The sequence below is a fragment of the Procambarus clarkii genome, chromosome 2 (assembly GCF_040958095.1).
Source record: "Procambarus clarkii isolate CNS0578487 chromosome 2, FALCON_Pclarkii_2.0, whole genome shotgun sequence".
Lineage (NCBI taxonomy): Eukaryota > Metazoa > Arthropoda > Malacostraca > Decapoda > Cambaridae > Procambarus > Procambarus clarkii.
The window spans coordinates 52,144,346-52,214,716 of record NC_091151.1 but is presented as its reverse complement, the minus strand read 5'-3'; the positions used below and the strand labels follow the sequence as shown (position 1 = coordinate 52,214,716).

The window sequence follows — 70,371 nt, the reverse complement described above, 5'->3', positions numbered from 1 at the left end:
GATGCTTTGATGATTTTATAGTTATGTGAGTGATGATTTGATTATTTTAGCATTCTAAGGTCAGGAAGGTCATGGACGTCTTTCCTAATTTTTACTTTGTGACTGAGTATATTTTTCTTGGCACACGGTGGTAGATCCCCATGGCAACCCGTCCTTGGACTAAATCCATTCCATTCAGCGGTCGATCCCAAAGATGCATTCATCAATTTTAACATTCTGTTCATTCAAAACAGAACTTTTCTCAAATATAAATTAATATTATATATTAGCATATTGGGCATATTTAGGCACTGGTTAGGTTAGGTGTTTAGGTTCTGTTGGCGATTATTTGTATTTGTAGTACGTGGGTGAAGCATTTACAGCGTTGTGGTTCGAAAAAAAATCGCCAGAAAAGCTCTTGTTCCGGAAGTGTTCGAACGAAATCAGTTGTGAGTCGTGTGTAAACCGTTTTTTATTCATACACACGGGGGTTTGGCGGGTGCATGGAATGGACTTTCGGTCTTTGTTTGAAGAACGCTCCATGATAGGAGCGTGTGCGGGGTTTATGGGAAAGTGAATTTGAGTTTTGTAACCTTTAGGCTGGTGAGTGTTGAGTAGTTCGGATGTTTTATACGACAGCTGTGATTGTCTTACTCTTATAGTCCCCCGCGGTGTGTTATGTGGTAATGTGCAGGATGAATATGGTTTGCTTTGCTAAACATTTATTAGATGTCGGGCCAATATCAGTTCCTTCGTCCTTTGTATGCCATTCGTAGTTGTTTTAGTTTAACTTTCTGTAGGTGTGAGTGTGATGTTTGTAGGGTTAATCTTGAGGATAAGTTGGGTTTGTTGTGTTAAGAATGTATTAAGGAATCGGTTCATGGTATTTTCCATGCTAATTATGAGTGTGGATATGCGATCTACACTTAGTCGGGTATGTTCTGTGCTAGTGGAATATTGTCTAAGGTTGTAGGATGGTTAATGGCTCCTGCATTATGTGAAATGTCAGCTGTTGGGTGATTTTTTTCTTTTTATTTGTAAAACATTAAATACAACATAAAACATACTGAAACACCAAAACCAGGCATAATCTCTACACCACACATCAACACACACCATAACAAAAAAAACAGAACATTCACAGTAACATCACACAACAAAGCATAGAATAACAAGGAACACAGAATGACAAAAATACAAAAGATAACAAGCACACAGCAATATAACATATAAGTGAAACAAAGAACAACAACAAAAATACATAGGAACATACAAAAAAAAAGCTGCACTACCCAGACGGGTGCGCCAAAGGTGTCAGTAACGACAAAAGTGTACAAAGAAACACAATGAAACCACAGGTAAAAAAAAAAAAAAAATATATACCACGGAAAACAAAAGAAAAAAAACACGCACCATGTGTCACACAATTTAACAGCAGACATCATACCACACAACCATAACACAGAACACACACACACACACGACACATACCACAGGCGAAGAAAATTACGCAGACAAAAACAACAAGCCTCAAAAACCGAACGAAGATACAGCGGAACAGGCCCACGCAGGAGCCTGATAGAAACACCCACACCACACACTTGCACGCACAAAAACACGCATCCGCGCACGCATACACCGGGCAACCACTTCACACACACACACACACACACATACCCACAAGAATAAGCACCAAGCAAACAAAGACATTCAAACAAAAAAAAAACCCAACCACATAGACTACTCATACTTATCCGGGTATTCCTGCTCCGGAAAACGCAAGCAGACCAACAGCTCGTCATCAGAGACTGGACAGTCAGGAGCCGCACAAGACCGAGGCATTAAATTCGGCACCCCAGTGACAAAACCTGCACCCGCAGAACCCAAATAGAAGAAGAGTCCACCGGAACGACGCGCCAGGCCATCAAAGCCACACCTCATAGGACGAGTCCCATCATACACTTCCCCGGACGGGAATACGACAGGGAAGGGCTTCTTCCTATGGGGCCGGTCACAGGGCTGTGCACGGGGAAGCACACCGGGCAGCGCACAAGGCCGCACATCGAGTTGAACACCTGGTCCCACGTCGGGCGGCGCACAGAGCACCACGTCAGATGCACCATGTCCCCCACCACCAGGAACAGGAGCAGAGGGCCCCGGCGCACATCCTTCATTAACACCACCACAAGGTCGCGGTCACCAGGGGCAACCACCCACGGCAGGGAGCCACCAGCAGGAGGCAGCACAAGGCCACCCACAGCATCGTCATCCACATCTTCGCATTCATCAGCCCATGCACGGGGAGGCGACTCATCCCAATCCTGACGAGAACGCTTAGGGAAAGGCCACTGATCTTCGGAGCTGTCAGCCCCTGCAAGTGTCGGCCGAGAAGAACTTTCGGCCGGCCGCCCCAAAGCCGAGGTAGCACGACCACACAGAAAGTCAGCCTCAACGACGCTGGGGATGAGGCTGCCACCCACCAAGGACACCGGAACCGGAGAACCAACAGGCGCAGTTGGCGGAAGAGACGGGACCCGCACAGGCGAGGGAGCCCGCGACGACGAGGATACGGCCGGAGGAGAAGAGGCACGCACAGGCGAAGAATCCCGCGGAAGGGTAGAGGATGACCGCAGGGGCGGGGCCGCGCACACCACCACCTCATCACGAGCACCACCACACGTATCCACAGGCCCACCAGCCGATGAACCCGGGACCACCACCGGGCCAGCAGGCGGCGGGGAAACATCCCAACCCACTCCATCACAAGGCGACACATCCTGCACCACCAACGGAGGGAAATCCCCTTCCCGAAATATATTAACGGGAGCAGCCGCCACCCCAGTACAAGCGGCCGCCTGGTGCTCCTCAAGGCCACAACGAAAACATTGACGAGGCTGCCTGTGTGTGTAATGGGCTATTGAACAATTGCCACATGTAGTGCCTTTTGTGCATCCTTCCGAGGTGTGGGTATTTTATTTACATCTGAAACACTGTGATGGACGCATTATGTATGTATTTAGTTTGTGGAAGTAGCCATTGACCTAAACCTAATCAGGTGGAGTTGGATTGTAGAAGGTAAATGTTCGCTGTTACGTACCTCTATAAGATACGTAATTAAATAAATTAATATGTACCTTTATAATTGTGTGTAAATTACAAGTATGTATATTGATATACTTATATGTTCAATGTAAAATAATTTCATGTTACATTGTTGGCGTTAGGCCCAACGTATCGTGGGAATGATTGTTTTATTTCTTTGTGTACTCAGTTTCCCACGGGAACTAATGATTTATATGTGATCATATGTGGGTAACATAGGTGAATAATAATTGTGTGAACTGTATCTGGCAAATTGTCGTGGGATAGTTCGTTGCTGGGTAAGCATGCCATCATTCCCCCTTTGTATGTGTATTTTAATTACTATGTAAAGCAAATATTACCTTATTTTTGTATACCAATATGTATTGACCATTCATTACGTTAGTTTAAGATTACTCTTGTCACAATGTATTGCTCCATTGTAGAAATAATAAATATGGTAACTTTGGCAAATTCTTCGCGGGGCAAGGCAATGATTTTGACTCCCGCGTATATGTAAGTCAGTAGCTGATCCAGAACCAGAGAGAGTACATCTTGTGGAGTTAAGTTTTACATTATTGTTCTGTCATAACCATACATATAATAATATTATATTAATTTCCGGGAGAGACAGTAATATTTTAATTTGATATATTTGTGATAAATTAATCATCTGCTTGCTATTGAGATTTATGTAATATATTTATATATAAGTTTTATATGTATTCTTTCAATCCTAAAGGAAAGTTTTAACTAAGTGCTCATTACTTATTAAGGGGTTATACTGGTGACCCGCTCTTGTGAACAGCAGTTTTAGTAACCCTAGACCTGTTTTAAAGTTGGCTGTTGTAGGGTCACGAGCCGAGCCGTAACGTACGATAGGTAACACTCGCATCACTTGGTTCTCCCCTTTTTACGCACAAATTGGTTTACTCTGTAAATTGGAAGTTGAACTCCTTGAAGTTCTGTTTGGATGTCGTCTTCACTGATCTCAAGGGCATGATTGACTATTCGTTTAATAAGTCTGTCACCTGGTGATTCGTAGCATCTAACATTGTACTTATTGTATATCAACATCACCAATCAGCTATAGAGGTTGCTTGCTCTGGTTATGGCCCACTGCGATTAATTAATAACTACATTTTTCTTATTTAACCTTGTATCATGTACGCTGGTGTTAAATTCCATGGGAATTGCAACATGTGCTAGGCTTTGTGCTATCATATTTAAAACTGTTACTCATGGAAAAATATTCCTAAAATGAAATGACGAATGTTTTCAGATGAGGACAATTTGTCCTATCTTGGTTTGATATTTGTTAGAACACATGGCATTTGGGGGGCCCTTACCCTCAAAGGACTCTGTTTATCAGTTATGTGAAATATTTAGACGATGAGTCACAATAACGTGGCTGAAGTATGTTGACCAGACCACACACTAGAAGGTGAAGGGACGACGACGTTTCGGTGCGTCCTGGACAATTCTCAAGTCCATTGAGAATTGTCCTGGACGGACCGAAACGTCGTCGTCCATTCACCTTCTAGTGTGTGGTCTGGTCAACGTGTGAAATATTATTCTGATTATCTCATTGTTTCCACATCCAAGAGATTATTGTTAATTATTAAATTAAAACTAAGTTAGTCTACTAAATACTATTTAAGTCTTATCTGTTTGCTTTGAGTAGCAAGTACATATGAACATAGTAGATATGTTCTGAATATAAACAAGAGGCGGCGGTCACACAGGTCGAGCACTTGTTGGAACAACAGGTGTCTGTCACACAGGTCGAACACTTTCAGGAACAACAGGTGTCTGTCACACAGGTCGAACACTTTCAGGAACAACAGGTGTCTGTTACACAGTTCGAGCACTGCAGGAACAACAGGTGTCTGTCACACAGATCGAGCACTGCAGGAACAACAGGTGTCACACAGGTCGAGCACTGCAGGAACAACAGGTGTCACACTGGTCGAGCACTGCAGGAACAACAGGTGTCACACTGGTCGAGCACTGCAGGAACAACAGGTGTCTGTCACACAGGTCGAGCACTGCAGGAACAACAGGTGTCTGTCACACAGGTCGAGCACTGCAGGAACAACAGGTGTCTGTCACACAGGTCGAGCACTGCAGGAACAACAGGTGTCTGTCACACAGGTCGAGCACTGCAGGAACAACAGGTGTCTGTCACACAGGTCGAGCACTGCAGGAACAACAGGTGTCTGTCACACAGGTCGAGCACTGCAGGAACAACAGGTGTCTGTCACACAGGTCGAGCACTTTGCATGAACAACAGGTGTCTGTCACACAGGTAAGTATACCTAAAGGAACCTAAAGATCTGGAAGAACTCATTCACGAGGTCATTACTGCCAGAAGAACAGCACAAGGGATAAACAGTGGTCACTGTCACTGGTCGCTGCCACATTAGCATCATATAGAACACTTTATGGTCACGAAGCCAGTTCTAAAATACGGTCTTAACGCAGACTCATCAACACATTATAATACTACTGAAAGTATATTAATAATTTTAGAGATTCCGCAATCATCGAGGAAAATATAATAATAAATAAAAAGTTTATTTTTTAGTAGAAAAGAAAAGGAACTTTTAAGTGCACTTTAAACTTGGCGGTAGAACAATGTTCTGCAAGTGTTGTTGTTGAAGTCATTAATGACTTTTACAATTGTTTAGAAAATTTTCGTAAACTTTTGCGTGGCAATATATATATTTCAGAGGTAAAAAAAATTGAGTGGAATAAAATATAAGGAATTAGGAATGAGGAACAATTTGACGCTTGCACGGTTTATTTGTAATTATAAAAATTCTTTGCCATCAGCACTTTTACTGTGCATCTGTTGTTAGGTATTTTTCTCTTTGTTATTCGAGCTTCAGTAATAATGGAAATGATAAAACAATTTAAACTTTCTTTAATGGAAATGGAAGGAGGAAACGCGGGAGGGGCGGGCCTAGGAAGAGGGAAGGAAGAGCCTAGGAAGAGGGAGGGAAGAGCCTAGGAAGAGGGAGTGAAGAGCCTAGGAAGAGGGAGGGGCGAGCCTAGGAAGAGGGAGGGAAGAGCCTTGGAAGAGGGAGGGAAGAGCCTAGGAAGAGGGAGGGAAGAGCCTAGGATGAGGGAGGGGCGAGCCTAGGAAGAGGGAGGGAAGAGCCTTGGAAGAGGGAGGGAAGAGCCTAGGAAGAGGGAGGGAAGAGCCTAGGATGAGGGAGGGAAGAGCCTAAGAAGAGGGAAGGAAGAGGGAGGGAAGAGCCTTGGAAGAGGGAGGGAAGAGCCTAGGAAGAGGGAGTGAAGAGCCTAGGAAGAGGGAGGGGCGAGCCTAGGAAGAGGGAGGGAAGAGCCTTGGAAGAGGGAGGGAAGAGCCTAGGAAGAGGGAGGGAAGAGCCTAGGATGAGGGAGGGAAGAGCCTAAGAAGAGGGAAGGAAGAGGGAGGGAAGAGCCTAGGAAGAGGGAGGGTAGAGCCTAGGAAGAAGGAGGAAGAGCCTAGGAAGAAGGAGGGAAGAGGGAGGGAGTTCAGAACTGAAGGATAAAGAAGAAGTACAAGGAAAGGGTAAAATATAGAGACGACAGGAGAGAGAGAGAGAGAATGGAAAGAAGAGAAGGAATTGAGTGATAATCCGGCCAAAGCTTAAAGGCTAAGTCGTGCTTCTTACTGTCGCTGTAAGAATTATTTGTCTTGTCTTGATTATTTGTCAAGACAACTAATCAAGTATTAGTTGTCTTGATTATTTCGCAGTTGTTGGTCAGGAAACTGTATGGGCAGGTGTGTTTGTGTAGAAGAAAAGTGATTGAGTAACACACAAATAATCGGCATGGACAGCGCCATGTGAAGGTGATAGCCGAAGCTATTTGAACCACTTCCCCGCCGGCATTCGGATGGTAATCTTGGGCATAGCATTTTATCAAATCACCTCATTCTTTGGGGAAACACGTGAGGAACACAAATGCAAACAAGCCTGAATGGTCCCCAGGACTATATGCATTGCATTTGTGTTCCTCACGTGTTGCCCCAAAGAACGAGGTGATTTGATAAAATGCTATGCCCAAGATTACCATCCGAGTGCCGGCGGGGAAGTGGTTCAAATAGCTTCGGCTATCATTTCCTTATGTCCGGTCATGATGGTCAAGCGGATTAAGGCGTCCTGTAGATACCAGTTGCGTTGCTCCTGGGAGTATGGGTTCGAGTCACTTCTGGGGTGTGAGTTTTCAGTCGCATATAGTCCTGGGGACCATTCAGGCTTGTTTGTATGCATATATATATATATATATATATATATATATATATATATATATATATATATATATATATATATATACAGATATATATATATATATATATATATATATATATATATATCAGATATATACAGATATATATATATATATATATATATATATATATATATATATATATATATATATACAGATATATACAGATATATATATATATATATATATATATATATATATATATATATATATATATATATATATATATATATACTCCTACTTACTACTTTTATACATTAAAATCAACTGTGACTACAGTCGTCCACAAAAAGAAAACTACTATCTGCTAAATTATGTTCCGAAAAATACAGATCTGCCGAGGTAAACGAGCTGTGCATTTTAAAGAAAAAATTACGGTTTCTGTAAATGTTGTGCCAGTTACAGAAGCACTTGACGGAAAATGTTGAAAATAATATTTTATTTAATATGAGAAAGTACTCTTCAACAAAGTTATAATTTGGCAGCTCGCCGGCACAAAGAAAGAGAAAATGTTGGATGTGAAAGCTGAGTGGTTAGGCCACACCATTCTGTAAAAAAAAAAAGATTTGCAAAGTACTAATGTAAGAAGTTTCATGTCATTCAACTGGGGACATCAAATGCATTAAATGACAATGAGGCACTTTGGGAAAGTTCTCTTAAATGACATAATAATTCAGCCGACGCAATTTTCCAAACCAACTTATTTAAAATGTACACAAATACACACTAAATAAAGAACTTTGCAACCGATTCTAATAAGAGCAATGCTAAAACTTACAAATTTGCTGTATATATACTGATATAACTAAATAAATAAAATAAATAAATAACTATATATATATATTATATATCCTGGCCGGGTCAAAGAGTTCTTAGTGATATATATATATATATATATATATATATATATATATATATATATATATATATATATATATATATATATATATATTATATATATACGACCGGACAAAAGATGATGGTAGCCGAGGCTAATTCCCATCATCCCGCTGGCACTCTGATGGTAATCTTGGGCATGGTATTTTATCAAATCACCTCATTCTTTGGGGCACACGTGAGGAACACAAATGCAAATTGAAAAAAAGGTGAGTTTTCAGTTGCATATATGCCTGGGGACCATTGAGGCTTGTTTGCATTTGTGTTCCTCACGTGTGCCCAAAGAATGAGGTGATTTGATTAAATACCATGCCCAAGATTACCATCAGAGTGCCGGCGGGATGATGGTGAATTAGCCTCGGCTACCATCATCTTTTGTCCGGTTGTGATGGTCGAGTGGTTAAGGGGTCCTGTCGAGTGGTTAAGGGGTTAAGGGCTCAAAATCAGCGCCATCTGTTGTGCTACGGAGCACAATGTCAATTCCCCAGTGAGTAAGTGTTACTATCTGGTTTCACCAGTACCGTCCATTTAACTGATAACGTGTTTGTGTCCACAGAGGTGAAGTCGGGCAACAGTGGTACTGGAGACGGTAGTTTACCTTGGGCAGCCGACGTTCTCCCGACTTTGCCGTGGAAAACGACCAAGTAAGCCGCCGACGATCTGCAGCAGTGTGTTGACTGCTGATTACGTAGCATTGGAAGAGATTGGCATACCCCGGGACTGGCTTAGAGGAGAAACCGGACGATAGTAAGTTTCCTGTTAAGAAGCTTTGCTAGCCAGACGCTAGAGGCTTCTGCCAGGGGTTCGCTACCCCTGTATCGATTATTTAAGTGGCCCCGATCAGCGTGTGGCTGAGGTTCTCTGCCAGCCAGTGAATGGATAGTGGTCGTAGGGTGTAAGCACCTCGTGATACTGTCGATGGGCTGGCCCACGTGTAAGGTGAAACTCGCTGGTGTTTTCCAGTATGGTTGGAGAAGGTACTGGGTAACATAGGACACTCTGGGATTTGGCGAACACTGCTATGTGAGCGCCCGGTGTCCTGAGTGAAAGAGATACCGAAGTGTAGTAATAATTGTGTCAATAAGTGTAGTAATATTATATTTATTATAAGTTAAGGGTTAAGTGTAAATATATTTCAAAGGAGAATAGTGTTTTGTTCATCCCTCCCTTATTAATCCTGACATAGATAATTGGCATTATCTAGCCAATTCCTTGAAAGCCACTACCGACTTGGGGTCGGATACAACATACAAGGTTCATATATCAAGAACCCAGTTACTGGCCCATAGTAACCTTAATGGAAGACGGCTAATGTAGTTTCCAATATACAAAAAGGGTGACAGACTAGAGGCACTGAACTATAGGCCAGTGTCCTTAACTTGTATGTCATGCATACCATGCAAGTTGGAGATGGCGAGAAAAAAATCTAGTAACACATCTGGAGAGAAGGGACTTTGTGACAAACCATCAACATAGGTTCAGGGAGGGTAAATCTCGCCTCAATGGCTTAATAGAATTCTATGATCAGGTAACAAAGATTAAGAAAGAAAGGAAAGGATGGGCGGACCTGCATTTTCTTGAACTGTCGGAAAGCCTTTGACTCAGTACCCCATAAGAGGCTGGTACATAAGCTGGAGAAACAGGCAAGAATAACTGGTAAGGTGCTCCAGTGGATAAAGGAGTACCTAAGCAATAGGAAGCAGAGTTACAGTGAGGGGTGAGATCTCAGATTGGCGTGAAGTCACCAGTGGAGTCCCACAGGGCTCTGTACTCGCACCTATCCTGTTTCTGATATACGTAACGGATCTCCCTAGGGTATAGACTCGTTTCTCTAATTTTTTGCTGAGGACGCCAAAATTATGAGGATTAAGACAGAGGACAGCTTGAGGCTTCAAGAAGACCTGGACAAATTGAAGGAATGGTCGAACAAATGGTTGTTAGAGTTAAACCGAAGCAAATGTAATGTAATGAAGATAGGTGTGGGAAGCAGGAGGCCAGATAGAAATGGAGGCTAGATAGAAAAAGAACTTCATTTGAGAGATGAAGTTCAAGAGTCATATCTGCGGCATATGCCAGGTTGGCCAGCATAAGAACGGCCTTTAAAAATTTGTGTCAGGAATCACTTGGAACTTTGTATACCACATATGTCAGACCAATACTGGAGTATGCAGCTTCAGCACGGAGTCCATATCTAGTCAAGCATAAGACTAAACTGGAAAAGGTTCAAAGGTTTGCCACCAGACTAGTACCTGAACTGAGGGGTATGAGCTACGAGGAAAGACTACGGGAATTAAACCTCACGTCGCTGGAAGACAGAAGAGTTAGAGGGGACATGATCACCACATCCAAGATTCTCAAAGGAATTTATTGGGTAGATAAAGACAGGCTGTTTAACACAAGGGGCACACACACTAGGGGACACAGGTGGAAACTGAGTGCCCAAATAAGCCTCAAGAGACGTTAGAAAGAACTTCTTTAGTGTCAGAGTGGTTGACAAATGTAATGCATTAGGCATTGATGTGGTGGAAGCTGACTTCACACACAGTTTCAAGTGTAGATATGATAGAGCCCAATAGGCTCAGGAACCTGTACACCTGTTGATTGACGGTTGAGAGGCGGGATCAAAGAGTCAGAGCTCGACCCCCGCAAGCGCAACTAGGTGAATACAACTAGGTGAGTATACACACACACATAAGCATATTCCTTCGGAGACAAAACTGGCGCCTAGACTCACATTCAGTACAGACACAGCGACAATCTCGACAGCCCCAGAGGCCCAGGTGTTTGTCCTCTTGACTAAAGGTTGTTGAAGCCCAGGCAGCCCAGGCAGCCCAGGCAGCCCAGGCAGCCCAGGCAGCCCAGGCAGCCCAGGCAACCCAGGCAACCCAGGCAGCCCAGGCAGCCCAGGCAACCCATGCAGCCCAGGCAGCCCAGGCAACCCATGCAGCCCAGGCAACCCATGCAGCCCAGGCAGCCCAGGCAGCCCAGGCAACCCAGGCAGCCCAGGCAGCCCAGGCAGCCCAGGCAACCCAGGCAGCCCAGGCAACCCATGCAGCCCAGGTAACCCAGGCAGCCCAGGCAGCCCAGGCAGCCCAGGCAGCCCAGGCAGCCCAGGCAACCCAGGCAGCCCAGGCAACCCATGCAGCCCAGGCAACCCAGGCAGCCCAGGCAGCCCAGGCAGCCCAGGCAGCCCAGGCAGCCCAGGCAGCCCAGGCAACCCATGCAGCCCAGGCAACCCATGCAGCCCAGGCAGCCCAGGCAGCCCAGGCAGCCCAGGCAGCCCAGGCAACCCAGGCAGCCCAGGCAGCCCAGGCAGCCCAGGCAGCCCAGGCATCCCAGGCATCCCAGGCAACCCAGGCAGCCCATGTGGGAACCGACCTGTGAGATTTATATTTATTTAATTTATATGAATTTATATTTACGTTAATTTATATACTTCGATAGCAATTTGTATAATGATAAGTGGACTGTATTTCTGCAATAATCTCTTAATCTCACAAATCGATTCTCTACACATTAGGGGGGGTTTATATTTATATATATGCAGCCAATCAAACTACAGAAATAGACTACATACTATTAAACATTGAAGAGGTTCCTTATCTTATAGTACAGCAGGTTAGTCCACCAGGTATAACTAGGGTGTAGACACCAAATTATCCTCTTTGAGGTAGCTTCTATCACCCAGTAACTGGTGCACATAATCTTGCATCCTCGTCTTGACCTGTCAAAAGTGCGCTAGCTGTGAAGCCAGAATCCTATATATGACAAGTATATCAGAGAAAACACTATACAGTACATGGAACATTAAAGACCTGGCTTAATTACCTTTAGTATGAGGCGATTTCGCGTTCTAACCGGCTAACCCTATATCCTGACATTAATGGCCATAAATGAATGATAAACGGGTTTCGGATAGACACTTAACTTGTATTTGTAGACAGCGTGTTGACAATGGTGCACCTTTGGGTTCCATAACACTACGTCCAAGTAAATTTAACAGGAGCCGAATTTGCTCCCGTGTGAGCCTCTGGTCTCAATAAACAATGGCTGTTTAACACTCCATCCTATTGACGTTACTGGCCGACATTGTCCAGAATGATAGGAGCTAAATTTGCTCCACACGTCTCGGAGGTGACACAACAATGGCTCCCTCCTTCCCCACTCTGACGCCTGGCCTACTTTGTCCAGATTTCAGAAAGTGATAGAAGGGTCACATTTACTCTACTTTAATATTGATAATTAAGTTAATTTATATAAGATGTTTTTATGATGGTAAAGTCGAAAGACTAATGTATTTAAGAACAATTCCCACCATAATAGGTGGTGAATTATAATAGTGTGTGGTGATGATATCCCGTTTTCTTTAGACGGTAATTCCACTACAAGTTACGTTTTCTATGGATAACTTGTTGGTAATACAGCTATTATCTGTATGATTATTAAATGGTGTCGGATTTTCCGACATAATTCCCCAGGGGCTGCTCACGGGTCGAAGTCCTAATTAGAACAGACGAACACCGATACTCCTCCATCGAATTATTAGATTAATTTGATGTTAGTAGTTAGTAATCACACATTTGTGCGTCTGTTCGTACAGGACGGATGTCCCGTACTAGAGTTGCAGGGGTTAGAAGTCTAATGCCATTTCATTTCCCCGTCAACTCTTGAAAGGCTAATATTCAAGCCTTATTACATATTATTTAACCCAGAAGACTGGATGTGATCAAGTACTACAGTCAAGTATGATTCAGGGACTGCAGTGAGATCAGTGACATTAGATATAACTTGAAGTTTCTTCAGGTAACTGGTCAATGATATATAAACACTGAGGCCCATGGAATACATCTTGATTAAATAATAAATGTATCAAATCAGTCATCAGATTTATTGGGGTTTAATTTAGTTAATTGATTCAGAGGATTGAATAGCTCATCATTAAAGTAAAGTATGGTTCTGAGACTGCAGTGGGTTCAGTGACATTGGTCGCAGTGACTTGTAGCTGTTTTAGGCTACTGTTCACTGATTTGCCACTGAAGCCTCATGAACTCATCTCCAGCTTTAAATGATGATACTAACATCAACCTCTGTTGGTATAGTCAGCTGTAATCTCCTTAGTATAATGCTACTGGAGAAATATAATCAGCTGACAAATTTAGGTTTCTACTGGTATTGTTTATCTGCAGGCATAGGTCTCCTCAGGCTTGATACTGGGCCTGAGAGTAATTTACCTCCTGCAGAGTTTAACATGGTTATGCCCTGATATTTAGTAGGGCTACCAATGAATTGATGGTAGTAGTCTGTCCCCACAAGGACAGCCATTTGGCATTTGATTTGCTCAAATTTACCTGCAGCTGCTTGATAATAGCTTTCCAGGTCAGCATAATCAACTTGAGATTGTTGTGACAAATCTTCACATTTCTTGATCTGTCTTGTTAAGTGGCCTTTAAGACCTGCAAGGGTTCTTTTCATTCTCCCTGCATTATCCATACTGGCTAGTTGGTGAAGCCTTGTGGGACTTGTACTTGGGCTGCTCATAATACTGAACAAGCACTAATGGTAGCCTAGGGTAAATTCTGAACTCACTAGGCAATAATCCTACCTCTACTAGAGGTTAGCACTTAAAATTAATACACATTATATATATATACAATCATCCACACTAATGATTTGAGTGATAAACCAGTGTCACTGGAAGTACCTTTAGGTTAGCTCCTCTATATCACCCTAGGATGGAAGAGACACTAATTAATCACTCAAAGGTGTAATGATCATAAGTAAATTATTATATATACACAACTCAACTCGAGTTGATAAAAATTACACCCAAAATAGGGTCTGCACCATTCATTAATGGTGTTAGGTTGTTGAATATAGTACAACTGACTATGGTAATAATGGGACTAGGATGAGCAATAATAGTTCAACTAGTCATATCCTACCCTGTTGTGGGTTGGCAATTAGTAAATATTATACTGTGATCACTAGTGCAATATATATTAAATAATTCTCTATTTTGGAGAAATAATATACACAATTATTGATAATAGCCTCTTAATTGCCTCTATGAAACTTCTAATACTATCTAGAAGTATTAAATATTATTAGTGACCTCGCGAAATAAACTCCACAAAATTCGTAGATAATCTCTCGCGAAATGTAACACCACGAAATCCGTGAACAATCACGCGACATAGTCACTAATTTGGCTGGCTTCTATATTAGCGCTGTCATTTCACAGAATAACACTCCACCAAATCTGTGGGTGTACATGAAACCGCTGACGAAGCTGAACTGGGCTGAGGGAGGCTCCTGAGCTCCCACGAGGCAACGCCGCTGTCTATGACTGGCTGGCTTTGTTTAAATAACACTGCACTAGTTTATTTAATGAATCCACTGGTTAACTGGTTCATCCGGTACTAAGATGACCAAATGTGGGTTCACAAAGATCAAATAATCCGTCATCCGGTTCGAAGATGACCAAATAATGTGGGAACCGACCTGTGAGATTTATATTTATTTAATTTATATGAATTTATATTTACGTTAATTTATATACTTCGATAGCAATTTGTATAATGATAAGTGGACTGTATTTCTGCAATAATCTCTTAATCTCACAAATCGATCCTCTACACATTAGGGGGGGTTTATATTTATATATATGCAGCCAATCAAACTACAGAAATAGACTACATACTATTAAACATTGAAGAGGTTCCTTATCTTATAGTACAGCAGGTTAGTCCACCAGGTATAACTAGGGTGTAGACACCAAATTATCCTCTTTGAGGTAGCTTCTATCACCCAGTAACTGGTGCACATAATCTTGCATCCTCGTCTTGACCTGTCAAAAGTGCGCTAGCTGTGAAGCCAGAATCCTATATATGACAAGTATATCAGAGAAAACACTATACAGTACATGGAACATTAAAGACCTGGCTTAATTACCTTTAGTATGAGGCGATTTCGCGTTCTAACCGGCTAACCCTATATCCTGACATTAATGGCCATAAATGAATGATAAACGGGTTTCGGATAGACACTTAACTTGTATTTGTAGACAGCGTGTTGACAATGGTACACCTTTGGGTTCCATAACACTACGTCCAAGTAAATTTAACAGGAGCCGAATTTGCTCCCGTGTGAGCCTCTGGTCTCAATAAACAATGGCTGTTTAACACTCCATCCTATTGACGTTACTGGCCGACATTGTCCAGAATGATAGGAGCTAAATTTGCTCCACACGTCTCGGAGGTGACACAACAATGGCTCCCTCCTTCCCCACTCTGACGCCTGGCCTACTTTGTCCAGATTTCAGAAAGTGATAGAAGGGTCACATTTACTCTACTTTAATATTGATAATTAAGTTAATTTATATAAGATGTTTTTATGATGGTAAAGTCGAAAGACTAATGTATTTAAGAACAATTCCCACCATAATAGGTGGTGAATTATAATAGTGTGTGGTGATGATATCCCGTTTTCTTTAGACGGTAATTCCACTACAAGTTACGTTTTCTATGGATAACTTGTTGGTAATACAGCTATTATCTGTATGATTATTAAATGGTGTCGGATTTTCCGACAGCCCAGGCAGCCCAGGCAGCCCAGGCAACCCAGGCAGCCCAGGCAGCCCAGGCATCCCAGGCAGCCCAGGCAGCCCAGGCAGCCCAGGCAGCCCAGGCAACCCAGGCAGCCCAGGCAGCCCAGGCAGCCCAGGCAGCCCAGGCAGCCCAGGCAGCCCAGGCAACCCAGGCAGCCAAGGCAGCCCAGGCAGCCCAGGCAGCCCAGGCAACCCAGGCAGCCCAGGCAGCCCAGGCAACCCAGGCAGCCCAGGCAGCCCAGGCAGCCCAGGATAGCCGCCTGCTGCTGGCAATATGTTCCTTGCTGGCGCATTAATAATGAATGAGGGAGGCGACTATGAGCGGCCTCACCAGGCGGCGGGCGTGGACACACACTCAGTGTTGGACTTCCAGCTCGAGTGCAGTTAGGATGTTAGAAAATGTTATTCTGAGTAAAATACTTTTTTTTGTTATTAACCAGACCAAAAGAGTTCAATTTCATCTGTAAAGAATATTTGTGTTAAATTGTTCTTTAACTTGAGCTTCTGCTGTTAATATTAGTAAAAGCAACTTTACATTTACCTGTGTTCTAAATACTACAAAATTATTAATCAATCACCTGTTTTGATCAATATTTTCAGTAAGCCACACATCAGAGTTGTGATCTTAGGCCTCGGAGCACGTGCTCCAATCGTCACGAAAAGGAACTAAAACAAAATAGTTTATTGTATTTTAATTTGTTATAGTGTAAGTAATACTGTACGAGGCATCAAGGCCCAAGTGATCATTGTATCATGGAGCGCTGTAGTCTACGTCTTCGACTCGTATCCTAAGGGTTTCAGGATAATTCCTGCGGTAGGGCAGAAGCATTTGGGCAACAATTCCTCTCATTTGATTCCTTTGTTGACCTATCGGTAAAGAAGTTGCTGAGAGTTAGATCTTCATGAAGGTCGATTGAACATTGATCTGCATGAAGGGAGACCGTCACTCTACCGTCCAACTCAAGTGGTTGGGTCCGAAAATGGAAAAACGACAACGTTTCGGTGCGTTCTGGACCATCATCACGATTTGATAATGGTCTATGACGGACCGAAACGTCATCTTCATTTCGGTCCATGACGGACCGAAACGTCATCTTCATTTCGGACCATGACGGACCGAAACGTCATCTTCATTTCAGTCCATGACGGACCGAAACGTTTCTTCATTTTCTGATGTGTAATTTGGGCATCATATCTTCAGCCTCGTTATTGTGACTTGCCGTTTGCATAAGATAACAGTTTCCTAATTTAAAAATAAAAATTGTGTTGCAAATAAACATTTAACTTAAGGTTGTATTAAACACTATATTTTGATTTAAATTAAAAATTCGTCAATTATAATTCCATATATCCATAGTATACTGAAATACTATCAACATGAAATCATTCACAGGAACACCATATTATTGAAGCAGTGCAACAACAGGCATACACTTTTTGCTAAGAATCTCGGTTTACTGAATATAAAATATTTGGGATTGAGCTCAACATTGCAAATTAATTAAGGCAATGAATATGTTATATTAGGGTTAAGACGTTAAGACTAGAATTTCAGTTAACGTTTCTGAGTAGAAAATTAGTTTGGGTAAAGTTTAGGAAAAAAATCAATGTGAAAATACCTGGCGTTGAGGAGCCTTAAGTGAACTAAGCCAACGGAGCCGGTTGGCCGAGCAGACAGCACACTGGATAGAATAGGGCCTGATAGAATCTCACCATGGATACTAAAGGAAGGTGCAGAAGCACTAAGTGTGCCACTCTCTATGGTGTATAACAGGTCACTGGAAACAGGAGACTTACCAGAAAGTTGGAAGACAGCTAACGTGGTCCCAATATACAAAAAGGGTGACAGGCAAGAGGCACTGAATTACAGGCCAGTTTCCTTAACTTGTATACCATGCAAGGTGCTGGAGAAGATCGTGAGGAAAAGGCTCGTAGAGCATCTGGAGGAAAATAACTTTGTAACGCACCACCAACATGGGTTCAGAGATGGTAAATCGTGCCTCAGAGGTTTAATAGAATTTTATGACCAGGCAACAAAAATTAGGCAGGAAAGAGAAGGGTGGGCCGACTGCATTTTCCTGGATTGTCAAAAAGCCTTTGACACAGTACTCCATAAAAGGCTGTTAAAAAAGTTGGAGCAACAGGCAGGGGTAAAAGGGAAGGTGCTCCAGTGGATAAGGGAGTACTTAAGCAACAGGAAATAGCGAGTAACGGTGAGGGGGGGGGAGACATCAGAGTGGCGAGATGTCACCAGCGGAGTCCCACAGGGCTCAGTACTTGGACCCATCCTGTTTCTAATATATGTGAACGATCTTCCAGAGGGTATAGACTCATTCCTCTCGATGTTTGCTGATGATGCAAAAATTATGAGAAGAATCAAGACGGATGAAGATAGACAGAGACTACAGGATGACCTGGATAAACTGGAGGAATGGTCTAGAAAATGGCTGCTAAAGTTCAACTCGGGAAAGTGTAAGGTGATGAAATTAGGCGAAGGGAGCAGGAGGCTGAACACAAGGTATCATCTGGGAGGGGAAATCCTGCAAGAATCAAATAGAGAGAAGGATCTGGGGGTTGATATCACACCGAACCTGTCCCCAGAGGCCCACATCAAAAGAATATCATCAGCGGCATATGCTAGACTGGCCAACATAAGAACTGCCTTCAGAAACTTTTGTAAGGAATCTTTCAGAACCCTGTATACCACTTATGTAAGACCAATCCTGGAGTATGCAGCTCCAGCCTGGAGTCCATACCTAGTTAAACACAAGACAAAGTTAGAGAAGATTCAGCGGTTTGCCACCAGGCTCGTCCCGGAACTGAGAGGATTGAGCTACGAGGAAAGGCTAAAGGAGCTGAACCTCACATCCCTGGAAAACGAAGAGTAAGGGGAGACATGATAACCACCTACAAAATTCTCAGGGGAATTGACAGGGTGGACAAAGACAAACTCTTCAGCACGGGTGGGACACGAACAAGGGGACACAGGTGGAAACTTAGTACCCAGATGAGCCACAGAGACGTTAGAAATTTTTTTTCAGTGTCAGAGTAGTTAATAAATGGAATACACTAGGCAGTGATGTGGTGGAGGCTGACTCCATACACAGTTTCAAATGTAGATATGATAGAGCCCAGTAGGCTCAGGAATCTGTACACCAGTTGATTGACAGTTGAGGGGCGGGACCAAAGAGCCAAAACTCAACCCCCGCAAGCACAATTAGGTGAGTACTGGACTTGTGACCCTGTGGTCCCGGGTTCGATCCCGGGCGCCGGAGAGAAACAATGGGCAGAGTTTCTTTCACCCTATGCCCCTGTTACCTAGCAGTAAAATAGGTTCCTGGGTGTTAGTCAGCTGTCACGGGCTGCTTCCTAGGGGTGGAGGCCTGGTCGAGGATCGGGCCGCGGGGACACTAAAGCCCCGAAATCATCTCAAGATAACCTCTCAAGATTAGAGATGCAGAGATACAAGGGAAAGTGAGTAGACAGTAATAGACACCTGTCGCCTGTTAAAGATCCTACATGCACCGTGTTATCTGGTAGTGAAGTTAAGTCTCTTCCTGTTGAAACACAGAACAACGGTTAGCATGCGCTTGTCCCGACCATGTTTCCACTGTTATTTATAATAATAATAATAATAATAATTTCTTTAGGAAAAGTACATACATAAATGCAGAGTTACAAACATTCTGATTGATTTATAGATAGAGCTCGTACATATAATACCTAAAGTCACTAGTACGCATAGCGTTTCGGGCAAGGAACTGATATACAAGGAACAGTATAACTGAACTTATACTGATCATCGTGTACTGTTAGATTTAACCCGTAACACTCGAAATGCTGTCTGGACGGTGTTGACACTTACATGTCTCGAGTGTTATTATGATCGCGGACAAGTGTTTGTGCAGCTGCTCTCTCTCTGGGGGCCCCGAGCGTCAGTGATGGGGATTAGAGGGGATTATGTCCCTACTTGAAGCGGACATGGGCGTAAATGACCGACTTTTTCACTTTAAGGGTTTTCACCCTGGCCCACTCTAACGAGATTCAGTAAAATCTCACCTCAGTAACGGGATTCAGTAAAATCTCACCTCAGTAACGGGATTCAGTAAAATCTCACCTCAGTAACGGGATTCAGTAAAATCTCACCTCAGTAACGAGATTCAGTAAAATCTCACCTCAGTAACGGGATTCAGTAAAATCTCACCTCAGTAACGGGATTCAGTAAAATCTCACCTCAGTAACGGGATTCAGTAAAATCTCACCTCAGTAACGAGATTCAGTAAAATCTCACCTCAGTAACGGGATTCAGTAAAATCGCACCTCAGTAACGGGATTCAGTAAAATCTCACCTAAGTAACGGGATTCAGTAAAATCTCACCTCAGTAACGGGATTCGGTAAAATCTTTACATTCAGTAAAAATGTAAAAGTTGAACATAATGGTTGAGCGTTTGAACCCAAGCAACCAACCTTACCAATCGAGGCAGATGTACAGAAAACGTCAATGTAACAATGCCTTAAGTGGCACTATAGCCCTGTAATTTTAACGTATTGTGGAATTGCAACAAAATTGAGATGTGTGAGGTAAGTGCCAACTCTGTCTACCAAGCTCCTGTTTCATCGCTTTCCATATATTTTATATACTTGTCATCTGTAACTTGACTTCGTCTTTTCACAAGTGTTGACAAGTTACGAGGGCCTCCAGAACCTGGCTAAGGTGACTCCAATTGGGATTTCGAAACACTTAAAACGTTCAGATAATTATCGTATCAAATAATCATCCAACTTGTTTTAAGTTATCAACACTCATACAATCAACTATGTCAAACTTTAGTAGCGCCACCATGTTTCCTGATTATTTTGTTATCTTTATATAAAGTGTTGCCTTTAGTTGTTGACTATCGTCTAGACGCAGTAAAAAAGTATTTATATTTTAATTTTCGATATAATATTTTATTTTAATAATTTCATCTTGTTCTCTTTTTTTTTAAATGAAGGGAAAACTATTGTAATTTGTTAATTTTGCCTCAGTTATCCCAGTTTATACTGCTTTATCAACATTCTCGCTGTTCAGTCACCTCATCCCATTTGAAGGCTGTTCAAATGGGAGTCACTACATACGGTAGACTCGTTAAACAAGTTACCGGGAAGCATAATAAACACGGGAACGCTCGATTATTTCAAGTGAAGGTGAGGCACGTATATGAATGAGTGTGGTTGGGTATAAATGTTAGGTGCCTCTTTTGTTTAGGCTTCAATGGTGTTTTTGGTAATTTATATAAATCTTTTGTGTCAGAATCTCAGAAAGAAAGTTAAATTATTACTTTGATACACATGAAACTTTTCAAACATTAATCCTTCTTTGCAAGATTTACATTGATTTCATGTTTTATCTTTATTTACACAAATGTATTCAATATATACTTTATTTATGTAACTTTATACTGTCTATCATCCTCTCTCTTTCTAGTGAAAATATGGCTACACGACTTGAGAAACCTTTGAAACCGTGGCAAGATTGTCTGTTATATGGATTGTCTGATTGTCTGTTATGTTATGGGAGCCGGTCGGCCGAGCGGACAGCACGTTGGACTTGTGATCCTGTGGTCACGGATTCGATCCCGGGCGCCGGCGAGATACAATGGGCAGAGTTTCTTTCACCCTATGCCCCTGTTACCTAGCAGTAAAATAGGCTGACTGGGTGCTAGTCAGCTGTCACGGGCTGCTTCTTGGGGGTGGAGGCCTGGTCGACGACCAGGCCACGGGGACACTAAAGCCCCGAAATCATCTCAAGATAACCTCAAGATATATGCGATTACGGACAAATTATGGTGAGCAGGATTTTTTGTATTTTTTCTCGAATTCAGTAAATAATGGCTACAAAAAAGGTACTGATACTATAAAAAAATAGTTTTGAAAATATTTAGCTGTGCAGCTGGCAGACAGTGCCAAATTAGTGGTGGGAGTCTGACTGTGACCCTGGCACGCTATTACCTTTAAAATATTGACGCTCCTGACCAGCCTGTGTTCATCCCGTACTCCAGACCATTCCCTCTGCCAATTTTGGTGTGGCTAGGCCCCAGTGTCTGCCCTCCAACTTTGGACAGATACATTATCTCCTATAGTATTAATATAAAAATATAAAATACTTCAATAGGGTACTTTATTCCGGAATCTACTTCATGAATAGAATTTAAGGTTGACTTTTCTGTGTTTGTGTCTAGTTTCTACAAAGGATTATGAATTTGTAGAATTTAGAATTTATGAATTTATGATTATGAACTACGTAAAATCATTTATCCTACGAGTTTGTTATATCGGCCAGAGTATTGTCGCTTATCACGTGTGTCGTCTTCTCAAGGGAAACTGTGTTAGTATGAATAAATGACTATTGCTTACTAAACATAATTTTAAAAATCTATTAGTAAATATTATTATTGTAAATGAGATAGTCGTGAGTTTTTCCTTAATATTGAAGAGTTGGGTTATATTAGAAGCAGGGAATGAGGGGGAGGGAAGTATCAGCAGAAAGCACTAAGCCATTCCGACAATATAGCGCATGGAAGGGGTTAGGATAAAGATTTGGGATGGGACGGGGGGAAGGAATGGTGCCCAACCACTAGGACAGTCGGGGACAGAACACCGACCTGCATGAAGCAACACCGTCGTTCTACCGTCCAGCCCAAGTGGTTGGGCGTTAGGGAGAAGTTCCGCCTTCTACATAGAACATCAATTTTTTGTGAACCTAAATTGTTAAAAACAGCAACATTTATATTTTCGTGGCAAGCTACAAGATTTCTCAGGCTTGAAGAACACTGTTAAGAAAAGTGAAGGAGGCAGGACTCCTCCTCCTCGATGTTATTGTTGACGGTAACTTGGGCAGGTTCACAACAGATATGAACCGTAAACCAACTGATGCAGGATAATGTATGACCGGTAAGAGTGAATGCACTCACAGGTATAAGAGAAGCGTCAATGATGCATATGTTGGTCGTGCAATACGTTCATGCTCTTCTTGGCAGCTCTTACACAATCAACTTGAACGAATCCGCCAAATTGTTGTGAACAATGGTTACATCAATAAGGAATTCGATGAAATCGTAAGAAGCTGGGCCGCCATCTGACTGAGGATAATCAGGCCCCAGGGGAGGGAAATCGGTCTCTAAGGGAAGACATTGTAGTGTATTATAAAAATGCACTCACTCAGGTATACAAGGAGGATGAGAAGGCGATTTGAGACGACATAATTGACAGGAATTGCAAACCTTGATCGTGGCCCCTAAACTCTCTCAATACACCATATTATTGGTGTATACTGGCAGCAGGTTTTCATTTATAGATGTTTCCTTGAAAATGACGGCATATACTGTATTGATTATTTTCTTGATTAGGGCTTCTATCCCTCTGACCAGTGCTCTAGCATCTTGGTTTAATTGGAAGAAGAGTTCTTCAAAGGTCATCTTCGTTCGAGGTGAAGAAAAAGAAATAAATAACTGTAGAATGTCTTCACCTAACCCCTTACTGGAATAAATCTAAAATGCCTTGTATTTTCTTATCACTTGAGAATGAATCGTGTAGGTTCGAAACGTTGTGCAAATTTTATAATAAGTGTAATACATTCTACATATATTTATTTTTCTTCACAAAAAAATGAAATAACTATGCCCAAGATTACCGCCAAGGGCCTTCAGGACGGTGGGGAAATAGCCTCGGCTACCATCGTCTTTTGTTCGGTCACGGATGGTCGAGTGGTTATGATACTATGTACACCAGTTGCATTGTGCTCCAGGCTGTCTGGGTTGAAGTCACTTCTGGGGTATGGAGTTTTCAGTCATCTATATATATATATATATATATATATATATATATATATATATATATATATATATATATATATATATATATATATATATATATATATATATATATATATATATATATATATATAACACATATATGCTGCACATGAAGTCCTGCTCCAACATCAGTGACTCTCCTCTACTGCCTCCACAATAAAATGTGTACCTCCCCTACACTGCTTGAAGTTCCACTCCTCACTCTGGAGTTCTACTCTACCTCAGAGTTCAGCATGCACTTCCTCTCCAGCCACGAAGTTTATCCATTAACTTCTTCCCACACAAACCTGCAATTTCATTACCATGTCAATAAAATGTTTTCCTAACAAAACATAAATAATAAACAAATATCCCAGCTCTAAATATCGCCGTCCGACGCCGCTCAGCGCCGTCCAACTATGGTGGGTACTCCCCCGTCCTGGGCGAGTCTATACTGGAAACATGTCGAGACAGCGCTGGGGGGGGGGGCCTCCTCCCCCCAGTCGCGACGCTGGGGGCCTCCTCCCCCCCCCCCATTATCAATACTGGGGGCCTCTGCCCCTCAGTCATCCCTTGACCTCCCACGAGAGAGGATGTACCACTCCTCCCTCCAGGCATTTTCTTTTATCTCTAACTGCTTATTTTAGCTCACTGTCTTAATAAAAATATATATTCTACATGTATATACACTTGCCATGATTGCTGGGCACACGACCAGGCACAGGCTACCTTTAAAACAGCTGATAAATGAGTTTACCGCAGAATTCGTAGCTTGGGGGCGTTCCAAGATGGCGTCCTCTAAGACGTCCAACAAAGTTACTTAATGTCTACCACCACTAAGCTTCCGATCGTTTCCAAATCTTCACAAATACCGAAAAGTAACGTACGTCGCGCCCGTGGCAGCTTCCTCAACAGTTATGCACTGTAGCTGTCACTCAAACACTTCATCCAGATCCGTATTTCTCTATATTCCTAAGACACTGAATCGCACATCCACCTCTGACGACTGCAGCAACTCAAGTGGCATTACAGTGTTTGCTAGCATCACATAACGTCACAAACTGTCAACATCAACTGTGGGAGCCGGTCGGCCGAGCGGACAGCACGCTGGACTTGTGATCCTGTGGTCCTGGGTTCAATCTCAGGCGCCGGCGAGAAACAATGAGCTGATTCACATGCTTTTTCTTACTCAGGAACACCAGGGGATTATGGTCTGTATACACAGTAACTGGGTGACTTCCCCCACTTACGCATACCTCAAAATAGTTTAATACCAGGACGAACGCTAATGTCTCCTTTTCTATGGTATTGTATGATCTCTGATGCTTTACAAACTTCTTGGAGAAGAAAGACACCGGGCGATGAATTCCATCCTTCTGTTGCGTCAGTACAGCTCCGGCCCCTACGTCACTGGCAACCACAAACAACGCAAAAGGTGCTCCAAAATCCGGCGACACTAACACAGGCTCTTTAGTCGATAACCTCCTGGTTTTCTCAAACGCCTCTTGGGCTACTCCATTCCACTCCCACTTCTTATTCTTCGACAACAAACTCGTCATTGGAGTGGCTTCAGTGGAAAAATTCTTACAGAACTTCCTGTAGTATCCAATTATTCCTAAGTACTTCAACAACTCTTTCTTTCCTTTGGGTACCGGGAAATTATCGATGGCTTCAGCCTTCGTTCTTACTCGAGCAACCTCACCTTACCCTACCACATAACCTAGGTACTTCCGTCGGGCTCTTCCGAACTCAATTTTAGCCAAGTTAATAGTCATATTTGCCTTTCTAATCGGCCAAACAAATCCAGTAGTCTGTCTGCATGCTCTCTCCAGGAGTCTGCAAACACAACAATGTCGTCAATGTACACTACACAACACATTTCGCCTTGCAATACCTGGTTCATCACTCGTTGGAAACATGGTCATTCTCTAGATGACCCAACTTCTATCGCCCCTTGGCTAGGTTGTCCATGTTGGACACCTTCGCTCCATCAGCCCTCTCTAGCTTACTGTTTTTGTTCTCCGTTTTTTCTTCTTGCGTTCCACAAGTCAAGTGTTAGACATATATTGTCTGTACGTCCTCGGTCGTCCTCATACTTCGGTTCATCGTTCTCATGCTTCAATCTACCGCCATCATACTTCCGTCTCTTGTCATCATACTTCACTCTCTCGTCTTCACCAACGATCCCTCCTTTCATCTCCTCATTTGCTGTAAGCTCATCTTCTTCAACTTCCATCGAACCTTAGACTTTCTTCTACTCCTTAATGCTTGCGACATTATCTTCCTCTCCTCCCGTTCTACTCTACTACACAACTCCAATTCTTCCCATTTAACTCTTCCTCGTTCCCTCAAGGCTTCCTCCAATACTATACTACACGCTAATGTACTCAACCGTACTTGTCGCTCTACCTCTTCTAGAGTGCTAGTAAGCCTCTCTCCGTACATACTATCTCTTCTCACTTCCTCTTCTTGGCTATCACTCCTCTTCACTCTCTCCTTCACACTTCCCATGAAATGTGTCATCTTCTGACATCTCACAACCCTCAACTTTTCCATCCCTACACTTCTGTTCCTGTGCTCAACTTGTCACTCTACTCTCATCCACAATTTGTCAACATACTTTTTCACCTCTGTTTAACACAGTTATGTCCTCTTTTTGGCTCTTGAATTCAGCAGGGGTTAGCGCTAATTAGGTCCACTCTGTTCATATTCTTCTTCTCCGGCAGAGTCATCTTCACCTCTGTCCTCTCCACGGCCTCATTTTCACGAGCTGGACCTTCACCAAACAGTCACGCTATATCCACGTCGGTCTCTTCCTTCAGAGGAGTCGACACTGTCACATCACCTCTAGTGTCTCCCTTGTCGGCACCCTCTGACTATGTCACTACACAGGCAGGGTACACAGTGACTTGGAAGTCCTATGACTCATCCTGTAGGATGCTAATCGGGTCTACTCTGTCCGGTGTCCCATCAGTACCGCGGCCCATCTGGCTCCCTTCCGGCACCGCTTTCACTATGAGCTTCGGCAACACCTTCGACCCGCACATGTCCCAGGATCACTTGTACCCCTGGAACAGGTATGTCAGAACACACTCCCAACATCATAATAAATAATCCGCCGAAAAATAATCTGACTTCAGTCTGACAGCACATATGGACACGTCGCTCTCCGACAATTACCCATGCACCTTTATTTTCCTACTGCCAGCTAAAAGTCGATCATCCCAGATCAGGCTTCTCAGAATCAAACTCTAATTCGCTGCTGTATCTCTGAGGATACTTACTTCCACTTCAGGTTGTTCTCTTGTGCTAACCCATCCTTTACTAGTGAACGGACCATATCTTTCATTCACTAAGTTCACTTTCTGCAGTTTGTCCTTTATTAAACTCACACATGACTTTCGGGGATCACACATTGTTAGGGTCAGAACTCTCTTACCCTGTCCACAATCTCTCATCATGTGACCATATCCGTTGCATTTGTAGCATCGTACTTGGGAGAAGTTCCTTCTATATCCCGCCTGAGTAGCTTGGGTTCTGTCCACTCGCCTTGGAGGTTTTCTGCACAGGCTCACCACCTGCACTATGCTGTGTCTGGCTGGGCTCCTGACTTCTTTGTGCACACTTAGTATCTCGCTGAACTCCATCGTCCTCATTTTCAGATGAGGCATATGACATCTTTTACTGATTTTTATGGTACTTTCGTTTATTTGCCCATCTATCAAAATTTTTCTCACCCCTAGACTCCCCTGGGTCTGCCATAATTGCGTCTCACGTCACTTTTCAGTCTGCTTTCCCTAAAGCTCCAATAGGCTTCTGTAATCATGTCTGCCCTATCTGCTGCATCTCTTACATTCTTCACTCCTGCCTCTTGGATCTTAAATTTTGTCTTGGAGTGCAATCATTTCTAGGACTTTCTCCATTATTACAAATCATCATACGATTCTACCCAGACAGCTTCTATCCATCACTGGGAACGCCTTTCCAGGTCTCTCGCTGTCTCAGGAAACGTGCTTGCTGGAGCCTTCATCATCTCTCAGAAACATTTTCTGTATGCTTCAGGAGTTAACAGAAAATGAACGCAACACGCTGCTCTTCACAGTCCAATAATCTTGACATTCCTCCAAAGACAACTGGGTATAGGCCTCTCTGGCAGCACCAGTAACTGGACCAATTGAGCCCACTCTTCATGTGGCCACTGTTTGATGCTGGTTACCTTCTCAAAGTGCTCAAAGAAGCTCTCGGACTCCTCTGGCACAAACAGTGGAATGTCTTGTTCCTTCACTCTATTGTCTTGTGGGTGTGACACATGTGTGGTGCTCTCTGGCAACCCACGTTCAATCCTATGCTCTGACAAAGCTCTATTGGCTTCTATCTCCATTTGTTTTGTTTTCTCTTTTTCTTGTTTACTTCTAGTTTAGATTTCTCTTTTACTTTTTCTTGTTCCAACTTCAATTCTCATATTCTGGTTTTCTCCTTTTCTTGCCCCACTTTAGGTTTTCTCTTTTTCTACCTCTAATTCTAGCTTCAAACTTTCTAGTTGGAACTACCTCTCCTTGTACTCACGATCTTGTTGCATCTGAAGTTCTAGCTGGAACCATTCTAAGCTCCTATTCTGGCTACTCCTGCTAATGCTGATACTCCTACGATCCATTGGATCATGCCTGCTTGATCCATTGGATATCACTTCATGTTGACCATCGTCTTCTTTTCACCTTCAGCTCCTCTCTGGGCGCCTTGCTCTACCGCTTCATTATTAGCCCTCACCTGTCTAAGGATCTCATCTCTCATTCTGGCATTTTGGATGACTTCACCTTGACACCACATTCCTCCACAATTTGTCTTAACTGCTTCCTTGTGCAACCTTCCAAATCTTCAGTCTGACTCTACAAATGTGTGCACTCCCCATCTTGTCCCTGTGTGTCTTCCGAGAGAGAGAGAGAGAGAGAGAGAGAGAGAGAGAGAGAGAGAGAGAGAGAGAGAGAGAGAGAGAGAGAGAGAGAGAGAGAGAATGAGAATGAATGAATGAATGAATGAATGAATGAATGAATGAATGAATGAATGAATGAATGAATGAATGAATGAATGAATGAATGAATGAATGAATATATACCTGCGGTCACACAGGCTACCTACAGCTGTATTGGGTGTATCAGTCCACTCTCCTGGACAGTGTATGTGTGTACCAATTAAATCTCGGAGAGGCCACCAAATTCTATCGAAGGGGAGTTTGGAATTTTTACCATAAAGAGCTGGTTATTGCACCAGACCGTTACTTGCATACAGGAGAACAGAGATCCCCAAACACTTCCCGATAGAAAAACAGCCGACCTTGGCAGCCACACTTTCTCTACCATCAGTCGACCAGCAATAGACACCGGAGTGCTTGCAATTACCTGGGAGATCACCCTGTACCCTTTTTTGATCCAAAAGAAGGGGGTAGTATATTTAACGCTGAACCTTTATTTTATTTATTTAGGGGTAAACTCCTAAACTGGCCTCGTTGTCTGGAGTACACACCCTACTCGAGCTGCCGGGACTCTCCACTCTCTCCCTGTTTGGGATGATCTAAATCCCTTTTTAGTGAATTATTGTCGACTGTAACCTGTCTGCAACCGTGACCCCCCCCCCCCCTCTCTCTCTCTCACACTCCGGGAACCTCACCAGGACAAGAGCAAAGACCAGCTGTTAACAAACATTTAACATGTAAAAACATACACAACAAAGGATATATAATATACTATTACTATACAACACTTTAATCTACTACAAACCAGTAGCACTCCAATATCACATTCTGACTTAACCAGCTAACTGTATCAGGCTGCTGCACAACTCTTAGCACACAACCTACTCCCTCCTCACTGACAGGTGCCTCTTTAGTGCAAGCTTCCCAATTGTTTCATCCTCAGGTACGTTGGTAAACAGTGATTCTACATCCAACGAGGCTCTTAACCCTGTGGCCCGTGTTCCCCGCAGTAAAGTCAACATATTTCATTGGAGACTTCAGGCTGAAAGCACAGGGTACATAAGGAGTCAGCAAGCCGTTGAGTCGCTGAGCCAATCTGTATGTGGATGGGGGTATCTGGCTGATGATTGGCCAAAGTTGGTTTTCAGGCTTGTGTGTCTTGACATTTCCATACGCATACCCAGGTTTGTATTGACGTTCACAGTTTTGGTAAACAGATCGAAACTGTGAACGCCAAGAAATTCGGACTCCACCAGCCAAAGGTTATTGGGGAATACAAACCTGGGTTTGTACACTACACATCAAAAAGTCAACACCAGCAATCAACAGCCAATTAATGCACAACTATATTCTACCCACTTCAAGACTCCGAACCAATATAGAAGCATCAAGAGGAAACATCATGGGCCAATAGGCCTTCTGCAGTTACTTCCATTCTTATGTTTTTGTACCCATTGGTTCGTGTTCTATCATGTGTAAATGACAATCACCTCACCCAAATGCGAGTATAAGTATGGGTGTATTTTGCGTGTTTACAGGTTACAGTTGTGTGTGTAAACTAAAATCTTTGAAAATGTAATACGTTATTACGAAATGCGTTCAGGCGTCAGACAAGAAATAAAAATGAATTTTGTAGGATTGATTTTTCAATTACCATCGTCAGTGAAATGAAACATAAGAAATATTGAGAAATTTCGTATTGGAATTATACGAAATTAGAATATATATATATATATATATATATATATATATATATATATATATATATATATATATATATATATATATATATATATATATTATATATATATATATATATATATATATATGTCGTACCTAGTAGCCAGAACTCACTTCTCAGCCTACTATTCAAGGCCCGATTTGCCTAATAAGCCAAGTTTTCCTGAATTAATATATTTACTATAATTTTTTTCTTATGAAATGATAAAGCTAACCATTTTCTCTATGTATGAGGTCAATTTTTTTTATTGGAGTTAAAATTAACGTAGATATATGACCGAACCTAACCAACCCTACCTAACCTAACCTAACCTATATTTATAGGTAAGGTTAGGTTAGGTAGCCAAAAAAAGCTAGGTTAGGTTAGGTTAGGTAGGTTAGGTAGACGAAAAAACATTAATTCATGAAAACTTGGCTTATTAGGCAAATCGGGCCTTGAATAGTAGGCTGAGAAGTGCGTTCTGGCTATTAGGTACGACATATATATATATATATATATATATATATATATATATATATATATATATATATATATATATATATATATATATATATAGGACTGGAGTACCACCTCTGCTTTTCTCCCTTAGCTTCGGAGAAAACTCACATAACGCATTAGAGGTGATCATCCTTATGTCTGCTCTAATACTGTGTCTATTTTTTTTTATCTAACCACTAGCTGGTGGCTGAGCGGACCGATCACTAGACGGGTGATCCTGTGGTCCCAGGTTCGATCCTGGGTGGCAGCGAGAAACATTGGGCAGAGTTTCTTTCACCCTGATGCTCCTGTTACCTTGTAGTAAATAGGTACCTGGGAGTTAGTCAGCTGTCATGGGCTGCTTCCTGGGGGAGGAGGCCTGATCGAGGACTGGGCCGCGGGGACACTAAGCCCCGAAATTATCTGAAGATAACCTCAAGATAACCAAGAACCCCTTCCTCTTGTGTTTTTTTTGTGTTTGTTATATAATTTAAAGTTGCAACATGTTAATACAATGTATTAACCAATACAATTGGTTAATACAATGTATGTCTAAACGTTATGGATCTCTTGGAGCTCCTTCGCTTCAGGAAGGGAACCGAGGATGCAGCAGGCGTTTCCCCTCTGGATCACCACACTGAGGAGCTGAAACAAGAAACTGCAGCCCTTAGGCCATCTGGTGATAGCAATGCTCCTGCATCCAAATTCTTTGTGAAATTCCAAGGCACTTGTGGGAACCGACCTGTGAGATTTATATTTAATTTAATTTATATGAATTTATATAGAATTTATATTTACGTTAATTTATATATTTCGATAGCAATTTGTATGATGTTATGTGGACTGTATTTCTGCAATAATCTCACAAATCGATCCTTACACATTAGGGGGGGGGGGTATATTGAATTTATATAAATGCAGCCAATCAAACTACAGTATTAAACTACATATATTGTTAAACATTGAAGAGGTTCCTTATCTTATAGTACAGCAGGTTAGTCCACCAGATATAACTAGGATGTAGACACCAAATTATCCTCTTTGAGGTAGCTTCCATCACCCAGTAACTGATACACAAAGCATGCTTCCTCTTCTTGACCTGTCAAAAGCACTAGCTGAAGCCAGAATCCTAATATATGACAGCTATATCAGAGAAAACACCGTAATTGATAAAATAAAGACCAAGGCCTAATTACCCTTTTTTAAGAGGCTGTTTGCATTCTAACCGGTACGCCTTATCTACTGACATTAATGGCCAAAAATTATTAGATAAATGGGTTTCGGCAGAACACTTTTCTTGTATTTGTTGACAGCGTGTTGATGATGGCAGACCTCTGGTTTCCATAACACTTCGTCCAAGAGAAATTAACAGGAGCCGTTTACTCCCGTGCGCCTCTGGTCTTAAACAATAACAATGGCTGACCACTCCCTCCTCACTGACGCTACTGGCCTACATTGTCTATATATCAGAAAGTGATAGAAGGGTCACATTTACTCTATTTTAATACTGATAATTAAGTTAATTTATATGAGATGTTTTATGATGGTAAAGTCCAAAGACTAATGTATTTAATAATAATTCCTAGCAGAATAGCTGGTGAATTTATAATAGTGTGTGGCAATGATATCTCATTTTCTATAGACGGAAAGTTCCACTACAAGTTACATTTTCTATGGGCAACTTGTGTATACAATGGCAGCAATATTATCTGCAATTGCATAATATTAGTAATTGGTGTCGGATTTTTCGACAGCACTCTTTCCCCAGGGGCCATACATCTTAAACGCTATAGGAAGAAAGGTTTATTGACCTTGCAGTCACCTGTACTTGAGTGATTTTGCTGTTTATCTGTGGTTGGCCGCCCCACTTGCTTGATCAGCACCGAAGTGTAGGTGTCAGCCAGGGTGGACACACATGTTTAGTCACACACCAGCAGTCTGCCCCTCTTCCAGGGGTATATTATGATGCCATCTGAGCGAAGTGCGGGGTCATCCGGGTTTTGGTCCCCCAAGGATATGAGGATCTCTCTCCACTGGGCTCTGAGCTCAGGCAAGACTCCTCTTGATGTGGTCATTAACCTCGTAGTGTCGTGCGTGCCAGCCCTTGGAGCTTCATGCAGTGCAACTCATGCAAGTCCATATTGGTCTGCTTTCACCCTGTTGCAAATACACTTAGATTCAGTGTGAATTAGTACACCAAGGCAGAGGCCACTGCTACATGAAGGGATTCTGGATCTAGACGCGTGCCTGTTGCCGACATGGGTACTGCCAGAAGAAAGTCCCCTGTATAGGAGGCACACACTGCTCTGAGGCGGGCTTTTTCCTTATTTGATATTGCAGTGCTGAGCTTGGAATTAGCATTTCTTTCCACTAGTTGGTGGTCCCATGTGGACTGTTTGTGTTTTTTAGAGGGATCTATGATGGGTGCTGGGGCTGTACAAACATTTGAATATTCAGTGAAAGCAGGATCCTGTATTCCTGCAGTATCACTCGGGGTTCAGGTAGGATATCTCTTACGAGGTCGTACGATGCATGGGAGGAAAGGAAGGCTGGTAGAGCAATCTGGGAGGCTGTGCAGAAACCAAGGCCCCGAGTTTTACAGGGAGAGTTGCTTGCTCCCATTTAGAATCGTCCATATATATATATATATATATATATATATATATATATATATATATATGTATATATATATATATATATATATATATATATATATATATAGTGTGTGTGTGTGTGTGTGTGTGTGTGTGTGTGTGTGTGTGTGTGTGTGTGTGTGTGTGTGATATTGTAAAGTCCCAATATTAACATTAACTTGGTATCAAATACCGTATAAAGGAAGAAAAGAGTTTACGAAGAAAATACTATTAGTGCAAGAATTTCCTCTGACGCTTTGCATATATAACTGCCAGGTAGCCCCAGTCTCCCCCAGCCTAACACGGCTGCTTTATGTCCTCCGTTCCTCTGGTGCATTATTTTACCTCTCGTGTTCCCTCAGTCTCCAGCTCACAGTATGTAATCTTCAGCATATATTTTCCAGCTCAGATAATCTCTCTCCATCTATTACCTTTACGTTCCCTGGAGCTCTCCCGCTGCTATACCATTATTTCTCGCTATTTCTAGCATTCTCAATTGCTTCCAGTTCCTGCTGGCCATTCATGAGGCCCCAGCGGACCGTCTTGCCTTGTTTTTCCCATTTTATTTTCAGCCATTAACGTAAGCTGCACACACTCTTCAAGGGATCCACCGCTAAACTGTGCATTTATTAACTCCTTGCTCCCGAGGCAGCGGAGGTCATTACCGGAGGCTTCTGTATAACTCTTCTGTTTTGTGAGTGTTTGTGTGTTTGAGTTGGTTGTTTGTGTGTGTGTGTGGGTGTTGTGTGTGTTGTGTGTGTGTTTGTGAGTGTTGTGAGTGTGTGTGTGTGTGTGTACTCCCCTAGTTGTGCTTACATGGGTTGAGCCTTGGTTCTTTGGTCCCGCCTCTCAACCATCAATCTACTGCTTTATCATATCTACATTTGAAACTGCGTATGGAGTCTGCCTCCACCACATCACTTCCTAGTGCATTCCATTTACTAACTACTCTGACACTAAAAAAGTTCTTTCTAATGTCTCTGTGGGTCATTTGGATACTCAGCTTCGACCTGTGTCCCTTTGTGCGTATATTGAAATGTTAAATAGCCCATCCTTGTCTACCCTGTCAATTCCCCTGAGAACTTTGTATGTGGTGATCATGTCTCCCCGAGCTCTTCTGTCTTCCAGCGACGTGAAGTGCAGTTCACGCAGTCTTTCTCGTAACTCAAGCCTCATAGTTCTGGGACTAGCCTAGGGCATACCTCTGAACTTTTTCTAGCTTCGACTTGTGCTCGACAAGGTACGGGCTCCATGCTGGGGCCGCATACTCCAGGATTAGCATTACATATGTAGTACATATGTAGACATTATATACATTACATATGTAGGATGGACTTCTTACACTAGGTTTCTGGAGGCAGTTCTGATGTTAGCCAGCCTCGCATAAGCCGCATATTAATCTTTTGGTGGGCTTCAGCAGACAGGTTTTGCGTGATATCAACTCCTAGCTCTCTCTCTCTCTGTCCGTTTCGTGAAGGACTTCATCTCCCATTCTGTACTCACCTAGTTGTACTCACTTAGTTGTACTCACCTAGTTGTGCATGTGGGGGTTGAGCTTTGGCTCTTTGGTCCTGTCTCTCAACCCTCAATCAACTGGTGTTACAGATTCTTGAGCCTACTGTGCTCTATCATATTTACATTTGAAACTGTGTATGGCGTCTGCCTTACACAGTTTCAAATGTGCCATACACACATATACATTAGGCCCACAACACTGTCTAATACTCTTCACTTGTTAACTACTCTGACACTGAAAAAAATCTTTCTAATATCTCTGAGGCTCATTTGGGTACTAAGTTTCCACTTGTGTCCCCTTGTTCGTGTTCCACCCGTGCTAAAGAGTTTTTCTTTGTCCACCCTGTCAATTCCCCTGAGAATTTTGTAGGTAGTTATCATGTCTCTCCTGATAGGCGCCTGACAGCTGGGTGGACAGCGCTTCGGATTCGTAGTCCCGAGGTTCCGAGTTCGATCCCCCGGTGGAGGCGGAGACAAATGAGCAAAATGTTTCTTTCACCCTGATGCCCCTGTTACCTAGCAGTGAATAGGTACCTGTGAGTTAGTCAGCTGCTAAAGGCTGCTTCCTGGGGGTGGGTAACAAAAAGGAGGCTTGGGTCGAGGACCGGGCCGCAGGGACGTTAAGCCCCGAAATCATCTCAAGATAATCTCCTTACTCCTCTATTTTGTAGGGACGTGAGGCTCCATTAGCCTTTCCTCGTAGCTCATACCTCTTAGTTCCGGGACTACTCTGGTGAAATACCTCTGAACCTTCTCTAATTTTGTTTTGTGTTTAATTGAGTACTGAATCCAGGCTGGAGCTGCATACTCCAGGATTGATCTGACATAGGTGGTATACAAGGTCCTGAACGGTTCCTTACACAAGTTTCTAAAGGCAGTTCTAATATTGGCCAGTCCAGAACATGCCGCTGATGATATCCTTTTAATGTGGGCTCTGGGGACAGTTTCGGTATGATATCAATCCCGAGATCTTTCTATTTGACTCTTGCAGGATTTCACTTCCCAAATGGTACCTTGTGTTTTGCCTTCTGCTCTCTTCGTCTAATTTCATTACTTTACACTTTACTGAGATGACCTTTAGTAGGCATTTTCTAGAGCATTCCTCCAGTTTGTCCAGGTCATCCTGTAGTTTCTGTCTATCTTCATCTGTCTTGATTCTTCTCATAATTTTTGCATCATAAGCAAACATTGAGAGGAATGAGTCTATACCCTCTGGAAAATTGTTTACATATATTAGAAACAGGTTGGGTCCAAGTACAGAGCCCTGTGGGACTCCGCTGGTGACATCTCGCCACTCTCATGTCTTCTCACAGTTCCTCGTTGTTTCCTGTTGCTTAGATACTCCCTTATCCCCTGGAGCACCTTACCTTTCACTCCTGCCTGCTGCTCCAACTTTTGTAACAGCCTTTTTTGGGGGCTTTTTATCACTGAACCCATACTGGTGGTGTGTGTGTGCTCACCTAATTGTGCTTGCGTGGGTTGAGATCTGGCTCTTTGGTCCCGCCTCTCAACTGCCAATCAACTGTGTGTATGTGTACGGAGCCGGTCGGCCGAGCGGACAGCACACTGGACTTGTGATCCTGTGGTCCTGGGTTCGATCCCAGGCGCCGGAAAGGAACAATGGGCAGAGTTTCTTTCACCCTATGCCCCTGTTACCTAGCAGTAAAATAGGTACTTGGGTGTTAGTCAGCTGTCACAGGCTGCTTCCTGGCGGTGGAGGCCTGGTCGAGGACCGGGCCGCGGGGACACTAAAAAAGCCCCGAAATCATCTCAAGATAACCTCAAGATGTGCGTGAGTGCTTGCGTATTCACCTAGTTGTGCTTGCGGGGGTTGAGCTCTGCTCTTTCGGCCCGCCTCTCAACTGTCAATCAATCAACTGTTACTAACTTCTAACTATTTAGCCTCCCCCCCTCCCCACACACACACACACACTTGAGACTGCTATTCAAACTTGAGAGGCAGGCGAGAGTAAGCGGAAAGGCCCTAGCATGGATAAGGAACTACCAAACAGGAAGGGGCCAGAGAGTTACGGTAAGGGGGCGAGAAGTCGGACTGGCGAACAGTACCGAGTGGAGCACCTCATGGATCGGAGCTGGGACCAATTATATCTCTAATATATGTTAACGACATGTTTACAGGAGTAGAGTCCTACATGTTGATGTTCGTGGATGACGCAAAGTTGATGAGAAGAGCTGTAACAGATGAGGATTGTAGGATCTTCCAAGAGGACTTGAACACGTTGCAGAGATGGTCAGAGAAATGGCTACTGGAGTTAACACGAGCATGTGTAAATTTATGGAAATGGGACTAGATGATAGGAGACCAAAGGGACAGTACACAATGAAGGGGAACTGCTTACCTCTGACGACGCGAGAAAGAGACCTGGGCGTGGACGTAACACCTAATCTATCTCCTGAGGCACAAATAAATAGGATAACGACAGCAGCGTACTCTACACTGGCAAAAGATTGAACATCATTCAGAGACCTAAGTAAGGAGGCATTTAGGGCGCTTTACACTGCCTACGTGAGGCCAGTCATAGAGTATGCCGCCTCATCATGGAGTCCCCATCTGAAGAAGCATATAAGGAAACTGGAAATGGTTCAGAAGTTTGCAACAAGACTCGTCCAGAGTTACGAGGGATGGGGTATGAAGAGCACCAGAAGGAACTGAGCCTTACGATACTAGAAAAAAAGAAGGGACAGTTAAAATATGATAGGAACGTATAAAATACTCAGGGGAAATGACAGAGTGGAATTAAACGAAATGTTCACACGGAATAATAACGAACGAGGGGACATGGGTGGGAGCAGTAAACTGAGACAAGTCACAGAGATGTTAGGAAGTTTTCTTTTAGCGTGATAGTGGAAAAATGGAATGCACTTAAGGAACAGGTTGTGGGAGCAAGTTCTATTCATAATTTTACAACTAGGTATGATAGGGAAATAGGACAGGAGTCATTGCTGTAAACTACCGATGGCTAGAAAGGCGGGATCCAAGAGTCAATGCTCGATTTTGTAGGCACAAATAGGTGAGTACACACACACACACACACACACACACCCTAAGGAAGCAGCCCGTAACAGCTATCTAACTCTCAGGTACCTATTTATTGCTAGGTAACAGAGTCATCAGGGTGAAAGAAACTCTGGCCCATTGTTTCTCGCCGGCGCCGGAAATCGAACCCCGGGCCAAAGGATTTCGTTGTAACAAGAGAGCAGTACATAGTAGTTCAACATGGACATCACAACAGCATGAACAAGCCACAGATGCGGCGCCAGACAGGTGGCGGCAGACAATGGAAAAGTTACACCTGGGTACCAGTTAACCAGGAGGACAGGTCAACGGTCACTGAGTCACGAGGAGGTCAGAGTTGAAGCCGTCATGATAATCTACAGGGATTAACCCCTTCACAACAAATGCAAACCTTCATGTTCAGCTGGGGAGCAGGAGATCATGGCAAGAACGCAGTAGGGTGTGTGATGCCCCAGGAGGACGGTGTGGGTGGACACTGGGAAAGAACATCATCTCGAGGAAAATAGTGGAACACCATTGGAGTAAGTATGGCTCTCTTGAACTAAAGCACCTCATCATTCATTTATTCTTTGCCGCTGTTAGGGCAACCTGTCCTCTTAAAAATAACGTCGCTCTTGGCCGTTTGCCCGTATGGCCGCAAGTGGATGTAAGTTGAAAATGAAAAAAAATGAAAACAAATTTGGGATTTTTTTTCAACAACAGTAAGTTAAGGGTCCTCTGATAGGTTAGGTGGGCAGGAAATTCTCATAAAGCTTCAAAACGTTATGAAAAACGTTAATTGAAAGTTTTCTCTCCTAACATTTCCGAGTAAGCAGGACGACTCAAACAGAAAACGGAACATTACGTCACTTTTGTGAGTCGATTTCATTTCAAATTACGTTCACTTTTGGCCATTACGCGCATACGAGCCAAAAGTGACGTTATTTTTAAGAGGACCGGTTAACATGGAATATAGTTAGGAAAGTGTCTATTAAATTGTTTCCAGTAAAGTTATATTGAAAAGCGTCATTCCCGTGTGTATTAATGGTTCCTTGTCTTAGTGATATTGGGTCTACCGTCTCCTTTGCCCTAGTGACCTAGTGTCCGTAATTATCCAGTACTCCTCCCCCCGTCCGTCCCGTGTTGAGGTGTTAGTATTGGGTGTGTCCCGCCTTATTCTTGTGTACTTTATAGTTTCCGAAGTGGTCAGGATTATTCGAGTGTCAGGCCAGGTGCCTTGTACCATTTAGTTGCTCCATACACCTGTCCTGGTAGGAGTATACAGTCTACAAGTCCTGGGAATCTCACTCCGGTCCCCTGTCCGGTAAGTCAGGGTGGTGGCAGCGTTACTCGGTAACTCATACGGAGGATGAAGCTACTAATATTGCTATCTCGCTCTCCCTCATTCGTTCTCACTGTCCCTCCCTCGATTCTCACTCTTCCTCTATCGCTCTCTCTCTCTCTCTCTCTCTCTCTCTCTCTCTCTCTCTCTCTCTCTCTCTCTCTCTCTCTCTCTCTCTCTCTCTCTCTCTCTCTCTCTCTCTCGCTCTTCCTCTCTCTCTCTCTCTCTCTCTCGCTCTTCCTCTCTCTCTCTCTCTCTCTCTCTCTCTCTCTCTCTCTCTCTCTCTCTCTCTCTCTCTCTCTCTCTCTCTCTCTCTCTCTCTCTCTCGCTCTTCCTCTCTCTCTCTCTCTCTCTCTCTCTCTCTCTCTCTCTCTCTCGCTCTTCCTCTCTCTCTCTCTCTCTCTCTCTCTCTCTCTCTCTCTCTCTCTCTCTCTCTCTCTCTCTCTCTCTCTCTCTCTCTCTCTCTCTCTCTCTCTCGCTCTTCCTCTCTCTCTCTCTCTCTCTCTCTCTCTCTCTCTCTCTCTCTCTCTCTCTCTCTCTCTCTCTCTCTCTCTCTCTCTCTCTCTCTCTCTCTCTCTCTCTCTCTCTCCTCTCTCTCTCTCTCTCTCTCTCTCTCTCTCTCTCTCTCTCTCTCTCTCTCTCTCTCTCTCTCTCTCTCTCTCTCTCTCTCTCTCTCTCTTCCTCTCTCTCTCTCTCTCTCTCTCTCTCTCTCTCTCTCTCTCTCTCTCTCTCTCTCTCTCTCTCTCTCTCTCTCTCTCTCTCTCGATTAATCGTTTAGGTCCTCTAATGACGGCCCGAGTGTTAACATCGTACAAGATCGGTACAGCATCCGTATTTACAAGATTAGTAGCGGAGCGCATACAACTTATTACAACGTGCCAAGCGTGCTGTCCACTCAGCCACCTGCCCCCATGCGTCAAAAGGAGGTATTTAGGGAGCTTTACACTGCCTACGTGAGGCCAGTCTTAGTGTTTGTCTAAGCAAAACACACACACACCGGTGTGTGTTTGTGTGTGAGTGTGTATGTGTGCGTGTGTGTGTGTGTGTGTGTGTGTGTGTGTGTGTGTGTGTCTGTGTGTCTGTGTGTACTCACCTAATAGTAATAATCTAACAGGACTTGGGCCCATTGGTCCTTGCCATATAAATTTCACTCAGCTGGTGTGCGGGTTCCAGAACTTTGTGGACTCTGTCATTTGTATTTTGAAACCTCGTATGGAGCCTACATCACTTAATGGTGTACTTCATTTGTTTACTACGGAAACATATATGTCTAATGCCTGTGGTAAACCGTTCACATACAGCCTCTGTGGTAAACCGTTCACGTTCAGCCTCTGTGGTAAACCGTTCACATACAGCCTCTGTGGTAAACCGTTCACATACAGCCTCTGTGGTAAACCGTTCACATACAGCCTCTGTGGTAAACCGTTCACATACAGCCTCTGTGGTAAACCGTTCACATACAGCCTCTGTGGTAAACCGTTCACATACAGCCTCTGTGGTAAACCGTTCACATACAGCCTCTGTGGTAAACCGTTCACATACAGCCTCTGTGGTAAACCGTTCACATACAGCCTCTGTGGTAAACCGTTCACATACAGCCTCTGTGGTAAACCGTTCACATACAGCCTCTGTGGTAAACCGTTCACATACAGCCTCTGTGGTAAACCGTTCACATACAGCCTCTGTGGTAAACCGTTCACATACAGCCTCTGTGGTAAACCGTTCACATACAGCCTCTGTGGTAAACCGTTCACATACAGCCTCTGTGGTAAACCGTTCACGTTCAGCCCCTCTGGTAAACTGTTAACATACAGCCTCTGTGGTAAACCATCATATATTCGTGGGGAAAGAGCAGATATCCACCAATGGGGCCTCTGATGGCCTGCTTGTTACACATACTCACCTAGTTGTGCTTGCGGGGGTTGAGCTCTGGCTCTTTGGTCCCGCCTCTCAACTGTCAATCAACTGGTGTACAGATTCCTGAGCCTACTGGGCTCTATCATATCTACTGTGTATGGAGTTAGCCTCCACCACATCACTGCCTAGTTCATTCCATCTGTTAACTGCTTTAACACTGAAAAAGTTCTTTGTAACGTCCCTGTGGCTCATTTGGGTACTCAGTTTCCACCTGTGTCCCCTTGTTCGTGTACCACCCAGTGTTAAATAGTTTATTTTGATCTACCCTGTCAACTCCTCTGAGTATTTTATAGGTGGTGATCATGTCTCCAGAATCAGATGGTACTCCACTGCGACGTGCATCTAGGTGTCCTGGAACTCCGTTATCAATTACCGTATGTTCCATTGCCCTCCTGTGGCTCTATATGGTTGTTATGTCTTGGTAAATGGTTTGCCAGTCTACTTGTCTCTTCCTGTTATATCTCTACCAGTTTAATAATTAAGTATATGTATTGTGCCTTATTGATGAGGATAAGAGTGCATGTGTCACACCTTATCTCACTCCTCACCTGTATGAGCAGCTCCGGTCCACACATTATGTTCAAGGTCTTCGATTCTGCTTTAAATATTTGTTAAGCTATTTTAACAGCTTAACATTAACATCATTATATTCAACATAATGTATAACGTATAATAATAATGTATAATGTATGAATAACAACATTCCCGTTCTGGCAAGCGTTCCTAACGTCAAGAAACCGTCGTACTATTGTGCCCTTCTCCTAACCTACCATAGGACTCAAGAACAGAAAACGGAACATAAACATGTCAACTTCGGAAGCCGCTACCAATTTCGAGTACGTCAGTTTATGGCCTAAGACAAAGTGTACGACAAAATGCGCCGCGCTACAAAGAGATCAGCTTGAATTAAAAAGAGTTAACAACTGATACTTCTCCCAGAGTCGTCATTCCCACTACACAGAGCTGCTTACCTCTGGCGGCGATGAATGGCTATACTCTTATTTCCTTTCACTTAAGCAATTACCTCTGGTGTACACTGTAAGTGGGAGGTGGTAGTGAGGGACGCCGGATATAAAGACCCAGCAGGCTGTGGGAGAGCCCTTGTAATTAACCGACTTGTCAGGTGTAATGTATGAACTAATACTCGGCTCTAATTACAGGGAATAAATTACCGGGTGTATTATTAGCTTTGAATGTATACACCTCCGCTATATCAGGTTGGAGGCAGCACTTCCATTACATCAGGCTAGTGGCAGCAGCACTTCCATTACATCAGGCTGGTGGCAGCACTTCCATTACATCAGGCTGGTGGCAGCACTTCCATTACATCAGGCTGGTGGCAGCACTTCCATTACATCAGGCTGGTGGCAGCACTTCCATTACATCAGGCTGGTGGCAGCACCTCCAGTTCATCAGGCTGGGGGCAGCACTTCCATTACATCAGGCTGGTGGCAGCACCTCCAGTACATCAGGCTGGTGGCAGCACCTCCAGTACATCAGGCTGGTGGCAGCACTTCCACTACATCAGGCTGGTGGCAGCACTTCCACTACATCAGGCTGGTGGCAGCACTTCCACTACATCAGGCTTGTGGCAGCCCTTCCAGTACATCAGGCTGGTGGCAGCACTTCCACTACATCAGGCTGGTGGCAGCACTTCCACTACATCAGATTGGTGGCAGCACTTCCACTACATCAGGCTGGTGGCAGCACTTCCACTACATCAGGCTGGTGGCAGCACTTCCACTACATCAGGCTGGTGGCAGCCCTTCCAGTACATCAGGCTGGTGGCAGCACTTCCCCTACATCAGGCTGGTGGCAGCACTTCCACTACATCAGGCTGGTGGCAGCACTTCCACTACATCAGGCTGGTGGCAGCACTTCCACTACATCAGGCTGGTGGCAGCACTTCCACTACATCAGGCTGGTGGCAGCACTTCCACTACATCAGGCTGGTGGCAGCACCTCCAGTACATCAGGCTGGTGGCAGCACTTCCACTACATCAGGCTGGTGGCAGCCCTTCCAGTACATCAGGCTGGTGGCAGCACTTCCACTACATCAGGCTGGTGGCAGCACTTCCACTACATCAGGCTGGTGGCAGCACTTCCAGTACATCAGGCTGGTGGCAGCACTTCCAGTTCATCAGGCTGGTGGCAGCACTTCCAGTACATCAGGCTGGTGGCACCAGTGCCACACACCACCACCAGTGCCTCACAACACTACCAGTGTCACACCACCTGCCTCACACCTCCACCAGTGCCACACACCACCACCAGTGCCACACTACCTGCCTCACACCACTACCAGTGTCACACTACCTGCCTCACACCTCCACCAGTGCCACACACCACCACCAGTGCCACACTACCTGCCTCACACCACTACCAGTGTCACACTACCTGCCTCACACCTCCACCAGTGCCACACACCACCACCAGTGCCACACTACCTGCCTCACACCACTACCAGTGTCACACTACCTGCCTCACACCTCCACCAGTGCCACACACCACCACCAGTGCCACACCACCTGCCTCACACCACCACCAGTGCCACACCACCACCAGTGCCTCACCACCTGCCTCACACCACTACCAGTGCCACACCACTACCAGTGTCACACCACCTGCCTCACACCACCACCAGTGTCACACCACCTGCCTCAAACCACCTTATTCCTCTCCCCTAAAACCGCGGTGTTTGGCTTTGATTTGCATTTTCAGTAATTATTGCTCTCCACAGTCTCCTGGAACACATCCGTTCCATAGATGTGCTTTTCAATTCTTTCCTTCCTTGATTCCTTCCTTCCTTGATTCCTTCCTTCCTTGATTCTTTCCTTCCATCGTTATGTCATTCTTTACATATTTTAGCGTCTGAGAGCAGAACTGATGAAGGCACTATGTCTCTCTCAAGTGCCTCTCCCTCCGCCCCGTCTCGCCATACATCAGCCTTTGTCACGTGAAGCTGCATAAACACCCCAGAGGCTGGTGGCTCCCAGGAGGTTGGTGGCTCCCAGGAGGTTGGTGGCTCCCAGGAGGCTGGTGGCTCCCAGGAGGCTGGTGGCTCCCAGGAGGCTGGTGGCTCCCAGGAGGCTGCTGGCTCCCAGGAGGCTGCTGGCTCCCAGGAGGCTGCTGGCTCCCAGGAGGCTGCTGGCTCCCAGGAGGCTGCTGGCTCCCAGGAGGCTGCTGGCTCCCAGGAGGCTGGTGGCTCCCAGGAGGCTGCTGGCTCCCAGGAGGCTGGTGGCTCCCAGGAGGCTGCTGGCTCCCAGGAGGCTGCTGGCTCCCAGGAGGCTGCTGGCTCCCAGGAGGCTGCTGGCTCCCAGGAGGCTGGTGGCTCCCAGGAGGCTGCTGGCTCCCAGGAGGCTGGTGGCTCCCAGGAGGCTGCTGGCTCCCAGGAGGCTGCTGGCTCCCAGGAGGCTGCTGGCTCCCAGGAGGCTGCTGGCTCCCAGGAGGCTGCTGGCTCCCAGGAGGCTGCTGGCTCCCAGGAGGCTGGTGGCTCCCAGGAGGCTGGTGGCTCCCAGGAGACTAGTGGCTCCCAGGAGGCTGGTGGCTCTCAGGAGGCTGGTGCCTCTCCTAGGAGGCTGCTGGCTCCCAGGAGGCTGCTGGCTCCCAGGAGGCTGCTGGCTCCCAGGAGGCTGCTGGCTCTTAGGAGGCTGCTGGCTCCCAGGAGGCTGCTGGCTCCTAGGAGGCTGCTGGCTCCCAGGAAGCTGGTGGCTCCCAGGAGGCTGCTGGCTCCCAGGAGGCTGCTGGCTCCTAGGAGGCTGCTGGCTCCCAGGAGGCTGCGGCTCCAATGAGGCTGCAGGCTCCCAGGAGGCTGCTGGCTCCTAAGAGGCTGCTGGCTCCCAGGAGGCTGCGGCTCCAATGAGGCTGCTGGCTCCCAGGAGGCTGCTGGCTCCCAGGAGGCTGCGGCTCCAATGAGGCTGCTGGCTCCCAAGAGGCTGCTGGCTCCCAGGAGGCTGCTGGCTCCCAGGAGGCTGCTGGCTCCCAGGAGGCTGCTGGCTCCCAGGAGGCTGCTGGGCCCCAGGAGGCTGCTGGCTCCCAGGAGGCTGCTGGCTCCCAGGAGGCTGCTGGCTCCCAGGAGGCTGCTGGCTCCCAGGAGGCTGGTGGCTCCCAGGAGGCTGCTGGCTCCCAGGAGGCTGCTTGCTCCCAGGAGGCTAGTGGCTCCCAGGAGGCTGCTGGCTGTCAGGAGGCTGTTGGCTCCCAGGAGGCTGCTGGCTCCCAGAAGGCTGGTGGCTCCCAGGAGGCTGCTGGCTCCCAGGAGGATGCTGGCTCCCAGGAGGATGCTGGCTCGTAGGAGGCTGCTGGCTCCCAGGAGGCTGCTGGCTCCCAGGAGGCTGCTGGCTCGTAGGAGGCTGCTGGCTCCCAGGAGGCTGCTGGCTCCCAGGAGGCTGCTTGCTCCCAGGAGGCTGCTGGCTCCCAGGAGGCTGCTGGTTCCCAGGAGGCTGCTGGCTTCCAGGAGGCTGCTGGCTCCAAGAAAGCTGCTGGCTCCCAGGAGGCTGCTGGCTCCCAGGAGGCTGCTGGCGCCCAGGAGGCTGGTGGCTCCCAAGAGGCTGGTGGCTCGCAGGAGGCTGTTGGCTCACAGGAGGCTGTTGGCTCCCAGTTGGCTGCAGGCTCCCAGGAGGCTGCTGGCTCCCAGGAGACTGCTGGCTCCCAGTAGGCTGCTGGCTCCCAGGAGGCTGCAGGCTCCAAGGAGGCTGCTGGCTCCCAGGAGGCTGCTGGCTCCCAGGAGGCTGCTGGCTCCCAGGAGGCTGTTGACTCCCAGGAGACTGCTGGCTCCAAGGAGACTGGTGGCTCCCAGGAGACTGCTGGCTCCCAGGAGGCTGTTGGCTCCCAGGAGACTGGTGGCTCCCAGGAGACTGCTGGCTCCCAGGAGGCTGTTGGCTCCCAGGAGACTGCTGGCTCCCAGGAGACTGCTGGCTCCCAGGAGGCTGTTGGCTCTCAGGAGACTGCTGGCTCCCAGGAGACTGGTGGCTCTCAGGAGACTGCTGGCTCCCAGGAGGCTGCTGCCTCCCAGGAGGCTGTTGGCTCCCAGGAGACTGCTGGCTCCCAGGAGAATGCGGTGGCTCCCAGGAGACTGCTGGCTCCCAGGAGGCTGTTGGCTCCCAGGAGACTGCTGGCTCCCAGGAGACTGGTGGCTCCCAGGAGACTGCTGGCTCCCAGGAGGCTGCTGGCTCCCAGGAGACTGCTGGCTCCCAGGAGGCTGCTGGCCCCCAGTAGGCTGCTGGCCCCCAGGAGGCTGCGGGCTCCCAGGAGACTGCTGGCTCCCAGGAGGCTGCTGGCCCCCAGGAGGCTGCTGGCCCCCAGGAGGCTGCTGGCCCCCAGGAGGCTGGGGGCTCCCAGGAGGCGGCTGGCTCCCAGGAGGCTGCCGGCTTCCAGGAGGCTGCCCGCTCCCAGAAGGCTGCGGGCTCCCAGGAGGCTGCTGCCTCCCAGGAGGCTGTTGGCTCCCAGGAGACTGCTGGCTCCCAGGAGGCTGGTGGCTCCCAGGAGGCTGCTGGCTCTCAGGAGGCTGCTGGCTCCCAGGAGACTGCTGGCTCCCAGGAGGCTGCAGGCTCCCAGGAGGCTGGTGGCTCCCAGGAGGCTGCTGGCTCCCAGGAGGCTGCTGGCTCCCAGGAAGCTGCTGGCTCCCAGGAGGCTGGTGGCTCCCAGGAGGCTGGTGGCTCCCAGGAGGCTGGTGGCTCCCAGGAGACTGCTGCCTCCCAGGAGGCTGCTGGATCCCAGGAGGTTGCTGGGTTCGAGGAGGCTGGTGGCTCCCATGAGGCTGGTGGCTCCCAGGAGGCTGCTGGCTCCCAGGAGGCTGCAGGCTCCCAGGAGGCTGGTGGCTCCCAGGAGGCTGGTGGCTCCCAGGAGGCTGGTGGCTCCCAGGAGGCTGGTGGCTCCCAGGAGGCTGGTGGTTCCTAGGAGGCTGGTGGCTCCCAGGAGGCTGGTGGCTCCCAGGAGGCTGGTGGCTCCTAGGAGGCTGGTGGCTCCCAGGAGGCTGGTGGCTCCCAGGAGGCTGCTGGCTCCCAGGAGGCTGGTGTCTCCTAGGAGGCTGCGGGCTCCCAGGAGGCTGACCGCTCCCAGGAGGCTGCCCGATCCCAGGAGGCTGCCGGCTCCCAGGAGGCTGCTCGATCCTAGGAGGCTGCGGGCTCCCTGGAGGCTGCTGCCTCCCAGGAGGCTGTTGGCTCCCAGGAGGATGGTGGCTCCCAGGAGGATTGTGGCTCCCAGGAGGCTGCTGGCTCCCAGAAGGCTGCTGGCTCCCAGGAGGCTGCTGGCTCCCAGGAGGATGGTGGCTCCCAGGAGACTGCTGGCTCCTAGGAGGCTGCTGGCTCCCAGGAGGCTGCTGGCTCCCAGGAGACTGCTGGCTCCCAGGAGACTGCTGCCTCCCAGGAGGCTGCTGGATCCCAGGAGGTTGCTGGGTTCGAGGAGGCTGGTGGCTCCCATGAGGCTGGTGGCTCCCAGGAGGCTGCTGGCTCCCAGGAGGCTGCAGGCTCCCAGGAGGCTGGTGGCTCCCAGGAGGCTGGTGGCTCCCAGGAGGCTGGTGGCTCCCAGGAGGCTGGTGGCTCCCAGGAGGCTGGTGGTTCCTAGGAGGCTGGTGGCTCCCAGGAGGCTGGTGGCTCCCAGGAGGCTGGTGGCTCCTAGGAGGCTGGTGGCTCCCAGGAGGCTGGTGGCTCCCAGGAGGCTGCTGGCTCCCAGGAGGCTGGTGTCTCCTAGGAGGCTGCGGGCTCCCAGGAGGCTGCCCGCTCCCAGGAGGCTGCCCGATCCCAGGAGGCTGCCGGCTCCCAGGAGGCTGCCCGATCCTAGGAGGCTGCGGGCTCCCTGGAGGCTGCTGCCTCCCGGGAGGCTGTTGGCTCCCAGAAGGATGGTGGCTCCCAGGAGGATTGTGGCTCCCAGGAGGCTGCTGGCTCCCAGAAGGCTGCTGGCTCCCAGGAGGCTGCTGGCTCCCAGGAGGATGGTGGCTCCCAGGAGACTGCTGGCTCCTAGGAGGCTGCTGGCTCCCAGGAGGCTGCTGGCTCCCAGGAGACTGCTGGCTCCCAGGAGGATGGTGGCTCCCAGGAGAATGGTGGCTCCCAGGAGACTGCTGGCTCCAAGTTGGCTGCAGGCTCACAGGAGGCTGGTGGCTCCAAGGAGGCTGCTGGCTCCCAGGAGGATGGTGGCTCCCAGGAGGATGGTGGCTCCTTGGAGGCTGCTGGCTCCCAGGAGGCTGCAGGCTCCCAGGAGGCTGGTGGCTCCTAGGAGGCTGCTGGCTCCCAAGAGCCTGGTGGCTCCCAGGAGGCTGGTGGCATCCAGGAGGCTGGTAGCTCCCAGGAGGCTGGTGGCTCCCAGGAGGCTGGTGGCTCCCAGGAGTCTGGTGGCTCCCAGGAGGCTTCTGGCTCCCAGGAGGCTGCTGGCTCCCAGTAGGCTTCTGGCTCCCAGATAGGCTGCTGGCTCCCAGTAGGCTGCTGGCTCCCAGGAAGCTGGTGGCTCCCAGGAGGCTGCTGGCTCCCAGGAGGCTGCTGGCTCCCAGGAGGCTGCTGGCTCCCAGGAGGCTGCTGGCTTCCAGGAGGCTGATGGCTCCCAGGAGGCTGCTTCCTCCAAGGAGGCTGTTGGCTCCATGGAGGATGGTGGCTCCCAGGAGGATTGTGGCTCCCAGGAGGCTGCTGGCTCCCAGGAGGATGGGGGCTCCCAGGAGGCTGCTTCCTCCCAGGAGGCTGTTGGCTCCCAGGAGGCTGCTGGCTCCCAGGAGGATGGTGGCTCCCAGGAGGCTGCTTCCTCCCAGGAGGCTGCTTCCTCCCAGGAGGCTGATGGCTCCCAGGAGGCTGCTTCCTCCCAGGAGGCTGTTGGCTCCCAGGAGGATGGTGGCTCCCAGGAGGATTGTGGCTCCCAGGAGGCTGCTGGCTCCCAGGAGAATGGTGGGTCCCAGGAGACTGCTGGCTCCCAGTTGGCTGCAGGCTCCCAGGAGGCTGTGGCTCCTAAGAGGCTGCTGGCTCCCAGGAGGATGGTGGCTCCCAGGAGGATGGTGGCTCCTTGGAGGCTGCTGGCTCCCAGGAGGCTTCAGGCTCCCAGGAGGCTGGTGGCTCCTAGGAGGCTGCTGGCTCCCAAGAGCCTGGTGGCTCCCAGGAGGCTGGTGGCATCCAGGAGGCTGGTGGCTCCCAGGAGGCTGGTGGCTCCCAGGAGGCTGGTGGCTCCCAGGAGGCTGGTGGCTCCCAGGAGGCTGGTGGCTCCCAGGAGGCTGCTGGCTCCCAGTAGGCTTCTGGCTCCCAGGAGGCTGCTGGCTACCAGTAGGCTGCTGGCTCCCAGGAAGCTGGTGGCTCCCAGGAGGCTGCTGGCTCCCAGGAGGCTGCTGGCTCCCAGGAGGCTGCTGGCTCCCAGGAGGCTGCTGGCTTCCAGGAGGCTGATGGCTCCCAGGAGGCTGCTGGCTTCCAGGAGGCTTCTTCCTCCCAGGAGGCTGGCGGCTCCCAGGAGACTGCTGGCTCCCAGGAGGCTGCTGGCCCCCAGAAGGCTGCTGGCCCCCAGGAGGCTGCTGGCTCCCAGGAGACTGCTGGCTCCCAGGAGGCTGCTGGCCCCCAGGAGGCTGGTGGCCCCCAGGAGGCTGCGGGCTCCCAGGAGACTGCTGGCTCCCAGGAGGCTGCTGGCCCCCAGGAGGCTGCTGGCCCCCAGGAGGCTGCGGGCTCCCAGGAGGCTGCTGGCTCCCAGGAGGCTGCCGGCTTCCAGGAGGCTTCCCGATCCCAGAAGGCTGCGGGCTCCCAGGAGGCTGCTGCCTCCCAGGAGGCTGCTGCCTCCCAGGAGGCTGTTGGCTCCCAGGAGACTGCTGGCTCCCAGGAGGCTGGTGGCTCCCAGGAGGCTGCTGGCTCTCAGGAGGCTGCTGGTTCCCAGGAGACTGCTGGCTCCCAGGAGGCTGCAGGCTCCCAGGAGGCTGGTGGCTCCCAGGAGGCTGCTGGCTCCCAGGAGGCTGCTGGCTCCCAGGAAGCTGCTGGCTCCCAGGAGGCTGGTGGCTCCCAGGAGGCTGGTGGCTCCCAAGAGACTGCTAGCTCCCTGGAGACTGCTGGCTCCCAGGTGGCTGCTGGCTCCCAGGAGGCTGCTGGCTCCCAGGAGGCTGCTGGCTCCCAGGAGGCTGCTGGCTCCCAGGAGGCTGCTGGCTCCCAGGAGGCTTCTGGCTCCCAGGAGGCTGCAGGCTCCCAGGAGGCTGGTATCTCCCAGGAGGCTGGTGGCTCCCAGGAGGCTGGTGGCTCCCAGGAGGCCGCAGGCTCCCAGGAGGCTGGTATCTCCCAGGAGGCTGGTGGCTCCCAGGAGGCTGGTGGCTCCCAGGAGGCTGGTGGTTCCTAGGAGGCTGGTGGCTCCCAGGAGGCTGGTGGCTCCCAGGAGGCTGGTGGCTCCTAGGAGGCTGGAGGCTCCCAGGAGGCTGCTGGCTCCCAGGAGGCTAGTGACTCCCAGGAGGCTGCTGGCTCCCAGGAGGCTGGTGTCTCTTAGGAGGCTGCGGGCTCCCAGGAGGCTGCGAGCTCCCAGGAGGCTGCCCGCTCCCAGGAGGCTGCTGGATGCCAGGAGACTGCCCGCTCCCAGGAGGCTGCTGACTCCTAGGAGGCTGCCCGATCCCAGGAGGCTGCCGGCTCCCAGGAGGCTGCCCGATCCCAGGAGGCTGCGGGCTCCCAGGAGGCTGCTGCCTCCCAGGAGGCTGTTGGCTCCCAGGAGGATGGTGGCTCCCAGGAGGATTGTGGCTCCCAGGAGGCTGCTGGCTCCCAGAAGGCTGCTGGCTCCCAGGAGGCTGCTGGCTCCCAGGAGGATGGTGGCCCCCAGGAGACTGCTGGCTCCTAGGAGGCTGCTGGCTCCCAGGAGGCTGCTGGCTCCCAGGAGACTGCTGGCTCCCAGGAGGATGGTGGCTCCCAGGAGAATGGTGGCTCCCAGGAGACTGCTGGCTCCAAGTTGGCTGCAGGCTCCCAGGAGGCTGGTGGCTCCAAGGAGGCTGCTGGCTCCCAGGAGGATGGTGGCTCCCAGGAGGATGGTGGCTCCTTGGAGGCTGCTGGCTCCCAGGAGGCTGCAGGCTCCCAGGAGGCTGGTGGCTCCTAGGAGGCTGCTGGCTCCCAAGAGCCTGGTGGCTCCCAGGAGGCTGGTGGCATCCAGGAGGCTGGTAGCTCCCAGGAGGCTGGTGGCTCCCAGGAGGCTGGTGGCTCCCAGGAGTCTGGTGGCTCCCAGGAGGCTTCTGGCTCCCAGGAGGCTGCTGGCTCCCAGTAGGCTTCTGGCTCCCAGATAGGCTGCTGGCTCCCAGTAGGCTGCTGGCTCCCAGGAAGCTGGTGGCTCCCAGGAGGCTGCTGGCTCCCAGGAGGCTGCTGGCTCCCAGGAGGCTGCTGGCTCCCAGGAGGCTGCTGGCTTCCAGGAGGCTGATGGCTCCCAGGAGGCTGCTTCCTCCCAGGAGGCTGTTGGCTCCATGGAGGATGGTGGCTCCCAGGAGGATTGTGGCTCCCAGGAGGCTGCTGGCTCCCAGGAGGATGGTGGCTCCCAGGAGGCTGCTTCCTCCCAGGAGGCTGTTGGCTCCCAGGAGGCTGCTGGCTCCCAGGAGGATGGTGGCTCCCAGGAGGCTGCTTCCTCCCAGGAGGCTGCTTCCTCCCAGGACGCTGATGGCTCCCAGGAGGCTGCTTCCTCCCAGGAGGCTGTTGGCTCCCAGGAGGATGGTGGCTCCCAGGAGGATTGTGGCTCCCAGGAGGCTGCTGGCTCCCAGGAGAATGGTGGGTCCCAGGAGACTGCTGGCTCCCAGTTGGCTGCAGGCTCCCAGGAGGCTGGTGGCTCCTAAGAGGCTGCTGGCTCCCAGGAGGATGGTGGCTCCCAGGAGGATGGTGGCTCCTTGGAGGCTGCTGGCTCCCAGGAGGCTTCAGGCTCCCAGGAGGCTGGTGGCTCCTAGGAGGCTGCTGGCTCCCAAGAGCCTGGTGGCTCCCAGGAGGCTGGTGGCATCCAGGAGGCTGGTGGCTCCCAGGAGGCTGGTGGCTCCCAGGAGGCTGGTGGCTCCCAGGAGGCTGGTGGCTCCCAGGAGGCTTCTGGCTCCCAGGAGGCTGCTGGCTCCCAGTAGGCTTCTGGCTCCCAGGAGGCTGCTGGCTACCAGTAGGCTGCTGGCTCCCAGGAAGCTGGTGGCTCCCAGGAGGCTGCTGGCTCCCAGGAGGCTGCTGGCTCCCAGGAGGCTGCTGGCTCCCAGGAGGCTGCTGGCTTCCAGGAGGCTGATGGCTCCCAGGAGGCTGCTGGCTTCCAGGAGGCTTCTTCCTCCCAGGAGGCTGGCGGCTCCCAGGAGACTGCTGGCTCCCAGGAGGCTGCTGGCCCCCAGAAGGCTGCTGGCCCCCAGGAGGCTGCTGGCTCCCAGGAGACTGCTGGCTCCCAGGAGGCTGCTGGCCCCCAGGAGGCTGGTGGCCCCCAGGAGGCTGCGGGCTCCCAGGAGACTGCTGGCTCCCAGGAGGCTGCTGGCCCCCAGGAGGCTGCTGGCCCCCAGGAGGCTGCGGGCTCCCAGGAGGCTGCTGGCTCCCAGGAGGCTGCCGGCTTCCAGGAGGCTGCCCGATCCCAGAAGGCTGCGGGCTCCCAGGAGGCTGCTGCCTCCCAGGAGGCTGCTGCCTCCCAGGAGGCTGTTGGCTCCCAGGAGACTGCTGGCTCCCAGGAGGCTGGTGGCTCCCAGGAGGCTGCTGGCTCTCAGGAGGCTGCTGGTTCCCAGGAGACTGCTGGCTCCCAGGAGGCTGGTGGCTCCCAGGAGGCTGGTGGCTCCCAAGAGACTGCTAGCTCCCTGGAGACTGCTGGCTCCCAGGTGGCTGCTGGCTCCCAGGAGGCTGCTGGCTCCCAGGAGGCTGCTGGCTCCCAGGAGGCTGCTGGCTCCAAGGAGGCTGCTGGCTCCCAGGAGGCTTCTGGCTCCCAGGAGGCTGCAGGCTCCCAGGAGGCTGGTATCTCCCAGGAGGCTGGTGGCTCCCAGGAGGCTGGTGGCTCCCAGGAGGCCGCAGGCTCCCAGGAGGCTGGTATCTCCCAGGAGGCTGGTGGCTCCCAGGAGGCTGGTGGCTCCCAGGAGGCTGGTGGTTCCTAGGAGGCTGGTGGCTCCCAGGAGGCTGGTGGCTCCCAGGAGGCTGGTGGCTCCTAGGAGGCTGGAGGCTCCCAGGAGGCTGCTGGCTCCCAGGAGGCTAGTGACTCCCAGGAGGCTGCTGGCTCCCAGGAGGCTGGTGTCTCTTAGGAGGCTGCGGGCTCCCAGGAGGCTGCGAGCTCCCAGGAGGCTGCCCGCTCCCAGGAGGCTGCTGGATGCCAGGAGACTGCCCGCTCCCAGGAGGCTGCTGACTCCTAGGAGGCTGCCCGATCCCAGGAGGCTGCCGGCTCCCAGGAGGCTGCCCGATCCCAGGAGGCTGCGGGCTCCCAGGAGGCTGCTGCCTCCCAGGAGGCTGTTGGCTCCCAGGAGGATGGTGGCTCCCAGGAGGATTGTGGCTCCCAGGAGGCTGCTGGCTCCCAGAAGGCTGCTGGCTCCCAGGAGGCTGCTGGCTCCCAGGAGGATGGTGGCTCCCAGGAGACTGCTGGCTCCTAGGAGGCTGCTGGCTCCCAGGAGGCTGCTGGCTCCCAGGAGACTGCTGGCTCCCAGGAGGATGGTGGCTCCCAGGAGAATGGTGGCTCCCAGGAGACTGCTGGCTCCCAGTTGGCTGCAGGCTCCCAGGAGGCTGGTGGCTCCTAGGAGGCTGCTGGCTCCCAGGAGGATGGTGGCTCCCAGGAGGATGGTGGCTCCTTGGAGGCTGCTGGCTCCCAGGAGGCTGCAGGCTCCCAGGAGGCTGGTGGCTCCCAGGAGGCTGCTGGCTCCCAAGAGCCTGGTGGCTCCCAGGAGGCTGGTGGCATCCAGGAGGCTGGTGGCTCCCAGGAGGCTGGTGGCTCCCAGGAGGCTGGTATCTCCCAGGAGGCTGGTGGCTCCCAGGAGGCTTCTGGCTCCCAGGAGGCTGCTGGCTCCCAGTAGGCTTCTGGCTCCCAGGAGGCTGCTGGCTCCCAGTAGGATGCTGGCTCCCAGGAAGCTGGTGGCTCCCAGGAGGCTGCTGGCTCCCAGGAGGCTGCTTGCTCCCAGGAGGCTGCTGGCTCCCAGGAGGCTGCTGGCTTCCAGGAGGCTGATGGCTCCCAGGAGGCTGCTGGCTTCCAGGAGGCTGCTGCCTCCGAGGAGGCTGGTGGCTCCCAGGAGACTGCTGGCTCCCAGGAGGCTGCAGGCTCCACGAGGCTGGTGGCTCCCAGGAGGCTGCTGGCTCCCAGGAGGCTGCTGGCTCCCAGGAAGCTGCTGGCTCCCAGGAGGCTGGTGGATGCCCCAGGAGGCTGGTGGCTCCCAGGAGGCTGGTGGCTCCCAGGAGGCTGGTGGCTCCCAGGAGGCTGCTGGGTCACAGGAGGCTCCTGGCTCCCAGGAGGCTCCTGGCTCCCAGGAGGCTGGTGTCTCCTAGGAGGCTGCGGGCTCCCAGGAGGCTGCGGGCTTCCAGGAGGCTGCGGGCTCCCAGGAGGCTGCTGGCTGCCAGGAGGCTGCTGGCTCCCAGGAGGCTGCCGGCTCCCAGGAGGCTGCCCGATCCCAGCTAGGAGGCTGCGGGCTCCCAGGAGGCTGCTGCCTCCCAGGAGGCTGTTGGCTCCCAGGAGGATGGTGGCTCCCAGGAGGATTGTGGCTCCCAAGAGGCTGCTGGCTCCCAGAAGGCTGCTGGCTCCCAGGAGGCTGCTGGCTCCCAGGAGGCTGCTGGCTCCCAGGAGGCTGCTGGCTCCCAGGAGGCTGCTGGCTCCCAGGAGGCTGCTGGCCCCCAGGAGGCTGGTGGCCCCCAGGAGGCTGCGGGCTCCCAGGAGACTGCTGGCTCCCAGGAGGCTGCTGGCCCCCAGGAGGCTGCTGGCCCCCAGGAGGCTGCGGGCTCCCAGGAGGCTGCTGGCTCCCAGGAGGCTGCCGGCTTCCAGGAGGCTGCCCGATCCCAGAAGGCTGCGGGCTCCCAGGAGGCTGCTGCCTCCCAGGAGGCTGCTGCCTCCCAGGAGGTTGTTGGCTCCCAGGAGACTGCTGGCTCCCAGGAGGCTGGTGGCTCCCAGGAGGCTGCTGGCTCTCAGGAGGCTGCTGGTTCCCAGGAGACTGCTGGCTCCCAGGAGGCTGCAGGCTCCCAGGAGGCTGGTGGCTCCCAGGAGGCTGCTGGCTCCCAGGAGGCTGCTGGCTCCCAGGAAGCTGCTGGCTCCCAGGAGGCTGGTGGCTCCCAGGAGGCTGGTGGCTCCCAAGAGACTGCTAGCTCCCTGGAGACTGCTGGCTCCCAGGTGGCTGCTGGCTCCCAGGAGGCTGCTGGCTCCCAGGAGGCTGCTGGCTCCCAGGAGGCTGCTGGCTCCAAGGAGGCTGCTGGCTCCCAGGAGGCTTCTGGCTCCCAGGAGGCTGCAGGCTCCCAGGAGGCTGGTATCTCCCAGGAGGCTGGTGGCTCCCAGGAGGCTGGTGGCTCCCAGGAGGCCGCAGGCTCCCAGGAGGCTGGTATCTCCCAGGAGGCTGGTGGCTCCCAGGAGGCTGGTGGCTCCCAGGAGGCTGGTGGTTCCTAGGAGGCTGGTGGCTCCCAGGAGGCTGGTGGCTCCCAGGAGGCTGGTGGCTCCTAGGAGGCTGGAGGCTCCCAGGAGGCTGCTGGCTCCCAGGAGGCTAGTGACTCCCAGGAGGCTGCTGGCTCCCAGGAGGCTGGTGTCTCTTAGGAGGCTGCGGGCTCCCAGGAGGCTGCGAGCTCCCAGGAGGCTGCCCGCTCCCAGGAGGCTGCTGGATGCCAGGAGACTGCCCGCTCCCAGGAGGCTGCTGACTCCTAGGAGGCTGCCCGATCCCAGGAGGCTGCCGGCTCCCAGGAGGCTGCCCGATCCCAGGAGGCTGCGGGCTCCCAGGAGGCTGCTGCCTCCCAGGAGGCTGTTGGCTCCCAGGAGGATGGTGGCTCCCAGGAGGATTGTGGCTCCCAGGAGGCTGCTGGCTCCCAGAAGGCTGCTGGCTCCCAGGAGGCTGCTGGCTCCCAGGAGGATGGTGGCTCCCAGGAGACTGCTGGCTCCTAGGAGGCTGCTGGCTCCCAGGAGGCTGCTGGCTCCCAGGAGACTGCTGGCTCCCAGGAGGATGGTGGCTCCCAGGAGAATGGTGGCTCCCAGGAGACTGCTGGCTCCCAGTTGGCTGCAGGCTCCCAGGAGGCTGGTGGCTCCTAGGAGGCTGCTGGCTCCCAGGAGGATGGTGGCTCCCAGGAGGATGGTGGCTCCTTGGAGGCTGCTGGCTCCCAGGAGGCTGCAGGCTCCCAGGAGGCTGGTGGCTCCCAGGAGGCTGCTGGCTCCCAAGAGCCTGGTGGCTCCCAGGAGGCTGGTGGCATCCAGGAGGCTGGTGGCTCCCAGGAGGCTGGTGGCTCCCAGGAGGCTGGTATCTCCCAGGAGGCTGGTGGCTCCCAGGAGGCTTCTGGCTCCCAGGAGGCTGCTGGCTCCCAGTAGGCTTCTGGCTCCCAGGAGGCTGCTGGCTCCCAGTAGGATGCTGGCTCCCAGGAAGCTGGTGGCTCCCAGGAGGCTGCTGGCTCCCAGGAGGCTGCTTGCTCCCAGGAGGCTGCTGGCTCCCAGGAGGCTGCTGGCTTCCAGGAGGCTGATGGCTCCCAGGAGGCTGCTGGCTTCCAGGAGGCTGCTGCCTCCGAGGAGGCTGGTGGCTCCCAGGAGACTGCTGGCTCCCAGGAGGCTGCAGGCTCCACGAGGCTGGTGGCTCCCAGGAGGCTGCTGGCTCCCAGGAGGCTGCTGGCTCCCAGGAAGCTGCTGGCTCCCAGGAGGCTGGTGGATCCCAGGAGGCTGGTGGCTCCCAGGAGGCTGGTGGCTCCCAGGAGGCTGGTGGCTCCCAGGAGGCTGCTGGGTCACAGGAGGCTCCTGGCTCCCAGGAGGCTCCTGGCTCCCAGGAGGCTGGTGTCTCCTAGGAGGCTGCGGGCTCCCAGGAGGCTGCGGGCTTCCAGGAGGCTGCGGGCTCCCAGGAGGCTGCTGGCTGCCAGGAGGCTGCTGGCTCCCAGGAGGCTGCCGGCTCCCAGGAGGCTGCCCGATCCCAGGAGGCTGCGGGCTCCCAGGAGGCTGCTGCCTCCCAGGAGGCTGTTGGCTCCCAGGAGGATGGTGGCTCCCAGGAGGATTGTGGCTCCCAAGAGGCTGCTGGCTCCCAGAAGGCTGCTGGCTCCCAGGAGGCTGCTGGCTCCCAGGAGGCTGCTGGCTCCCAGGAGGCTGCTGGCTCCCAGGAGGCTGCTGGCTCCCAGGAGGCTGCTGGCTCCCAGGAGGCTGCTGGCTCCCAAGAGGCTGCTGGCTCCCAGGAGGATGGTGGCTCCCAGGAGACTGCTGGCTCGTAGGAGGCTGCTGGCTCCCAGGAGGCTGCTGGCTCCCAGGAGACTGCTGGCTCCCAGGAGGATGGTGGGTCCCAGGAGGATGGTGGCTCCCAGGAGACTGCTGGCTCCTAGGAGGCTGCTGGCTCCCAGTTGGCTGCAGGCTCCCAGGAGGCTGGTGGCTCCTTGGAGGCTGCTGGCTCCCAGGAGGCTGCAGGCTCCCAGGAGGCTGGTGGCTTCCTGGAGGCTGGTGGCTCCCAGGAGGCTGGTGGCTCCCAGGAGGCTGGTGGCTCCCAGGAGGCTGGTGGCTCCCAGGAGGCTTCTGGCTGCCAGGAGACTGCTGGCTCCTAGGAGGCTGCTGGCTCCCAGGAGGCTGCTGGCTTCCAGGAGGCTGGTGGCTCCTATAAGGCTGCTGGCTCCCAGGAGGCTGCTGGCTTCCAGGAGGCTTGTGGCTCCCAGGAGGCTGGTGGCTCCCAGGAGTCTGGTGGCTCCCATTAGGCTGGTGGCTCCTCGGAGGCTGGTGGCTCCCAGGCGGCTGGTGGCTCCCAGGAGGCTGGTGGCTCCCAGGCGGCTGTTGGCTCCCAGGAGGCTGCTAACCCCCAGGAGGCTGCTGGCCCCCAGGAGGCTGCTGGCTCCCAGGAGACTGCTGGCTCCCAGGAGGCTGCTGGCCCCCAGGAGGCTGCTGGCCCCCAGGAGGCTGCGGGCTCCCAGGAGACTGCTGGCTCCCAGGAGGCTGCTGGCCCCCAGGAGGCTGCTGGCCCCCAGGAGGCTGCGGGCTCCCAGGAGGCTGCTGGCTCCCAGGAGGCTGCCGGCTTCCAGGAGGCTGCCCGATCCCAGAAGGCTGCGGGCTCCCAGGAGGCTGCTGCCTCCCAGGAGGCTGCTGCCTCCCAGGAGGCTGTTGGCTCCCAGGAGACTGCTGGCTCCCAGGAGGCTGGTGGCTCCCAGGAGGCTGCTGGCTCTCAGGAGGCTGCTGGTTCCCAGGAGACTGCTGGCTCCCAGGAGGCTGCAGGCTCCCAGGAGGCTGGTGGCTCCCAGGAGGCTGCTGGCTCCCAGGAGGCTGCTGGCTCCCAGGAAGCTGCTGGCTCCCAGGAGGCTGGTGGCTCCCAGGAGGATGGTGGCTCCCAAGAGACTGCTAGCTCCCTGGAGACTGCTGGCTCCCAGGTGGCTGCTGGCTCCCAGGAGGCTGCTGGCTCCCAGGAGGCTGCTGGCTCCCAGGAGGCTGCTGGCTCCAAGGAGGCTGCTGGCTCCCAGGAGGCTTCTGGCTCCCAGGAGGCTGCAGGCTCCCAGGAGGCTGGTATCTCAAAGGAGGCTGGTGGCTCCCAGGAGGCTGGTGGCTCCCAGGAGGCCGCAGGCTCCCAGGAGGCTGGTATCTCCCAGTAGGCTGGTGGCTCCCAGGAGGCTGGTGGCTCCCAGGAGGCTGGTGGTTCCTAGGAGGCTGGTGGCTCCCAGGAGGCTGGTGGCTCCCAGGAGGCTGGTGGCTCCTAGGAGGCTGGAGGCTCCCAGGAGGCTGCTGGCTCCCAGGAGGCTGGTGACTCCCAGGAGGCTGCTGGCTCCCAGGAGGCTGGTGTCTCTTAGGAGGCTGCCGGCTCCCAGGAGGCTGCGAGCTCCCAGGAGGCTGCCCGCTCCCAGGAGGCTGCTGGATGCCTGGAGACTGCCCGCTCCCAGGAGGCTGCTGACTCCTAGGAGGCTGCCCGATCCCAGGAGGCTGCCGGCTCCCAGGAGGCTGCCCGATCCCAGGAGGCTGCGGGCTCCCAGGAGGATGGTGGCTCCCAGGAGGATTGTGGCTCCCAGGAGGCTGCTGGCTCCCAGAAGGCTGCTGGCTCCCAGGAGGATGGTGGCTCCCAGGAGACTGCTGGCTCCTAGGAGGCTGCTGGCTCCCAGGAGGCTGCTGGCTCCCAGGAGACTGCTGGCTCCCAGGAGGATGGTGGCTCCCAGGAGAATGGTGGCTCCCAGGAGACTGCTGGCTCCCAGTTGGCTGCAGGCTCCCAGGAGGCTGGTGGCTCCTAGGAGGCTGCTGGCTCCCAGGAGGATGGTGGCTCCCAGGAGGATGGTGGCTCCTTGGAGGCTGCTGGCTCCCAGGAGGCTGCAGGCTCCCAGGAGGCTGGTGGCTCCCAGGAGGCTGCTGGCTCCCAAGAGCCTGGTGGCTCCCAGGAGGCTGGTGGCATCCAGGAGGCTGGTGGCTCCCAGGAGGCTGGTGGCTCCAAGGAGGCTGGTATCTCCCAGGAGGCTGGTGGCTCCCAGGAGGCTTCTGGCTCCCAGGAGGCTGCTGGCTCCCAGTAGGATGCTGGCTCCCAGGAAGCTGGTGGCTCCCAGGAGGCTGCTGGCTCCCAGGAGGCTGCTGCCTCCCAGGAGGCTGTTGGCTCCCAGGAGGATGGTGGCTCCCAGGAGGATTGTGGCTCCCAGGAGGCTGCTGGCTCCCAGAAGGCTGCTGGCTCCCAGGAGGATGGTGGCTCCCAGGAGACTGCTGGCTCCTAGGAGGCTGCTGGCTCCCAGGAGGCTGCTGGCTCCCAGGAGACTGCTGGCTCCCAGGAGGATGGTGGCTCCCAGGAGAATGGTGGCTCCCAGGAGACTGCTGGCTCCCAGTTGGCTGCAGGCTCCCAGGAGGCTGGTGGCTCCTAGGAGGCTGCTGGCTCCCAGGAGGATGGTGGCTCCCAGGAGGATGGTGGCTCCTTGGAGGCTGCTGGCTCCCAGGAGGCTGCAGGCTCCCAGGAGGCTGGTGGCTCCCAGGAGGCTGCTGGCTCCCAAGAGCCTGGTGGCTCCCAGGAGGCTGGTGGCATCCAGGAGGCTGGTGGCTCCCAGGAGGCTGGTGGCTCCAAGGAGGCTGGTATCTCCCAGGAGGCTGGTGGCTCCCAGGAGGCTTCTGGCTCCCAGGAGGCTGCTGGCTCCCAGTAGGATGCTGGCTCCCAGGAAGCTGGTGGCTCCCAGGAGGCTGCTGGCTCCCAGGAGGCTGCTGGCTCCCAGGAGGCTGCTGGCTCCCAGGAGGCTGCTGGCTTCCAGGAGGCTGATGGCTCCCAGGAGGCTGCTGGCTTCAAGGAGGCTGCTGCCTCCGAGGAGGCTGGTGGCTCCCAGGAGACTGCTGGCTCCCAGGAGGCTGCAGGCTCCACGAGGCTGGTGGCTCCCAGGAGGCTGCTGGCTCCCAGGAGGCTGCTGGCTCCCAGGAAGCTGCTGGCTCCCAGGAGGCTGGTGGATCCCAGGAGGCTGGTGGCTCCCAGGAGGCTGGTGGCTCCCAGGAGGCTGGTGGCTCCCAGGAGGCTGCTGGGTCACAGGAGGCTCCTGGCTCCCAGGAGGCTCCTGGCTCCCAGGAGGCTGGTGTCTCCTAGGAGGCTGCGGGCTCCCAGGAGGCTGCGGGCTTCCAGGAGGCTGCGGGCTCCCAGGAGGCTGCTGGCTGCCAGGAGGCTGCTGGCTGCCAGGAGGCTGCTGGCTCCCAGGAGGCTGCTGGCTCCCAGGAGGCTGCCCGATCCTAGGAGGCTGCGGGCTCCCAGGAGGCTGCTGCCTCCCAGGAGGCTGTTGGCTCCCAGGAGGATGGTGGCTCCCAGGAGGATTGTGGCTCCCAAGAGGCTGCTGGCTCCCAGAAGGCTGCTGGCTCCCAGGAGGCTGCTGGCTCCCAGGAGGCTGCTGGCTCCCAGGAGGCTGCTGGCTCCCAGGAGGCTGCTGGCTCCCAGGAGGCTGCTGGCTCCCAGGAGGCTGCTGGCTCCCAAGAGGCTGCTGGCTCCCAGGAGGATGGTGGCTCCCAGGAGACTGCTGGCTCGTAGGAGGCTGCTGGCTCCCAGGAGGCTGCTGGCTCCCAGGAGACTGCTGGCTCCCAGGAGGATGGTGGGTCCCAGGAGGATGGTGGCTCCCAGGAGACTGCTGGCTCCTAGGAGGCTGCTGGCTCCCAGTTGGCTGCAGGCTCCCAGGAGGCTGGTGGCTCCTTGGAGGCTGCTGGCTCCCAGGAGGCTGCAGGCTCCCAGGAGGCTGGTGGCTCCTAGGAGGCTGCTGGCTCCCAAGAGCCTGGTGGCTCCCAGGAGGCTGGTGGCTTCCTGGAGGCTGGTGGCTCCCAGGAGGCTGGTGGCTCCCAGGAGGCTGGTGGCTCCCAGGAGGCTGGTGGCTCCCAGGAGGCTTCTGGCTGCCAGGAGACTGCTGGCTCCTAGGAGGCTGCTGGCTCCCAGGAGGCTGCTGGCTTCCAGGAGGCTGGTGGCTCCTCTAAGGCTGCTGGCTTCCAGGAGGCTTGTGGCTCCCAGGAGGCTGGTGGCTCCCAGGAGTCTGGTGGCTCCCATTAGGCTGGTGGCTCCTCGGAGGCTGCTGGCTCCCAGGCGGCTGGTGGCTCCCAGGAGGCTGGTGGCTCCCAGGCGGCTGTTGGCTCCTAGGAGGCTGCTGGCTCCTAGGAGGCTGCTGGCTCCCAGGAGGCTGCTGGCTCCCAGGAGGCTGGTGGCTCCCAGGAGGCTGCCGGCTCCCAGGAGGCTGCTGGCTCCCAGGAGGCTGCGGGCTCCCAGGAAGCTGCTGGCTCCCAGGAGGCTGGTGGCTCCCAGGAGGCTGGTGGCTCCCAGGAGGCTGGTGGCTCCCAGGAGACTGTTGGCTCCCAGGAGGCTGGTGGCTCCCAGGAGGCTGCTGGCTCCCAGGAGGCTGCTGGCTCCCAAGAGGCTGCTGGCTCCCAGGAAACTGCAGGCTCCCAGGAGGCTGCTGGCACCCAGGAGGCTGCTGGCTCCCAGGAGGCTGCTGGCTCCCCGGAGGCTTCTGGCTCCCAGGAGGCTGCTGGCTCCTAGGAGGCTGCTGGCTCCCAGCAGGCTGCTGTCTCACAGGAGGCTGCTGGCTCCCAGGAGGCTGGTGGCATCCAGGAGGCTGGTGGCTCCCAGGAGGCTGGTGGCTCCCAGGAGGCTGGTATCTCCCAGGAGGCTGGTGGCTCCCAGGAGGCTTCTGGCTCCCAGGAGGCTGCTGGCTCCCAGGAGACTGCTGGCTCCCAGGAGGATGGTGGGTCCCAGGAGGATGGTGGCTCCCAGGAGACTGCTGGCTCCTAGGAGGCTGCTGGCTCCCAGTTGGCTGCAGGCTCCCAGGAGGCTGGTGGCTCCTTGGAGGCTGCTGGCTCCCAGGAGGCTGCAGGCTCCCAGGAGGCTGGTGGCTCCTAGGAGGCTGCTGGCTCCCAAGAGCCTGGTGGCTCCCAGGAGGCTGGTGGCTTCCTGGAGGCTGGTGGCTCCCAGGAGGCTGGTGGCTCCCAGGAGGCTGGTGGCTCCCAGGAGGCTGGTGGCTCCCAGGAGGCTTCTGGCTGCCAGGAGACTGCTGGCTCCTAGGAGGCTGCTGGCTCCCAGGAGGCTGCTGGCTTCCAGGAGGCTGGTGGCTCCTATAAGGCTGCTGGCTCCCAGGAGGCTGCTGGCTTCCAGGAGGCTTGTGGCTCCCAGGAGGCTGGTGGCTCCCAGGAGTCTGGTGGCTCCCATTAGGCTGGTGGCTCCTCGGAGGCTGCTGGCTCCCAGGCGGCTGGTGGCTCCCAGGAGGCTGGTGGCTCCCAGGCGGCTGTTGGCTCCCAGGAGGCTGCTGGCTCCTAGGAGGCTGCTGGCTCCCAGGAGGCTGCTGGCTCCCAGGAGGCTGGTGGCTCCCAGGAGGCTGCCGGCTCCCAGGAGGCTGCTGGCTCCCAGGAGGCTGGTGGCTCCCAGGAAGCTGCTGGCTCCCAGGAGGCTGGTGGCTCCCAGGAGGCTGGTGGCTCCCAGGAGGCTGGTGGCTCCCAGGAGACTGTTGGCTCCCAGGAGGCTGGTGGCTCCCAGGAGGCTGCTGGCTCCCAGGAGGCTGCTGGCTCCCAAGAGGCTGCTGGCTCCCAGGAAACTGCAGGCTCCCAGGAGGCTGCTGGCACCCAGGAGGCTGCTGGCTCCCAGGAGGCTGCTGGCTCCCCGGAGGCTTCTGGCTCCCAGGAGGCTGCTGGCTCCTAGGAGGCTGCTGGCTCCCAGCAGGCTGCTGTCTCACAGGAGGCTGCTGGCTCCCAGGAGGCTGGTGGCATCCAGGAGGCTGGTGGCTCCCAGGAGGCTGGTGGCTCCCAGGAGGCTGGTATCTCCCAGGAGGCTGGTGGCTCCCAGGAGGCTTCTGGCTCCCAGGAGGCTGCTGGCTCCCAGTAGGATGCTGGCTCCCAGGAAGCTGGTGGCTCCCAGGAGGCTGCTGGCTCCCAGGAGGCTGCTGGCTCCCAGGAGGCTGCTGGCTCCCAGGAGGCTGCTGGCTTCCAGGAGGCTGATGGCTCCCAGGAGGCTGCTGGCTTCCAGGAGGCTGCTGCCTCCGAGGAGGCTGGTGGCTCCCAGGAGACTGCTGGCTCCCAGGAGGCTGCAGGCTCCACGAGGCTGGTGGCTCCCAGGAGGCTGCTGGCTCCCAGGCGGCTGCTGGCTCCCAGGAAGCTGCTGGCTCCCAGGAGGCTGGTGGATCCCAGGAGGCTGGTGGCTCCCAGGAGGCTGGTGGCTCCCAGGAGGCTGGTGGCTCCCAGGAGGCTGCTGGGTCACAGGAGGCTCCTGGCTCCCAGGAGGCTCCTGGCTCCCAGGAGGCTGGTGTCTCCTAGGAGGCTGCGGGCTCCCAGGAGGCTGCGGGCTTCCAGGAGGCTGCGGGCTCCCAGGAGGCTGCTGGCTGCCAGGAGGCTGCTGGCTCCCAGGAGGCTGCTGGCTCCCAGGAGGCTGCCCGATCCCAGGAGGCTGCGGGCTCCCAGGAGGCTGCTGCCTCCCAGGAGGCTGTTGGCTCCCAGGAGGATGGTGGCTCCCAGGAGGATTGTGGCTCCCAAGAGGCTGCTGGCTCCCAGAAGGCTGCTGGCTCCCAGGAGGCTGCTGGCTCCCAGGAGGCTGCTGGCTCCCAGGAGGCTGCTGGCTCCCAGGAGGCTGCTGGCTCCCAGGAGGCTGCTGGCTCCCAGGAGGCTGCTGGCTCCCAAGAGGCTGCTGGCTCCCAGGAGGATGGTGGCTCCCAGGAGACTGCTGGCTCGTAGGAGGCTGCTGGCTCCCAGGAGGCTGCTGGCTCCCAGGAGACTGCTGGCTCCCAGGAGGATGGTGGGTCCCAGGAGGATGGTGGCTCCCAGGAGACTGCTGGCTCCTAGGAGGCTGCTGGCTCCCAGTTGGCTGCAGGCTCCCAGGAGGCTGGTGGCTCCTTGGAGGCTGCTGGCTCCCAGGAGGCTGCAGGCCCCCAGGAGGCTGGTGGCTCCTAGGAGGCTGCTGGCTCCCAAGAGCCTGGTGGCTCCCAGGAGGCTGGTGGCTTCCTGGAGGCTGGTGGCTCCCAGGAGGCTGGTGGCTCCCAGGAGGCTGGTGGCTCCCAGGAGGCTGGTGGCTCCCAGGAGGCTTCTGGCTGCCAGGAGACTGCTGGCTCCTAGGAGGCTGCTGGCTCCCAGGAGGCTGCTGGCTTCCAGGAGGCTGGTGGCTCCTATAAGGCTGCTGGCTCCCAGGAGGCTGCTGGCTTCCAGGAGGCTTGTGGCTCCCAGGAGGCTGGTGGCTCCCAGGAGTCTGGTGGCTCCCATTAGGCTGGTGGCTCCTCGGAGGCTGCTGGCTCCCAGGCGGCTGGTGGCTCCCAGGAGGCTGGTGGCTCCCAGGCGGCTGTTGGCTCCCAAGAGGCTGCTGGCTCCTAGGAGGCTGCTGGCTCCCAGGAGGCTGCTGGCTCCCAGGAGGCTGGCGGCTCCCAGGAGGCTGCCGGCTCCCAGGAGGCTGCTGGCTCCCAGGAGGCTGCGGGCTCCCAGGAAGCTGCTGGCTCCCAGGAGGCTGGTGGCTCCCAGGAGGCTGGTGGCTCCCAGGAGGCTGGTGGCTCCCAGGAGACTGTTGGCTCCCAGGAGGCTGGTGGCTCCCAGGAGGCTGCTGGCTCCCAGGAGGCTGCTGGCTCCCAAGAGGCTGCTGGCTCCCAGGAAACTGCAGGCTCCCAGGAGGCTGCTGGCACCCAGGAGGCTGCTGGCTCCCAGGAGGCTGCTGGCTCCCCGGAGGCTTCTGGCTCCCAGGAGGCTGCTGGCTCCTAGGAGGCTGCTGGCTCCCAGCAGGCTGCTGTCTCACAGGAGGCTGCTGGCTCCAAGGAGGCTGGTGGCTTCCAGGAGATTGGTGGCTCCCATGAGGCTGCTGGCTCCCAGCTAGGAGGCTGCTCGCTCCCAGCTAGGAGGCTCCTGGCTCCCAGGAGGCTGCTGGCTCCCAGGAGGCTGCTGGCTCCCAGGAGGCTGCTGGCTCCCAGGAGGCTGCTGGCTCCTAGGAGGCTGCTGGCTCCCAGGAGGCTGGTGGCTCCTTGGAGGCTGCTGGCTCCCAGGAGGCTGCAGGCTCCCAGGAGGCTGGTGGCTCCCAGGAGGCTGCTGGCTCCCAAGAGCCTGGTGGCTCCCAGGAGGCTGGTGGCATCCAGGAGGCTGGTGGCTCCCAGGAGGCTGGTGGCTCCCAGGAGGCTGGTATCTCCCAGGAGGCTGGTGGCTCCCAGGAGGCTTCTGGCTCCCAGGAGGCTGCTGGCTCCCAGTAGGATGCTGGCTCCCAGGAAGCTGGTGGCTCCCAGGAGGCTGCTGGCTCCCAGGAGGCTGCTGGCTCCCAGGAGGCTGCTGGCTCCCAGGAGGCTGCTGGCTCCCAGGAGGCTGATGGCTCCCAGGAGGCTGCTGGCTTCCAGGAGGCTGCTGCCTCCGAGGAGGCTGGTGGCTCCCAGGAGACTGCTGGCTCCCAGGAGGCTGCAGGCTCCACGAGGCTGGTGGCTCCCAGGAGGCTGCTGGCTCCCAGGAGGCTGCTGGCTCCCAGGAAGCTGCTGGCTCCCAGGAGGCTGGTGGATCCCAGGAGGCTGGTGGCTCCCAGGAGGCTGGTGGCTCCCAGGAGGCTGGTGGCTCCCAGGAGGCTGCTGGGTCACAGGAGGCTCCTGGCTCCCAGGAGGCTCCTGGCTCCCAGGAGGCTGGTGTCTCCTAGGAGGCTGCGGGCTCCCAGGAGGCTGCGGGCTTCCAGGAGGCTGCGGGCTCCCAGGAGGCTGCTGGCTGCCAGGAGGCTGCTGGCTCCCAGGAGGCTGCCGGCTCCCAGGATGCTGCCCGATCCCAGGAGGCTGCGGGCTCCCAGGAGGCTGCTGCCTCCCAGGAGGCTGTTGGCTCCCAGGAGGATGGTGGCTCCCAGGAGGATTGTGGCTCCCAAGAGGCTGCTGGCTCCCAGAAGGCTGCTGGCTCCCAGGAGGCTGCTGGCTCCCAGGAGGCTGCTGGCTCCCAGGAGGCTGCTGGCTCCCAGGAGGCTGCTGGCTCCCAGGAGGCTGCTGGCTCCCAGGAGGCTGCTGGCTCCCAAGAGGCTGCTGGCTCCCAGGAGGATGGTGGCTCCCAGGAGACTGCTGGCTCGTAGGAGGCTGCTGGCTCCCAGGAGGCTGCTGGCTCCCAGGAGACTGCTGGCTCCCAGGAGGATGGTGGGTCCCAGGAGGATGGTGGCTCCCAGGAGACTGCTGGCTCCTAGGAGGCTGCTGGCTCCCAGTTGGCTGCAGGCTCCCAGGAGGCTGGTGGCTCCTTGGAGGCTGCTGGCTCCCAGGAGGCTGCAGGCTCCCAGGAGGCTGGTGGCTCCTAGGAGGCTGGTGGCTCCCAAGAGCCTGGTGGCTCCCAGGAGGCTGGTGGCTTCCTGGAAGCTGGTGGATCCCAGGAGGCTAGTGGCTCCCAGGAGGCTGGTGGCTCCCAGGAGGCTGGTGGCTCCCAGGAGGCTTCTGGCTGCCAGGAGACTGCTGGCTCCTAGGAGGCTGCTGGCTCCCAGGAGGCTGCTGGCTTCCAGGAGGCTGCTGGCTCCCAGGAGGCTGCTGGCTTCCAGGAGGCTTGTGGCTCCCAGGAGGCTGGTGGCTCCCAGGAGTCTGGTGGCTCCCATTAGGCTGGTGGCTCCTCGGAGGCTGCTGGCTCCAAGCCGGCTGGTGGCTCCCAGGAGGCTGGTGGCTCCCAGGCGGCTGTTGGCTCCCAGGAGGTTGCTGGCTCCTAGGAGGCTGCTGGCTCCCAGGAGGCTGCTGGCTCCCAGGAGGCTGGTGGCTCCCAGGAGGCTGCCGGCTCCCAGGAGGCTGCTGGCTCCCAGGAGGCTGCGGGCTCCCAGGAAGCTGCTGGCTCCCAGGAGGCTGGTGGCTCCCAGGAGGCTGGTGGCTCCCAGGAGGCTGGTGGCTCCCAGGAGACTGTTGGCTCCCAGGAGGCTGGTGGCTCCCAGGAGGCTGGTGGCTCCCAGGAGGCTGCTGGCTCCCAAGAGGCTGCTGGCTCCCAGGAAACTGCAGGCTCCCAGGAGGCTGCTGGCACCCAGGAGGCTGCTGGCTCCCAGGAGGCTGCTGGCTCCCCGGAGGCTTCTGGCTCCCAGGAGGCTGCTGGCTCCTAGGAGGCTGCTGGCTCCCAGCAGGCTGCTGTCTCACAGGAGGCTGCTGGCTCCAAGGAGGCTGGTGGCTTCCAGGAGATTGGTGGCTCCCATGAGGCTGCTGGCTCCCAGCTAGGAGGCTGCTCGCTCCCAGCTAGGAGGCTCCTGGCTCCGAGGAGGCTGCTGGCTCCCAGGAGGCTGCTGGCTCCCAGGAGGCTACTGGCTCCTAGGAGGCTGCTGGCTCCCAGGAGGCTGGTGGCTCCCAGGAGGCTGCTGGCTCCCAGGAGGCTGCTGGCTCCCAGAAGACTGCTGGCTCCCAGGAGGCTGCTGGCACCCAGGAGGCTGATGGCTTCCAGGAGGCTGCTGGCACCCAGGAGGCTGGTGGCTCCCAGGAGGCTGGTGGCTCCCAGGTGGCTGCTGGCACCCAGGAGGCTGGTGGCTCCCAGGAGGCTGCTGGCACCTAGGAGGCTGGTGGCTCCCAGGAGGCTGCTGGCACCCAGCAGGCTGTTGGCTCCCAGGAGGCTGGTGGCTCCCAGGAGGCTGGTGGCTCCCAGGAGGCTGTTGGCTCCCAGGAGGCTGGTGCCTCCCAGGAGGCTGGTGCCTCCCAGGAGGCTGCTGGCACCCAGGAGGCTGGTGGCTCCCAGGAGGCCGGTGGCTCCCAGGTGGCTGCTGGCTCCCATGAGGCTGCTGGCTCCCAGGAGGCTGGTGGCTCCCAGGAGGCTGCTGGCTCCCTGGAGGCTGCTGGCTCCCACGAGGCTGGTGACTCCCAGGAGGCTGCTGGCTCCCAGGAGGCTGCTGGCTCCTAGGAGGCTGGTGGCTCCCAGGAGGCTGGTGGCTTCCATGAGGCTGCTGGCTCCCAGGAGGGTGCTGGCTCCCCGGAGGCTGCTGGCTCCCAGGAGGCTGCTGGCTCCCAGGAGGCTGCTGGCTCCCAGGAGGCTGCTGTCTCCCAGGAGGCTGCTGTCTCCCAGGAGGCTGCTGGCTCCCAGGAGGCTGGTGGCTCCCAGGAGGCTGGTGGCTCCCATGAGGCTGCTGGCTCCCAGCTAGGAGGCTGCTGGCTCCCAGCTACGAGGCTCCTGGCTCCCAGGAGGCTGCTGGCTCCAAGGAGGCTGGTGGCTTCCAGGAGATTGGTGGCTCCCATGAGGCTGCTGGCTCCCAGCTAGGAGGCTGCTCGCTCCCAGCTAGGAGGCTCCTGGCTCCGAGGAGGCTGCTGGCTCCCAGGAGGCTGCTGGCTCCCAGGAGGCTGCTGGCTCCTAGGAGGCTGCTGGCTCCCAGGAGGCTGGTGGCTCCCAGGAGGCTGCTGGCTCCCAGGAGGCTGCTGGCTCCCAGAAGACTGCTGGCTCCCAGGAGGCTGCTGGCACCCAGGAGGCTGATGGCTTCCAGGAGGCTGCTGGCACCCAGGAGGCTGGTGGCTCCCAGGAGGCTGGTGGCTCCCAGGTGGCTGCTGGCACCCAGGAGGCTGGTGGCTCCCAGGAGGCTGCTGGCACCTAGGAGGCTGGTGGCTCCCAGGAGGCTGCTGGCACCCAGCAGGCTGTTGGCTCCCAGGAGGCTGGTGGCTCCCAGGAGGCTGGTGGCTCCCAGGAGGCTGTTGGCTCCCAGGAGGCTGGTGCCTCCCAGGAGGCTGGTGCCTCCCAGGAGGCTGCTGGCACCCAGGAGGCTGGTGGCTCCCAGGAGGCCGGTGGCTCCCAGGTGGCTGCTGGCTCCCATGAGGCTGCTGGCTCCCAGGAGGCTGGTGGCTCCCAGGAGGCTGCTGGCTCCCTGGAGGCTGCTGGCTCCCACGAGGCTGGTGACTCCCAGGAGGCTGCTGGCTCCCAGGAGGCTGCTGGCTCCTAGGAGGCTGCTGGCTCCCAGGAGGCTGGTGGCTCCCATGAGGCTGCTGGCTCCCAGGAGGGTGCTGGCTCCCCGGAGGCTGCTGGCTCCCAGGAGGCTGCTGGCTCCCAGGAGGCTGCTGGCTCCCAGGAGGCTGCTGTCTCCCAGGAGGCTGCTGTCTCCCAGGAGGCTGCTGGCTCCCAGGAGGCTGGTGGCTCCCAGGAGGCTGGTGGCTCCCATGAGGCTGCTGGCTCCCAGCTAGGAGGCTGCTGGCTCCCAGCTACGAGGCTCCTGGCTCCCAGGAGGCTGCTGGCTCCCAGGAGGCTGCTGGCTCCCAGGAGGCTGGTGGCTCCCAGGAGGCTGCTGGCTCCCAGGAGGCTGGTGGCTCCCAGGAGGCTGCTGGCTCCCAGGAGGCTGCTGGCTCCCAGGAGACTGCTGGCTCCCAGGAGGCTGCTGGCACCCAGGAGGCTGGTGGCTCCCAGGAGGCTGCTGGCACCCAGGAGGCTGGTGGCTCCCAGGAGGCTGGTGGCTCCCAGGTGGCTGGTGGCACCCAGGAGGCTGGTGGTTCCCAGGAGGCTGCTGGCACCCAGGAGGCTGGTGGCTCCCAGGAGGCTGCTGGCACCCAGGAGGCTGGTGGCTCCCAGGAGGCTGGTGGCTCCCAGGAGGCTGCTGGCTCCCAGGAGACTGCTGGCTCCCAGGAGGCTGCTGGCTCCCAGGAGGCTGCTGGCATCCAGGAGGCTGGTGGCTCCCAGGAGGCTGCTGGCACCCAGGAGGCTGCTGGCTCCCAGGAGGCCGGTGGCTCCCAGGTGGCTGATGGCTCCCAGGAGGCTGGTGGCTCCCAGGA

General features: G+C 53.2%; 1 protein-coding gene across 1 annotated transcript; it reads left to right on the top strand.

Moving 5' to 3' along the window:
- The first annotated feature begins 31,422 nt into the window (after nucleotides 1–31,422).
- On the top strand, nucleotides 31,423–58,887 carry LOC138366619 (pneumococcal serine-rich repeat protein-like). The gene is made up of 8 exons (XM_069327746.1): nucleotides 31,423–31,605; nucleotides 45,954–46,340; nucleotides 48,696–49,238; nucleotides 49,556–50,293; nucleotides 51,504–52,007; nucleotides 52,365–53,012; nucleotides 54,800–55,483; nucleotides 58,129–58,887. Exons 1-8 carry the CDS (start codon nucleotides 31,423–31,425, stop codon nucleotides 58,885–58,887), a joined length of 4,446 nt encoding a protein of 1,481 aa, XP_069183847.1.
- The last annotated feature ends 11,484 nt before the right edge of the window (nucleotides 58,888–70,371 follow it).

Excerpts from the sequence above, each read along its gene's own strand:
- LOC138366619 (XM_069327746.1), top strand. The coding sequence starts at position 31,423 with ATGGATCTCTTGGAGCTCCTTCGCTTCAGGAAGGGAACCGAGGATGCA. Across the intron at positions 50,294-51,503 it reads TGGAGACTGCTGGCTCCCAG|GCTGCTGGCTCCCAGGAAGC; the intron begins GTGGCTGCTGGC and ends GGCTCCCAGTAG. Across the intron at positions 55,484-58,128 it reads TGGAGACTGCTGGCTCCCAG|GAGGCTGCTGGCTCCCAGGA; the intron begins GTGGCTGCTGGC and ends GCTGGCCCCCAG.